This window comes from Chrysemys picta, chromosome 1 (assembly GCF_011386835.1).
Source record: "Chrysemys picta bellii isolate R12L10 chromosome 1, ASM1138683v2, whole genome shotgun sequence".
Classification (NCBI taxonomy): Eukaryota; Metazoa; Chordata; order Testudines; family Emydidae; genus Chrysemys; species Chrysemys picta.
The window spans coordinates 44,693,509-44,756,605 of NC_088791.1; the positions used below are offsets into that span (position 1 = coordinate 44,693,509).

Below are 63,097 nucleotides of genomic sequence, written 5' to 3' on the forward strand. Positions count from 1 at the left end.
GCTGGGTGCGGGGCTCCACATGCAGTTGTGCCGAGTGATAACAGCACCTGGAGGGGCTTGATGCTTGTCACTAGAAAATCATTGTGAGAAACAGCCCGGGCTGGAGAGGTAAGGGGTCAGAGCAGTCCCCCAGCTGCACTCTGGGGATTTTGTCACAATAGTGTTAGGACCGAGTTGGGGGGTCTCTCTGGTGCTGCAGTGGGATTCAGTGGGCCTGGGGTCTCTCTGGGAATAAGGGACTGGGGGTGCAATGACAGTCAGTGGGAATGGGGTTCTCTCTGGGGCTAGGGATATAGTGACAGGCAGCAAGGTCGAGGAGCTGAAGTGACAAAGCAGTGAGAATGGATGGATCTTCGTGGCTACATTACGTCCCTGAGGCCTGTGCCAAGGGGTTCTGTCCTTCCTGGGGTGCTACCTCTGCCCTCACCTTCTCACTGTTCCTCACCCAGTCTCTCCTTGCTGTCCAGCTCTGAGCCTGTCCCTATAAGGTGCAGGGCTGCCAGCCAGATAGGATGTGTCCCCGCCGTCATTTCTCTTGACCCCTTTCTTGCTTCTAGACTGCCCCAGGGCAGAGACCCACCAAAACTGACAGGTTTCAGAGTAGCAGCCGTGTTAGTCTGTATCCGCAAAAAGAAGAACAGGAGTACTTGTGGCACTTTAGAGACTAACAAATTTATTAGAGCATAAGCTTTCGTGGACTACAGCCCACTTCTTCGGATGCATATAGAATGGAACATATATTGAGGAGATATATATACACACATACAGAGAGCATAAACAGGTGGGAGTTGTCTTACCAACTCTGAGAGGTCAATGAATTAAGAGAAAAAAAACTTTTGAAGTGATAATCAAGCTAGCCCAGTACAGACAGTTTGACAATAAGTGTGAGAATACTTACAAGGGGAGATAGAGTCAATGTTTGTAATGGCTCAGCCATTCCCAGTCCTTATTCAAACCGGAGTTGATTGTGTCTAGTTTGCATATCAAGTCTAGACTGTTAGTCTCTAAGGTGCCACAAGTACTCCTGTTCTTCTTTCTTAGAGGAAGTGTAAGTGGAAATGGCTGGGTAGGCAGGGTTCAGGCCTATATCATCTTTGTGTTCAGAGCGATAGCAATTACAAGTGATTTGGAAAAATAACAATTTGGTTTAATAAGCATGTAACTGAAAGAAATGATACTGTACAAAGTGGAAATTTGATGGAGATTCTGTAGATTTCAACTCTAAAACAGTCAAGCAGGAGTTCAAGAAAAGTACTCTCAACCAATGAAACCCCAGATTAGAAGCATTACAATTATTTCACTATCAGAGCAAACTCTCATTGGCTGATCCTGTCCAGAGGGCATGATTACAGCCAGAAAGCCACAGAAAGCTGAATCTCCTCAGTGTGGAGAAGTCCCCAGCTATTCTAGTTGGCCATGATTCCCCTTGAAAATTCCACTGGGAGGGGGGCATAGCCAGAGTGCACTGTGTTCTGCTCATTCCTAGCTGATACCCTTGAGAGCTGGCACAGAGCCTGCTCCAGAATCACAAAGCTCCTCCTCTCAGCTGTGTCCTGTTCCTACTGAGCACAGCTGAAAAACTAGCCCATTGTTTCCAGCCATTTCTGAATTCTGCTTTTATCACATTACAATTTCTTACATATGTTACAATAAATGTTACATACTGTACTGCAAAGTAGAATTTCTGTATTGTTCTTCTGGCTGGCTTACTACAATGCTATGGAGCTGGGCAGGCCTCTATAAACCATGAATACCTTGTGTTGGTGGCCTGATTTGCTATAGCTATGGGAAATCAGGCACCTTATTTCTTTCCTTCTCTCCTACGGTGGGAGCCTGGGGTGATAAAGGGGAATTATTCTTTTTAATACTGATGGTCAGTGAAGGTAAGTATCAGTGACCCTTATACTAAGTATAGTGAACACTGTTGGATACATTATTATCCTTTTCTTTTTGTTACTAGTTTGGAAATATCGCTTTTTAAAGAGTATCGTGGGGGAGCTCAGGGTTAGGCCTGGTTGAAATATTTTGGATGACAATTTTTTCCACTTTTGGAAAAGAATGAAAAGACAGTGTTTTATCTCCACTTTCTCTCACTTTTTATCTCCCCCAAAACATTTTTTCAGTACATAAAAACCATGAAAGAAAGGGAGACAAAACCAAAAAAATGATTTCTTTTAAAAAGAAACAAACATTTTAGTTTTGGTGTTAAAAATTTAATGTAAAATTTTGTTCATCAAAAAAAGAAAGAAAAGAAAAAATGTGAAAAATTTCAAATAGAATTAAAACTATTTCCCCCCAAAAATGTTAATGAACCTTCACCTTCCCTCCCCCAAAATTAAACCAGCTTTACATAAGACCTCAAGAAGAGCTCTATGTAGCTCAAAATCTTGTATCTCTCACTAACAGAAGTTGGTCCAATAAAAGTTATTACCCCACCCACATTGTCTCTATGGGAATGCCTACACTGCAATTAGACACCTGAGGTTGGCTCATGCCGGCTAACTGGGGCTTAGGCTAAGGGGCTATTTAATTGCAATGTAGACGTTCCACCTTGGGCTGAATGTTAAGCTCTAGGACCCTGTGACAGGAGAAGTTCCCAGAATTTGGGCTGCAGCCTGAGCCAGAACATCTACACCACAATTGAACAGCCCTGCAACACAAGTCAGCTGGCATAAGCCAACCACAGGTGTCCAATTGTAGTGTAGACATGCCTTAAGACTAAGAGTCAGGCAAATAAGGGCTTTGATACTATGATGATTGGCACTCTAGAACTACAACAGGATAGTTAGAATAGAAAAGACAACCATCTAGGTTCTATTCCCGGATTGCCTACAGACTTCCTGTGTGTGACATTAGGAAAATCTCTTAAGGTTATTTTCAGAGATACAAAGCACCCTTAGCTCCCACTCCGGATGTTCAACAATTCTGAAAATAATGCCCTTAATATCTCTGTGTTCCAGTTACTCTGCCGCTAAAACAAATATAATAATACTTCCTCTCACACAGGGCCGGCTCTAGGTTTTTTGCCGCCCCAAGCAACAAAAACAACAACAACAAACAAACAAACAAACAAACAAACAAAGGGGTGGCAGGAATGCTGCCCAAGCTGGGGACAGTATTATTTCCTATGAAATAATAATTTTCTAATGTACTAGCCATAGTTTATATGTAGCAGTGCTCTCTAGCGGATGGTATCTCACACTCCGCTCCAGTAACTTTACTGTTTCACTTGAAATCATGAGTAGGGCCCTACCAAATTCATGGTCCATTTTGGTCAATTTCACAGCCAGGAGTTTTTAAAATTGGTCAATTTAATGATTTCAGATATTTACATTTGAAATTTCACAGTGGTGTAACCCTGGAGGTCCCAACCCAAAATGGGATCGTATCATTATGGGGGGGGGGTCACAAGATTGCCACCCTCACTTCTGTGTTGCTTTCAGAGCTGGGCTCAGAAGGGAGCAGCAGCTGAGCTTCCAGCAGTTAGAGGAGGTTCCCGGAGGCGAAGGTGGGTCCCATGCTATTGGGAGCACCCCCCCTGCGGGCTCCTGGCTGCTAGTCCCAGCCAATGGAGGATTAATACAGGGGCCCTGGTCAATTTGGGGGCCCCCAGAAAAATGGATGCCCTAAGCCCCGGAAGCCCCGAGCTCCGGCTGCAGCCACAGGGTTTGAAACCCCAAGCCTGGATACCCCGAGTCCCAGCTGCGGGGCGGAAGCCCCAAGACCGGGCACCCAGAGCCTCAGCTGGAGCCACAGGGAGCGGAAGCCCCCAGCCTGGGTGCCCAGAGTCCTGATTGGAGCCATGGGAGATGGAAGCCGTGAGCCCAACTCCGGGGCTGCTGCAGCGCAGAAGTGAGGGTGCCCCGCGCTCACTTCTGCGCTGCCTCTGGAGTGGGATCTGAGCTCCCCAACAAGAGCGGCCATGCAGGGGAAGCCCAGCTCAGCCTGGCAGCTAGGAGCCTCTGGCTGGGGCGCTTCCAGCAGCGTGGGGAGATCAGATTTCTCCGGGAATTAAATGAAAAGTGTCGATCGGTGTGCGGGGGAGAGGGGATGTGGGGAGGGGCTATCAATGTGCCGGTCAGGGTGTGTGGGGGGGTGTCGGTGTGCGGGGGAGGGTGTGGAGGGGGGTGTCGGTGTGCGGGGAGAGGGTGTTAGGAGGGGTTATCAGTGTGCAGGGCAGGGTGTGTGGGGGGGTGTCGGTAGGCAGAGGGGCTGTCGGTGTGCAGGGGAGGGTGTGGAGAGGGGGTGTCAGTTTGCGGGGCGGGGGAGAGGGGATGTGGGGAGGGGCTATCAGTGTGCGGGTCAGGGTGTGTGTGGGGCTGTCGGTGTGCGGGGGGAGGGGCTGTCGGTGTGTGGGGGAGAGTGTGAGGAGGGGCTATCAGTGTGCGGGTCAGGGTGTGTGGGGGGAGGGACTGTCGGTGTGCAGGGGAGGGTGTGAGGAGGGGCTATCAGTGTGCGGGTCAGAGTGTGTGTGGGGGTGTTGGTGTGCGGGGGGGAGGGGCTGTCGGTGTGCGGGGGCGGATGTGAGGAGGGGCTGTCAGTGTGCGGATCAGGGTGTGTGTGGGGGTGTCGGTGTGCGAGGGGAGGGGCTGTCGGTGTGCGGAGGGGCTGTCAGTGTGCGGATCAGGGTGTGTGTGGGGGTGTTGGTTTGTGGGGGGAGGGGCTGTCGGTGTGCGGGGGAGGATGTGAGGAGGGGCTATCAGTGTGCGGATCAGGGTGTGTGTGGGGGTGTCGGTGTGCGGGGGGAGGGGCTGTCGGTGTGCGGGGGAGGATGTGAGGAGGGCTATCAGTGTGCGGATCAGGGTGTGTGTGGGGGTGTTGGTGTGCGGAGGGAGGGGCTGTCGGTGTGCGGGGGAGGATGTGAGGAGGGGCTATCAGTGTGCGGGTCAGGGTGTGGGGGGGGTGTCGGTGTGCGGGGGGAGGGGCTGTCGATGTGCGGGGGAGGATGTGAGGAGGGGCTGTCAGTGTGCGGATCAGGGTGTGTGTGGGGGTGTCGGTGTGCGGGGGGAGGGGCTGTCGGTGTGCGGGGGAGGATGTGAGGAGGGGCTGTCAGTGTGCGGATCAGGGTGTGTGTGGGGGTGTCGGTGTGCGGGGGGAGGGGCTGTCGGTGTGCGGGGGAGGATGTGAGGAGGGGCTATCAGTGTGCGGGTCAGGGTGTGGGGGGGTGTCGGTGTGCGGGGGGAGGGGCTGTCGGTGTGCGGGGGAGGATGTGAGGAGGGGCTATCAGTGTGCGGGTCAGGGTGTGGGGGGGGTGTCGGTGTGCGGGGGGAGGGGCTGTCGATGTGCGGGGGAGGATGTGAGGAGGGGCTGTCAGTGTGCGGATCAGGGTGTGTGTGGGGGTGTCGGTGTGCGGGGGGAGGGGCTGTCGGTGTGCGGGGGAGGATGTGAGGAGGGGCTGTCAGTGTGCGGATCAGGGTGTGTGTGGGGAGGGGCTGTCGGTGTGCGGGGGGAGGGTGTGAGGAGGGGCTATCAGTGTGCGGATCAGGGTGTGTGTGGGGGTGTTGGTGTGCGGCGGGAGGGGCTGTCGGTGTGCGGGGGAGGATGTGAGGAGGGGCTATCAGTGTGCGGGTCAGGGTGTGTGTGGGGGTATTGGTGTGCGGCGGGAGGGGCTGTCGGTGTGCGGGGGAGGATGTGAGGAGGGGCTGTCAGTGTGCGGATCAGGGTGTGTGTGGGGGTGTTGGTGTGCGGGGGGGAGGGGCTGTCGGTGTGCGGGGGAGGATGTGAGGAGGGGCTGTCAGTGTGCGGATCAGGGTGTGTGTGGGGGTGTCGGTGTGCGGGGGGAGGGGCTGTCGGTGTGCGGGGGAGGATGTGAGGAGGGGCTATCAGTGTGCGGGTCAGGGTGTGGGGGGGGTGTCGGTGTGCGGGGGGAGGGGCTGTCGATGTGCGGGGGAGGATGTGAGGAGGGGCTGTCAGTGTGCGGATCAGGGTGTGTGTGGGGGTGTCGGTGTGCGGGGGGAGGGGCTGTCGGTGTGCGGGGGAGGATGTGAGGAGGGGCTGTCAGTGTGCGGATCAGGGTGTGTGTGGGGAGGGGCTGTCGGTGTGCGGGGGGAGGGTGTGAGGAGGGGCTATCAGTGTGCGGATCAGGGTGTGTGTGGGGGTGTTGGTGTGCGGCGGGAGGGGCTGTCGGTGTGCGGGGGAGGATGTGAGGAGGGGCTGTCAGTGTGCGGGTCAGGGTGTGTGTGGGGGTATTGGTGTGCGGCGGGAGGGGCTGTCGGTGTGCGGGGGAGGATGTGAGGAGGGGCTGTCAGTGTGCGGATCAGGGTGTGTGTGGGGGTGTTGGTGTGCGGGGGGGAGGGGCTGTCGGTGTGCGGGGGAGGATGTGAGGAGGGGCTGTCAGTGTGCGGATCAGGGTGTGTGTGGGGGTGTCGGTGTGCGGGGGGAGGGGCTGTCGGTGTGCGGGGGAGGATGTGAGGAGGGGCTATCAGTGTGCGGGTCAGGGTGTGGGGGGGTGTCGGTGTGCGGGGGGAGGGGCTGTCGGTGTGCGGGGGAGGATGTGAGGAGGGGCTGTCAGTGTGCGGATCAGGGTGTGCGTGGGGGTGTCGGTGTGCGGGGGGAGGGGCTGTCGGTGTGCGGGGGAGGATGTGAGGAGGGGCTGTCAGTGTGCGGATCAGGGTGTGTGTGGGGGTGTCGGTGTGCGGGGGGAGGGGCTGTCGGTGTGCGGGGGAGGATGTGAGGAGGGGCTATCAGTGTGCGGGTCAGGGTGTGGGGGGGTGTCGGTGTGCGGGGGGAGGGGCTGTCGGTGTGCGGGGGAGGATGTGAGGAGGGGCTGTCAGTGTGCGGATCAGGGTGTGTGTGGGGGTGTCGGTGTGCGGGGGGAGGGGCTGTCGGTGTGCGGGGGAGGATGTGAGGAGGGGCTATCAGTGTGCGGGTCAGGGTGTGGGGGGGGTGTCGGTGTGCGGGGGGAGGGGCTGTCGGTGTGCGGGGGAGGATGTGAGGAGGGGCTGTCAGTGTGCGGATCAGGGTGTGCGTGGGGGTGTCGGTGTGCGGGGGGAGGGGCTGTCGGTGTGCGGGGGAGGATGTGAGGAGGGGCTATCAGTGTGCGGGTCAGGGTATCGGTGTGCGGGGCTGTCGGTGTGCGGGTGCGTGTGTGGGGAGGGGCTGTCGGTGGGCGGGGCGGTGGAGCTGACCCTGGAGCAGACTCTGGCCCGAGTCCGCCAGCACTAGGGGGCGGGCGAGCTTTCCCCGCCTCTGTCTGCAGTCGCAGGAGCCGGCAGGACCGCTCGGTTTCCTGCTCCCCCGTCGCTCTTTGGACTCCCGCCGAGCCGCGTCGAGTCCGCCGCCGCCGCCGAGCGAGGAGGGGCCGGGCAGCCAGCCGGAGCGGAGGCGCAGTGCAGGTAAGGGGCTCACGGCTCTCCGCGTCCGCATCCCGGCCTGGGCTCCCTCCCTCCCTCCCGCCAAGCACACCAGGCTCAACCCGCCCCCCTCTCCCGGCGTGTCCCCGCCAGCCTGTGCCCGGCCCCGTCTCACCCTGCGCGCTCGCCCGCTTCCCAGCCAGCCTGTGTCCCTTGCTCCGTCCTTCGCTGCCACCCGGCGTGTGTCCTTTGCGCTCTAGCGGCGCTGCTGCTCGCCTGCCCCATTGCCACGTTCCCACCTCCCGCTCGGCTTCCCTCGCTCGTTCGGGCAGGGGCTCGGAGGTGCCCTGCACCGCTACCCTCCTTCGCCTACAGACCGCAACTCTCTCCTGTGGCACGTCTCCTTTCCCCCTTCCTCACCCCGGCCTGTGCCCCTTGTTCCTCCCCTTTCACTGTCTCCTCTGCCGGCAAAATAAACCACCCTTCCAGCCAGCAGCCCTGAGCCCTTTCCATTTCGACCCTCTCCTGGAGTCTCAACGTCCCCCTGTGCTTTGCTCTTCTTCCTTTCTCCGCCGACTAGTTTCCTTCTTCGGCCCCTGCCACAAAAATTCACGCTCCTAAAAGGGAAAAAATTGGGCTGTTCTACACCACGTCTCTACATCGCCCCCCCCCCCCCAATGTGGGGAAAATACAAAAGGTAAAAAATGACTGTAAACTTAGGCTTGCACAGGACCAAAGGCGGGGCAGGATGGAAATGAGTTTGTGTGCTGGCTCCAGGACATTGAATCAGAGATGAAGTGTGTGAAAAGAGGTATTTCAGGTGTTGTCACGGAGTCCCCGGGTGATGCTCTGGAACTGCTCCCCACAAAGCCAGTCAGGACTTTGGGGAGCCTCCTCTCCCTCGGAGCAGACTGTCTTCAGGGCAAGAAGCTCACAAGGCTTCATCTCTTGGGTCTCTCCTGGGAGCATTCAGCATATGCCCCTCCGTGCGCCAGCGAGTCCGCCCAGGCGGGATCCTGGGGAAGCCAAAGGGTTCCGCACCCCCCACTTCGCAGTCAGACGTGATTCTCGGCCAGCCAGTAAAACAGAGGTTTATTAGACGACAGGAACACGGTCTAAAACAGAGCTTGTAGGTCCAGCAAACAGGACCCCTCTGCCGAGTCTATTCTGGGGCCCAGCGAGGCAGACCCCCGTCTGCCCTTCCTTCCAGTCCCCAGCTAGCCCCAAACTCCAGCCCCTCCTTCTCTGGGCTTTGTCTCTTTCCTGGGCCAGGAGGTCACCTACCTGATCCCTTTTGTTTCCAACACCTTCGGTTGGCACCTTTGCAGAGGAGGGGCCCAGGCCATCAGTTGCTAGGAGACAGAGTGCCAGGCATTTATGTACACTGGCCCTTTGCTCTGCAGCAACCATACACCCTTATCCCACCACCTAGATACTTAGGAACTGCATAGGGGAAACTGAGGAAAACATTAAGAACAGTCCCACTTTGTCACAGGTGTGGAGAGAGAGCTGGATGCTTCCCAACCTAGTGCTATGGATGCATTCCTCACAGAGAGGAGATAAAGTTAAAGAGCAGGTGTCTGATAAGTTTTGACTGGGTATGCTTACAGTGATTTAGGACTTCAGTATTAATAGCTGTAAACTGAAAAGGGCTTTTCTGGTTTTCACTATTATTTGCAATCACCTGTTATTGGTACAAAACAACTAAAAAAAGAGTAGAATTAGCCCTTCCATTTCAGTTTTGAATTGTGTAACTTTGCTTATCTCTTCACATCTTTATGCTGTTATTTGTAGAAATGCATTCCTAACATTTTAGCCTTGATACATAATAAGTAAGCTTGATTTTGCTTCTCAGCTCAACTTTCCTCCTATGTGACTTTGTAGCCTGATGCCAATTCTGATTCCATCAATCATCCAATAGTGAAAAGCTTTAGTTTTCCCTAAAGACCTAGCCTAGTTTTATCAGTATAACTATGTCAATTAGGGGGCTGACTTTTTCTTTTTTAAAGCAGTGTGTCTTTACTCTGGTAAAAGCCCTACTGTGGAGGTAGTTATAAAAATATATCACACTAGTATAGTTTATTTATTTTCTAGTATGGGAATAACAAAAGCAGTGTAAAGTGTCATTATATTGATATAACTGTATTTATACTAAGGAGATTGTACTATGTTAACTGTCAATTTTCTAATATAGACAAACCCCTTATGTTGTTGGAGGAGGAGGAAATGCTGTGAAGAAGAAGAAGTAATTTTTTAAAATAGCATTTTACTAAATGTTCTGTAACTGATCATGGAAATCATCAATACAAAAGTTATCTGTGGTTAACCTGACATTCAACAAAACACTAAAGACATTACAGTAGGGACCAATCCTGCATTGGCAGGGGAATGAGCTAAGGAACCAATTCTGCAGTTGGGTAGATCCTCATGGATCTTACTGCGGGATCTGGGCCTAAATGATCGAATGCATCACTTTGATCTCCAGTTTTTCTACTTCTGTTATTGTGAAGTAGGAAGGTAAATATAGATCATAAATTCTATATCTTTGCGCATCTGTCACTATAGTAGCTACTAGATAGTATAAAGCCCTGTCTACCCTGGGTTCAATTTTTGCCTGAGCCACTATCTATCTATGGGACCTTGGTCTTTACCCCATTTTTCCCACATGTAAAATTGGTATAATGATACCTATCTACTTTTGTAAAAGCCTTTGATAACTGATGAAAAGCATTATATAAATGTTAAGTTATTTAATAATAATTAAATAAAAATACATGAACCCATCTAAATGGCTCACACTAAAATTACTCTCTTGTCAAGGACTGAAAACATTGGATAACCAGATAATATTTTATATTAAGTTTTAGAGTTCAATTGTGCATTTGTGGTATGAAAATAGTTCATTAAGGCCCTGATCTTGTGAACACTTGTGCATATGCTTAATTTTACTCACCGGACTATTCTCATTGAAATCAATGGGACTACTCACATGAGTAAAATTAAAGGATGTGCATAAGCATTTGTAGGATTGAGGCCTAAAGGATTAGGCACCTATACTGCGAATGCTTACTCACGCTCTACTGGTCCTTTTGATATCAATAGGATTACTATTGGAAGGGGAGAGTTTTTTTCAGGTTTGTAGTTATTTTTATTTTTGTAATCAATCTACTACTAAACACTAAAACATTTAACATTCGGTTCCATGGGGATTAAGTTAATAGTATTTAGTAGCCATTGCAGTACTGGTAGCCCTAATGTGCTGGAATCAGAGCATAATCAATAGCTGATAGTTGGATCAAGGTCAAAGTTTCTACTAGTAAAGACTATATGGTCTCCATCCAGCCTCTTCCTTTCAGATTATAAATACACACATACCGGTTGCTTTTAACATATCATAGAAATTAAGTAAGACTGAGATGGGCATTTCTCACTAGTCAAGAGTATACCTGTGTGTGATACCTAAATGTCAAAGGCTCTAGTGGAGGCTTCAGTGAAGCATAATTTTCTGTTAATTTCATGGCAAATTTGTCTTCATGCTTAACTAAATGAATGGTGTTATGCTTGGAGGGCTAACTGCATCTCTGTCCTCTGTCTGAGCGTACCTCTTAAAGTGTTAGACCTTGTATCTTTACCTCTACAGGGGTAGAATTCCATATTTCTCCCACATTGAGACCCGGTGTGGTACTACCCTATGTTTCAGGCATGTTTTCCCAGCCAAATCCGACTAGGTTCAGCACCTGTGGTTCTTCTCTTTGAGAGTTTGTGACCAGACAGCTGACTTAAACCAAAATATTGTTTAATCTCAACAATAGGAATAAAGCACTTGGACTGTTAATTTTTTTTCTCTATCTTACTTAAAGCCCTACCATTCTCTGATTGTGGGCCAGATAGGCCTAGCTTCTTTAGACACCCCAGCAGGCCCTGGGTGTCAACTTGAACAGCTCCCCAGCAACAACAGGACTGGCCTGTTGATAGTGCAGTTTATCTGCTGGCTTCTGGCATTGAGCCCATGTGGCAAAACAAGTTTTGTAAGGAGCCTGAAGATAGAATATTCACAGTTAATAGCTTGGGTGTTTTTCTAAAGTCTAAACAACTTTGAAGTGTCTATGGAGAGGAGGGCGTTGGGTGACTTATCTCAAGCCATTGTTTCACTTCCTGCTTATTTTTCCAACAGCCCTGTTGAGTTACCCATGCAGTAAAGACCCTAATAACCAGGTAGCCATATGGTATTCATGGATGATTACAGAGCAGCTCCACATCCGGCACAGGTGGGACAGGACATATAGGAGAGAACTTGATTTAGATGCATAAATGGCAATATTTTAAGATGAGAAGGATACTACAGAAAGAGTTTGGGAGTTTAATGGTAGATATTTGTAAAATATTTTATGAAATTTGTGTGTAGCAATCATTCTGAATACTTATTTTTTGTTTTGTATACAGTGATAGGGCATAATACAGCGATACTATGTATGTATTTGTTTTTTTGTATGATTATAATCCAGTGTATGCATGTTCTAGTCACACTTTTTACAAGTGGGAATAGTGTGTTGGCAAGTAACTGATTTCTGATTTTAATTAATGCATTTATTTTGTTCTTGGCTACTATGGAATGATTGAATAAACCTTGCTATAATTTGTTATGTATACCCACTTTAAGACACCATGGTGGTGATGTGCTTTTTTTTTTTGATAGCTCAAACAGGTGGTAATTGTAGCTACACTTGAACTTCTAAATATATTTTTCATAGCATTAAAAATAAATAACCCCCCTCCCCTCCCCATCTCAAACTTCCTGGTACCTGGATTAGCCAAGTCTGTCTTCAGACACCTACTCTGCAGAGCTGCACTTGACTCATACCCTTGTAGCCACATCCACACTGGCACTGCGGGTAACTCGGGTTCAATGCTAAGATTTCTGGGGGTGAATTCCAGAGTTTTTAGTACCTAACTTGAGTCCCTCTAAGAATTGTTTCATGTGTGTTGTGGAAGAAATTGTCTGTCCTTCCTGAGCACCTGTGCAGAAGTTTTCTTAAATCTCCAGCTCTTTAAACTGAGGGACTTCCAGCTGTGCATACTTCTCATTCTGTCCATTCCAGCTTGTGCTAAGGCATGGATCCAGCACCAGTGGATGAATTGTTCCTGCTTTTGGCTGTGCTGTTATTGGAGCAGGATGCGGATTGAAGGTATGGGGCATGGTTGAGGTCATTTCAGCAGTGGCTGGTGACCCTCAGGAGGTGGTAGCAGGTCTTTAGGCAATCATGCTGGCTGGATGTTGTTACGGCAGAGTGGAGACAGCTGCTGCATGCTGTAATTGCTGCAGATTCCCCCTGTGAAGACCAATACATCTGGTGCAGGACCACAAGCACAGAGTGGTACTACATTGTCATGCAGACCTGGGATGACCACCAGTGGCTCCAGAAGTTCTGTGCGAGGATGGCCACTTTCGTGGAGATCTGTTAGGAGCTTGGCCCAATCCTTCAGCACCAGAATATCCAAAACAAGGGTGGCTGGTCCCAGTCCAGAAGTGGGGTATTAGCACCATCTGTAAGTTGGCTACCCCTCGCTGCTACATATCCATAGCTAACCAGTTTGGTGTTGGCAACTTGACAGTGGTGATTTGTGAGGCAGTTAGTGCTGTTGATTACCTATGGGTGATGGACATAGCTATTGTGCCTGAAGTAATAGCTGGCTTTGAGAGAATGGGGTTCCTGAACAGTGCTGGGATCATTGATGATGCATGTGTGCCCATGATTTGCTCACCTCAAGAAGCACATAAATATGTCAACTGTAAAGAATATTACTTGATTGTTAGTCAGGTATTGACCAACCGTAAAGGCAAGTTTAGTAACACCAGTGTGGGATGCACTGGCAAGGGTGCTAAGGTGATTTGGCATTTACTTGTTAGGAGGGAATAAGGTCCTTTTGTGTTCAAATAACATGGTTATGAATGGGGTGTCTGTACCCACTGTTGTTTTTACTCTCTGTTGGCACAGCTCATGAAACTGTACCATGATATAAGAGCACCTGGAAGAGAGAGGTTTAATTGCACACAGAGTAGTTGCAGGATGGTGACCGAATGTGTAGTTGGCCAACTGAAGGCAGGATAACCCATTTGAATGCCAATATTCCTAATGCCATGTATATTGCTATGGTGTGCTGTGCCCTACACAACAACTGGAAGGAAAAGGGCAAGAGCTTTCACCAGGAGTGGTCTCAAGACACTACTGATTTGCAGGCCTGGTACAGACAAAGAGCCCCTGTCATCACTGGAACTAGGTCCTGGTGAGTAAGGGAAACAAGGGATGCCTGATGTACCCACATCCTTGCATCACATGATGACATGCTGAGGAAATGTGATGCTGTCTAGTGCTTTAGTATATTTATTTGCTATTGCTTTCATGTGATAAGGGTTTTTTACTTTATTAAAAGCTTTGAATACAACTTCCTTCCTCTTTCTTTTTTTCCCAAGCACTCTGTGCCAGTGTAGTGTATAAACAAAATACTTGATTAATAAAAAAGTATTAAAATAAGTGATTTGAGCGTGACTACTATCCTCAGCGCAGCCTGTTAGGAACCATGGCACAAACAGCAAATTGGCCATGAACTCTGTGTCCTTTCCAGTGTCAGATTTCACCAGCCAATTATCACATGTAAACTCCTTAGGCACTCTAACAGCCTAAACATGTCCGCTTGGGTACTCCTATCTGTCTTTCCATCCAGGTGAGCATACCTTTGTGATAGATGGTCCCTTACAACAAGAATTTCAGCAATATTCAGGTTACTCCAAGTCCCAAGGGACAAGTCATTTACCCCAGATCAATTGATACTGCTTCTATCCAATCTTATAATAAATTATATAAAGATTTATTAAAATAGGAAAGAAACCAGCGAGTTATTTACAAGGTTAATCACACACATATTACACACAGTTACAATCTGAAGTTTCAAAAGTTAATGGAAGCTTCTATAATAAGCCACCTCTCTATGTCCTTAAGGGATAACCCAAGCTAAGCAGTTAAGTATCTCTTGCTTATGCCTAGAAAACATTGCCCTCCAGAGTCCAAGCAGCATAGGGATACACTTCCTTCTTGTTAAGGGTTTTTATTCCCGCTCCTCCCTTGTGCTCTGAGCTGAAAACTCAGCTGATGGGAGGAATCCACTTGCATGGCTAATCTTCATGGGATGGAGGGACAGAATAACCAGTGCCTTTTGTCTTCTTTAACATCCCACAATAGTATGTCTGGGGTTGATGGACCTTTCCTGTTGACAGATCTAACACCTGTTGGAGATCAGCACTTCGCACTAGTTAATGTCTCTCTCCTGTCTGATGATTTACAGAGTCACAAAGGCTCACAATACTACTGCTCAAATATTACCTTACAATATGGGATACAGATGTTACAAGTGAGATTAATGCATGCAGCAACTCACAAGCATTCAATAAAGTCTAAACACATTCTTATAATTCTGCTACTTATTTTAATAGTACTAACACTCACATGAAGCAGACTAATTCCAGCTATGTATGTATCCGTTTTATTTGAGACCTGGGGACTTTGGCATGAGTTGGACCCTGATCTGCTAGTGTCACAATACCAACTACTGTAATAAGAGCCATCCCAGCTGCCAATAAGTAAAGTGTGCAAACAGAAACAAAATTGGAAAGTGCTGTGTGTTTCCCCTCTCCCCCCCTCCCCGCCCCCCCAAACCTGGACAACATGCTGTGAACGAAGAGCACCAGGAAGCAAGATAGATAAAATTTGGTGTGTGTGTGTGTGGGGGGGGGGATTTTGTTTATGTAAATCAGATTTTTTTTATTTTATCATTTAAAATATTTTAAAAATAGTCCTGTTTAAAATTAAATCTGAATTGAATACAAAAATATGTTGAAGCCTACACTTTTATAATTTAGTTGTGTGTGTAGTATATGTATTTGTATATACTGGAAATCAGTGTGTTTCAATCTATGTGTGTGTGTGTGTGGGGGGGGTGTTGTCAGTTGGCTTGAATGTGTGTTCTTTCCATGTCCTGTCCTAGCTCCGCTCAGGTAGCTGACCCAGCAGACCTCGATAGTACTACCCAAAAAGATCAGACTCGGTTCAGTGGCGAAGGCACGTAGCCAGACTTATTGTCAATGAAGCACAGTACTAGCCACCCCATGAATTCTGCAGGTACACTAGCACAAGTATATCCGCTGCAATGGACCAGCAAGTTTGCAAGGCCATTAATCTCATCCTACTCAGAAGAACCGTGACTCTGGGTAACGTGCAGGACATGGTGGATGGCTTTGCACAAATGGGGTTCCCTAACTGTGGAGGGGCGATAGATGGGACGCACATTCCTATTCTGGCACCACCTCACCTAGGATCCAAGTATGTTAATCGGAAGGGGTATTTCTCTATGGTTCTCCAGGCGCTTGTGGATCACCGTGGGCGTTTCATTGATATTAATACAGGCTGGCCCGGAAAGGTGCATGACGCACGCATCTTGGCTGTTCAGGAAGATGCAGGCTGGGACTTTTTTCCCAGAGCGGAAGATCATGGTAGGGGAAGTTGAAATGCCCATTGTGATCCTTGGAGATCTCACTTACCCGTTAATGCCGTGGCTCATGAAACCCTACACAGGGAGCCTTGACAGCAGCAAGGAGCGGTTCAACTACAGGCTGAGCCGGTGCCAAATGACTGTGGAGTGTGCCTTTGGCCATTTAAAGGCCTGCTGGCGATCTCTGTATGGGAAGCTGGACTTGGCCGAAAACAGCATCCCCGCAGTTATATCCGCGTGCTGTGCCCTCCATAATATTTGTGATGGGAAGGGTGAAGCTTCACTCAGGCATGGATCTCTGAGATTCAACACCTGGAGGCTGAATTTGCACAGCCAGAGAGCAGGGCTATTACAGGGGCCCAGCGCGGGGCTGCAAGGATTAGGAATGCCTTGAGGGAGCAATTTGAGGCTGAAAACCAGCAGTGATATCTGGTGCCCTGCACGGGAGTGAAGTGCAGTAGTTCTAATCTTTAGGAATCAGTGTTTGCTAAGCAGACAAGCAGACTTGCAGTGCCTGTTTATTTCCTGGGCTAAGGGAGTCTTTTACTTTATGCAATAATAAAGAATGTTTTCAAAGCCAAAAAATCCATTTATTGAAAAGAAACAAGGGGGTGGAGTGGGGAACAGTACAATCACAGATTTGCGTATGTCCTGTCTGGTGTGCTGTGCAGCGAGTGCTGCACTTCAGGATAGCTATACTGCATGGTGATGGGGGTTGAGTGCAGAGGGTAAGGGTTGTGGTTTTCAGGGCTGGATGGTGAAGATACTGGTGTTGGAGGCAGCGGGTGGCGTGAAGAACACGGAAGTTGGGGAAAGTGGGTTGGAGGTGACAGTGGGGCACAATGGAAAGAGTTTTGGGACAAGGGCTGTGGGGGGTGGTGGTGGCGTTTGCGGTACTGCTCCTCTTTCTGCATGGCTACCAGCTTTTGGATAGCGTCTGCTTGGTGCTCCAGGATGCTTATGATCCTATCAGTGCTTTGCTGCCGGTGCGCGGTGCTTTGCTGCTGGTGCGCTGCGTTTTCCTGGTGGATCCTGCCTTCTCTCTCCCTCCAGTTCTGTGCTTTCTCGTTCTCTTTAATAGATTGCCGCATCACTTCTTGCAGCATGTCTTCTTTGCTTTTTCGCGGTCTCTTCCTGAGTCTTTGCAGTCTCTGAGCAGGCGATAAGAGGGACGGCTGAGGTCTCAAGGTTGATGCAGCTGTATAGGCAAAATGTAACATTTAACAGAGGCAGCATTGTTTATACCAGACAGAGTAATGATTCCCCCGACACTTAAGGAGTAGAAAACACACAGGGTCTACACAATAGTATAATTTTCCCATCCGAAACAGAGCGCACACATCCCATGGGAGCCTCAAAATGGTGAGTAAGGGGGACTGATTGTTTCAGGGCTGCACTGTCCTCTGGGTTTCTGTGCCTTGGGGAGAGCCAACAGCTTCGGCACCTACACTGAACACTGTCCCAACATTTTCCACAGGAGTTCGTCCTGGACGATATCTCGCTGCTGAGGGTGACCTGGGAAGCAAGGGAGGGTCTTCTACTGCAATGCGGCTTCCGCCCTGGCCCATATGCAGCTTGCCTGTGTGCAGCAATGGTCCCCCTGCCCCTCGCGGCACAGTGGTGCGGACACGTTAGCTTGGCTGGGACAAGGACCACGGTGGCTCTCCTGATAAACCTGCGCAAGCGCATTGCACACGTTCTGGAGATTACCGAGGCCGATTACCGCGATGTGATAAACCACATCAATGCACTAGTCCGCATCTAGGCATGCATGCCTAACCCTCCTCTCCCAAAGAGCCTGCACCGAAAAAATTCCTTCCCGAAAAAAAAAACAAAAACGCTTACCGGGAATCTGCTCTTCTGTTTGTCCTCCACCAAGTACCGGCCGCTGCAACTGGCTGCCTTCCTCCTGGCTGCATGGCTCCAGGGATTTTGGGGTGTCTCCATCCGGCCCACCACCATCACTCCCGTTTTCCTCCTCCTCCTCTCCCCACACCGGCTCTGAAGTGTCCATGGTGGTGCTCGGAGTGGATGTGGGATTAACCCCAAGTATCGCATCCAGCTCTTTGTAGAATCTGCAGGTTGCGGGGGGAGCACCCGAGCGGCCGTTTACGTCGCGTGCTTTGCGGTAGGCACTCCGCAGCTCCTTCACTTTAATCCTGCACTGCAGGGCGTCCCGGTCATGGCCCCTTTCCATCATGGCCTTTGATACCTTCCCGAAGGTATCGTAATTCCTATGGCTGGAGTGCAGCTGGGACTGGACAGCTTCCTCCCCCGAAACACTGTTGAGGTCCAGCAACTCGCCATTGCCCCATGCTGGGGCTCGCTTGGCGCGTGGAGGCATGGTCACCTGGAAAGATTCGCTGATAGCACTCCACGCCACGCCGGGCTGAGCAAACAGGAAGGGGATTTTTAAAATTCCCGGGGAATGTAAAGGGTGGGTCACATGGTTGGTTACCTGAGGCCAGGGCAGTAGAGTTTGAACTGATGACCAGAGTGGCTAGAACAGCATTGTGGGATACTGCCGAATAATTTTGGAGGCCATTCACAGTGCATTGGGCGGCCACACTGGCGCTGCAGCGCAATACTCGCTATTCCTCTCGGGGAGGTGGAGTACATGCAGCGTTGCAACCACGGAGATACAGCGCTGCAAATGCCTTGTCAATGTGGACGGGGAGTGAGTTACAGCGCTGGGGGCGGCTTTACAGCGCTGTAACTCGCAAGTGTAGCCAAGGCCTAAAACTCTGGAACTGAAAGGCACAACAATTTGAAGTGGCTCCTTACTCTGGAGTAGAATGCAGTGCAGATAGGAGGGTGGAGTGGGAGGAAACAGCAACCAGTAACCCTACCCTCCAAATGTAGTTTCTTGTAACAGCTGCAACCCCTCAATCCTTTGTTTCAGAGGAGCAGCAGCCTTGTTAGTCTGTATCCGCAAAAAGAACAGGAGTACTTGTGGCACCTTAGAGACTAACAAATTTATTTGAGCATAAGCTTTCGTGGGCTACAGCTCACTTCATCGGATGCATAGAATGGAACATATAGTGAGGAGATATATATACATACAGAGAACATGAAAAGGTGGGAGTTGCCCAACCAACTCTAAGAGGCTAATTAATTAAGATGAACTGTTGTCAGCAGGAGAAGAAAAACTTTTGTAGTGATAATCAAGATAGCTCATTTAAGACAGTTTGACAAGAAGCTGTGAGGATACTTAACATGGGGAAATAGATTCAATATGTGTAATGGTTCAGCCATTCCCAGTCTCTATTTAAGCCTAAGTTAATTGTATCTAGTTAGCATATCAATTCAAGTTTTGAAGCTTTTCTGTTGCAAAATTGCCACCTTTAAATCTGTTACTGAATGGCCAGAGAGGTTGAAGTGTTCTCCCACTGGTATTTGAAGTTATGATTCCTGATGTCAGATTTGTGTCCATTTATTCTTTTGCGTGAAGACTGACCGGCTTGGCCAGCGTACATGGCAGAGGGGCATTGCTGGCACATGATGGCATATATCACATTGGTAGTGTGCAGGTGAATGAGCCCCTGATGGTGTGGCTGATGTGATTAGGTCCTATGATGGTGTCACTTGAATAGATATGTAAAAAGCAACAGAGTCCCGTGGCACCTTTAAGACTAACAGATGTATTGGAGCATAAGCTTTCGTGGGTGAATAACCACTTCGTCAGACGTCTGCGTTGCGTCTGACGAAGTGGGTATTCACCCACGAGAGCTTATGCTCCAATACATCTGTTAGTCTTAAAGGTGCCATAGGACTCTCTGTTGCTTTTTACAGATCCAGACTAACACGGCTACCCCTCTGATACTTGAATAGATATGTGGACAGAGCTGGCATCGGGCTTTGTTGCAGGGATAGGTTCCTGGGTTAGTGTTTTTGTTCTGTGGTGTGTGGTTGCTGGTGAGTATTTGCTTCAGGTTGGGGGGCTGTCAGTAAGAGAGGACAGGTCTGTCTCCCAAGATCTGTGAGAGTGAGGGATCATCTTTCAGGATAGGTTGTAGATCTTTGATGCGCTGGAGAGATTTTAGTTGGGGGCTGAAGGTAACGGCTAGTGGCGTTCTGTTATTTTCTTTGTTGGGCCTGTCTTGTAGTAGGTGACTTCTGGGTACTCTTCTGGCTCTGTCAATCTGTTTTTTCACTTCAGCAGGTGGGTATTTTAGTTTTAAGAATGCTTGATAGAGATCTTGTAGCTGTTTTTGTCTCTGTCTGAGGGATTGGAGCAAATGTGGTTGTATCTTAGAGCTTGGCTGTAGACAATGAATCGTGTGGTGTGTCCTGGATGGAAGCTGGAGGCATGTAGGTAAGTATAGCGGTCAGTAGGTTTCCGGTATAGGGTGGTGTTTGTGACCATCGCTTATTAGCACAGTAGTGTCAAGGAAATGGACCGCTTGTGTGGATTGGTCTAGGCTGAGGTTGATGGTGGGATGGAAATTGTTGAAATCATGGTGGAATTCCTCAAGGGCTTCTTTTTCATGGGTCCAGATGATGAAGATGTCATCAATGTAGTGCAAGTAGAGTAGGGGCATTGGGGGACGAGAGCTAAGGAAGCGTTGTTCAAAGTCAGCCATGTAATTGGGCTCAGTGCACGGGTAACTGGGTGAAATTGTATGATCTGTTCTACAGGAGATGACTTGATGATCTAATAAGTCCCTTCTGGCCTTAAAAAATCTGAGATGAATACATTTGGGAACAAAGATGAACTGAAGAGAGAGGATCTGAGACAGAAGTCAGAGGGGGAGCAAGTTCAATGCTCTGGATAGGGCCCACTACATTTGTTGACCTGCAATATATAATGCATTCATAAAACAAAACAAGGCTCACCAATATCTCAGATATAGATAGGAGTTGTTAAAAAACAGAATTCTTCCAAACTAAAATCAGTCTGCTGCTATGTAAGTAGCTAATACAAAGAATGTGTGGTCTATGCAATTAGTAACCATTGCTCAGACCAGTGAGCAGATGTGCTGCTGTAAAACGTTTGTGAAAATAGTAAGCTTGTGTGGCTCGTGTTTTTAGTGCTTTGAAATTGCATTTGTTAAGCACTTTTTTGTCAAATGGGAAAAAAGGGGGAAATGTATACTGCAAGCTGTTTGTACATCCTGCCAGCATGAAAACTATTCAGGGTGCAGAATTTTGTTTGGTTCTATTCTACTATGATGCCTCCTCTGGGAAAATAGAAGGATGTGAACATTCTACTAAAATAGCCCTTTAAACCAACTTTTAAATGCCCAAAACTCAGCTTGCGCTAACATAAAATTGCTCCCTATTTTTAACAGTTTGTCTAACTTAGAGCTGAACTGTAAACTGAACTGTATGAGTGTAGGATTGGCAGAATATAGCAGAACCCCAGAGTTAAGAACTAACTGGTCAACCACACACCTCATTTGGACCCAGAGGTATGCAATCATGCAGCAGCAGCAGACAAAAAAAACCAAACCCAAAACAAATTTAGTACAGTACTGTGTTAAACATAAACTACTTTAAATCCCCCCCCCTTTAAAGAAATTGTTGACAAGGCAAAGAAACTGTTCTCTGCTTGTTTCATTTAAATTAAGCTGGTTAAAAGCAGCATTTTTCTTCTGCGTAGTAAAGTGTCAAAGCTGTATTAAGTCAATGTTCAGCTGTAAACTTCTGAAAGAACAACAATGACGTTTTGTTCAGAGTTAGGAACATTTCAGAGTTACAAACAACCTCTATTCCTGAGGTGTTTGTAATGTTGAGGTTCTACTGTATTGAGGGTGAGAGATTCTGTATTTAGATGCATACTGAGGTAAAGTAAGTGTGGGTGGGTGGTGGTGGTGGGGATTCTCAGGAGGATTCTCAGTTGCCTACACCCATAGTGATCTCCTACAGCAGGGGTCGGCAACGTTTGGCACGCGGCTCGCCAGGGTAAGCACCCTAGTGGGCCGGGCCAGTTTTTTTGCCTGCTGATGCGGCAGGTTCGGCTGATCGCGGCCCCCACTGGCCGCGGATCACCATCCCGGGCCAATGGGGGCGGCGGGAAGCCGCGGCCAGCACATCCCTCGCCCGCGCAGCTTCCCGCTGCCCCCATTGGCCCAGGACGGTGAACCGCGGCCAGTAGGGGCCGCGATTGGCAGAACCTGCCGCGTCAGCAGGTAAATAAACTGGCCCGGCCCGCTAGGGTGCTTACCCTGGTGAGCCGCGTGCCAAATGTTGCCGACCCCTGTCCTACAGTGTCAGTGTGCTTGCTCATGGCCAGTTGCTTGTCATCCTCTGGACATTTTGTATAGCTTGCGATGCATCTGCTAGGAAAGTTTCACTCTTAATGTAAGCAGTGAACATTTAGCACCAAATTCCTCTCTACTCTTGAAAGTGCCTGTTGATATTTTAAGGTCTTTTTCTTTGTGTGGAGGGAAGGAGGGTTTCTCAGGTCTTTCAATTTTTTCCTCTCATTTACTGTCGGCCTCACTACTAACCCTTACTCCCATAAAACTTTAAGCAGTACATCATAGTCACCCTATCTATGGCAGAGAGGGGCTGGACATGGGTCTCTGAACTCAACAGTGCTACTTCGAACACAAGCCAAAAGAAGTTGCTTGAATAATGGAAAGTTCTCCCTCTCCCAGGAGTTGAACATCAGGCTTATGTAGGGTTGAGAGAGTTTTCTGAATGATGTAGAGCAAAGAGTAACAGGTGCTAGAGACGAATAACAGGATTTTTTCACTGTTGTAGCATTCAAGAGCACAGAGTCTCAGGGATGTTGTGGTACTGTTGTATACAGCTGTTTCACAAAGCCTTGTATTAAGCATCAACCATTCATTTACACAATCTTTTCCATATACTCAGGGTCCCTCCCCATTTTGGGTGAATCTGCCAGAATCACCACCCAACTAAAACAGGTTTGTCATCCTGTACAATACTGCTTTTTCTCACTAGCATTTACATTTAGCAAAAGGGAAATTGAGCAGATTTCCTTTTATCTAAAGGAGATATTGGTTACAGGCTACGTTATTGGTTTGAGTATCTTGTGCATTTTAAGGTAACCTCTAGAGGTCTGCTCAGGTCTGATTTTTTGGCCTGATTTTTAACCCTGACCCAAGCTCGAGAGGGTCGAGTCATTTTCTGACTACAGATGTCAGGTTCTTGTCAGGTTGGAAAACAACTGATCCCGTTGGGCTCGGGTTGGCTCTTCTCCTTCCTGTGAGGTTGGTATGGCCGCAGTTGCGTGCACTGCTCCTGCTGTGGGGGGTGTGTGTGTGTGTGTGTGTGTGTGTGTGTGCTGCGGGATGAGGGTCTGTGACTTCTTGGTGCACGCATTCCCCAGCAAACACAGCACAGTGTGGTGGCGGTATCCAGCAGGAGCAGGTCAAGCAGTGCCATCACCATAGTCCAGGGGAGGAGAGCCAACCTGTGCCTTCAGAAGTTGATTGTTTTCCAAACCAACGTGAACTTGACACTTGTATAGTAACTTGAATCTGAGTTTCTTATGCATTATTAAATGGTAAGAAATGAGCAAGTGAAATAGTAAATAGCTCAATAGCCTAATCTTTTCCTGCTAAGCTTCCAGGCAGGATCTAATTTCAGCCCAGTGAAAAATGTGAAAACACTTTCACACCAAAGGTGCGGAAGTACATATTACAGTGGTTCTTAAGAGCCTCTGAGGCCTTATCAATAAGTATTAGAGAATGCGGTCTCCTTTATTCCAGTGTTCACACAAATGCTTCCTAAATTACTTACCCAGTGTCACAAAAGCCAAAACTTTAACACTTTGACTAAACCTAGATACCTCTGGCCTGATTTTTTTTTCAGTGGATCAGGGTCCTGAACCTCTCATTGGGTTCTGAGCAGGTGCTCAGAATCTCTAAGCATCTTAGTTTGAAAATTTTAGAAGTTTCTGTGGTGGTTTTGCCATTTAAAAATTGGGGATAATACTTAACCATCCTCACAGCACTGTTTGAGGCTTAGTGCAAGTAATGTCTGTGAAATGCTTGGAGATCTTCAGTTGGAAGGTGCTATGGAAGTGCATTTTATTTTTCCAGTAACTGAAAGATAATCTGTGCAATAACAAAAATTTATTTAGAAACACTCCATTTGGTGTGAAGGTTTTATAAATGTTGCAAATGTTTTCTAAAATACCTTCTTAGATTAGAATTAGCTTGTCACTGTAGAAATGCTGAAGTTCCAGCTGAGGCAGTACTTTCCGTCTAATCCCCTATTTTCAGATACTTGTAACTTTTCTGGAAAGTTATCTCTGGAACTTAAATTTCTCATTCTTATGAGCCCTCGTGTGCGTGCATGCATGCATGTTAATTTAGTAAAATTATCTTTGTTGTTTGAGCATATCAAAATGTATACCTTTTCACATTCCATTTTTTGATAACTTTATCTCAAACTTACATATCATATGTAGTCCTCAGTTAAGCATGCTTACAGATGGGGGTGGGAGGGGGAGGAGTTCTTTTGCTTACCTTCTTGCATTAATGTGAATAAGCTACTGTGTATCCCCATGTATCATAACTCAATGATTATTTACTGAAGGTTTATTGGTGTATTAGTCAGACAGTTTTTTCTACTTGCAGGGGTTGAGTGGGAAAGTTGGCTCATTGCTCCTTCCTCATATCCCCCCATAGAGCTTTTGAGCTCCACAGGATAGAGCAGGGGTCGGCAACCTTTCAGAAGTGGTGTGCCTAGTCTTCATTTATTCACTGTAATTTAAGGTTTCGTGTGCCAGTAATACATTTTATCATTTTTAGAAGGTCTCTTTCTAGAAGTCTATAATATATAACTAAACTATTGTTGTATGTAAAGTAAATAAGGTTTTTAAAATGTTGAAGAAGCTTCATTTAAAAAATTAAAATGCAGATCTTATTAGTTTAGTGTGATCCTTGCCCTTGCTTTTCCTTGCTGAGTTTTCCAATGTCTGGCACATATTTGGATGCTTTAAGCTGCACACAGGCTTCTTAGTGATCAGTTGTTAATTGGCTCTGAGAGGGACAGAGGACATATTTCATAAAAATATGAAAATAGCTGTTCACACAGGTATGTGGATCCAAATGCTGAAAGCATTGCAAACGCAATATTCTTCAAACTGTTAAATTTCACTGGCAGAGACATCCAGCAGGTCAGAATAGAGGCCCCATGATCTCTCTCCGTAGCTTCAAGTTCACGCCGCAGATCTCCAAACTTTGATGCCCAAAATTCTGAGCTTTTTAACTGAATGAGCTGCATTTCGAAATCTTCAACACCCATCCACTGAAATACAGACAAATCCAAGTCGCTTTCATTGAACTTTTCAGGTTTAATTAGAAAAGAAAGCATTGGGCCAAATCGCTGGAAATCTTGAAATCTGTCAGAAAATTCTGATTCCAGTTCTTGCATGTACATTCTAATCTCCACATCAAACGCAGTGTGCTGTTCCACTTGGTGTGATAGCAATGTAAGAGGACTTAAAAATATCCGAGTACAGTGGCGCTGGAACAATTTTTAAGGTGGGGGTGCTGAGCTGCACCCCCTCTTGCCCCTTTCTGCACCCCTCACTGTCCCAGGCTGGGGCCGGTGGGACACAGCTGGGGGTGGTTGCAAAGCCTCGGGCCAGTGGCTGGGACCCCCGGCCGGCAGCAGAGCCCCCCGACCGGTAGCCGGGACCTGGGGCCGGTGGGCAGAACCCCAGCTGGCAGGGGGCTGGCAGCCAGTACCCCAGGCCGGCAGCGGAGCCCCCAGGACCAGTGGCCAGGACCTGGGCAGTGTGAGTGCCTCTGAAAATCAACTTGTGTGCCGCCTTTGGCACGTGTGCTATAGGTTGCCTACCCCTGGGATAGAGGCTCTATCTTCTTCTGAGCACTGTTCTTAGAGTGCCCTTTTAAGCACCAACTTTCTACAGCACTTGCCATCTGTAAATTTAACTAATAAAATGCATATAGGTGAATAGATTTATCAAGGTACATACCTTCTTTCTTCTTACATTTCAGACATCATTACTTTGCTGAAGGAAAGTGGAGTTTTTTTGCGCACAGACTTTGCAATGTGGTCATTAACTATTTTTTACTATAATCTAGAGAGAAAATCGTCAAAAGTTTGACATGCCACACTTCAGTAAAACATAATCTTGGTACAAAAGGTCACTAGCAATTTGAAAGAGTGCAGATGGGTTTTTTTTGTGTGTGCACTCTCCATGTTGTATGTTTACATTTGTACCATACAAATTGAACACCTTCAAGAAAACAAGGGACATCATCCGGTTTCCTTGGTAATTGATTGAGAGTATAATGTGTCATATCAAAACTGGCTAACAGTGAGGTGAGTTTATGAAGGATTTAGTAAAGTTCAGAAACGAATTATTAGAATAACAAAACATTCAGGTAGCTTGCTTTATACTTGAGTGACAAATGAGAGCAGTGCATCCGAAATCAATCCAATATACTCTTTCACTGTGAGCACTAAGAAATCAAGGCTTGATGCTAACTATAACGGGTTAACTATTAAGTGATCAGCAAAATTTTCATTAGCACTTCTAGTTTGGAAACCCTGAAAATTTCTATGATGGAATTAATAAACAAAACAGTAGTAAAATTGCTTATTTGCCTCCAGTTCTAATTTTTGTGCCTTCTATCTTCTCCTTTTAGGTGGTTTGTTTAGTGCAATAGTGCTGTTGACTGACTGACAAGACTAAACATGAGGGTAGCAGGTAAGAAAAACAGTCACTAGGATCAGATTGATGTGACTTTTTTAAAACAAGCCATATACTGCATTAATGAGTAAAGGATAATTGATGTTTTTTATTAATATCAAACTTCTGAAAGAAGCATGGCAGCGTTAATTTAATGGAAACAGTATTGCTTTGCTATTTCACTACCTTTTTAGCTGTCTGTGACGCATGGCATTAAGCAATCATGAATGGCAGAAAAAAATGAACGTTTATTTTCTCCATACCAGTAACATTCAGCTTCCCTGAAGGTCGAAAAAAAGAAGCAAATGTGAATTTGGTCTTTCTCTGAGTTTCTTGGTGTAACCCTGGCTTTCAGCTTTTTATATGTAGTTCATTCAATTATTGTATATGCATTTCAGTTACTAAACTGGAATTTTTGCAGGGGAGGAGGTTCAAGTTTATTGGAAGAAAACATTTTGTCTGATAAAATGGCTAAATGTTTATCTGCTACTTTCAGCCAAAATAACTCTTCCTACTCCCAGTCTTTGTTTTTTAGTACCCTTGATGTGAGAGACATCTCAAAAGAATGCAGAAAATACTCCGTACATCACTAAATTTAAAGTGTATTTAGCACCTTTCACATCAGATGTCTTATGGATCTTTTTATATATCTTTCAATCTTTGAAACAAGTATCAGTTCTAATCATAGTACAAAATAACACCAAAGAAACACCAGTCATTGTAGTAAATAACACAGAAGAAGTGATGTACACATTAGAAATTCAGGAAACCTAACAAATGTATACAGTGACGTTTAGTACAATAGGAAGAAATGGAATTTGAAATTTTTCAGGACTTGAAGATATGTCTTTGATGTAAATGTTATGAGTGTTCTTGGTATTTTTAAGGAAAGGTCAGTAAGATGAAGGAATGAGAAATGGGTAACTGTTCCAAAACAGAGAGAAGAAATAACTAGAAATGTCCTGTATAGAAGGAATACAGCATTACTTCTGTGGGGGATTCTGCGAGACTGCGCACCCGCAGAAAACGCCCTCTCCCCAGAATTCCTGTGCTTGCCTGCAGAAAACTGCAGGGAAGCAGCGTGTGGGAGATGACCATGGATGCAGTTTTGGGGGGGGGATTGCCCCCCTCCAAACAGAAGTGAGGCATGGGGGGCACACAGGGTTACGTGCCTCCCCCCCATTTCTGCAAGCGCAGAGCTGTCCAGCTGAAGGAGCCTGCGTCTTGGAATGCCATCTCCTGGGTCCTAGTGCCACTTGTGCTCCCCTTCTGTGTGCTGGGAGCCGCCTTCTTTTCTGTGCAACAGTGAGTGCCGGTAGTGGGGCTGGCTAATGGGGGTGGAGGGGAAGAGGCAGTGGGGAAGGAAGGGGGATGGAATAGGGCAGGAGGATGGGGGAGTGAAGGGAGGGGAATGGAGAAGAAAAGGGGATAGGAGAATCATGGGGGGGAAGTGGGAGCCCAGCATGTGGCATCCCTTGGCAGCAGCTGGGGCTCCCCTGTTAAGCAGTACCATCGAACCCTCACCCTGACAAGCCTTACCCCCCTACTCCTGGACTCCTGTGATGAGCCCCACCACACTGATTCCCAAGGAGCTGCACCTGGACCCCTACTCCATCAAGCCCCCTCCCCCAGCATCCGCCCCTCCACACCCAGGCCTTCCTCCCACGCCGATTCCCATCTCCCCACACCAAGATCCCCCCTGCTGAGCCCCAACCACCTTCACCTGGATCCCCCGTAGAGTCCCATTGCCCCTGTGCATTCAGATATCCCACTGAGCTGCCGGCACCCAGATTGCCCCACACCTGGATCCCGTACACACTAAGCCCCTCCACACTTGGATCCTGCTGGGCTGAGCCTGCCCACCCATACCTGGTGCACCTGGCACAGAGGGGTTTTTCTGGGACAGGCCCAGCCCTTGCACTGTGTCAGGGTCAGGTGCACCCTCACTGCTAAGTCCCTGTACCGGGGGAGTGGGGGCTTCAGGGTGATCTCCCACCTCATTATAGCCAGTGGCCTGTGCTCCCCACTGCCATACTGAAGCTACATTTATTTATTGACAAATAAAAACTGCAGAATTTTAAAATATTGTGTGCACTATTTTTAATTTTTTGTTGCCAAATTCCCTCAAGAGTAACAGCATGTCAGAGACCGACTGGGTAGAGTTCAGAAAGAAACTGTGGGAGTGAAAGCTGAATAAACGTAGCATTTGGAGAGCAGTAATAGAGGTCTCTGAGAAGCCTATTTACCTATGAGAAAGGAAGCAGGAAACATAAAAGAAAATTCAATAGTGTGTTGCGTCTGTATCACAACTAAACAATTTCAAGGCGTTCCGTTGCGATGTAATTTGTACTGTTGTGTTGCAGGAGGAATGTGAGTGTGTGCTAGTTAATAGTCTGACAAACGGTTAGACTTTTCAGCAATGTGATTCATACATTAACTTAGTAACAGTTACTTCAAAGTAACCCAGGACATTAAAGTTAACATTATTAAGGCTGTGATAGAGAAATAGTACATGGAACATACATTTTTATTAACTGTATTATGTATGCTTACATTTGAACTTAGTTCAAACAGACTCCCCATTGGGGGTCTGGTGAAAGTCTATTTTATGCTGCAGTAGAAGTGGGCAGATTTTGGTAAGACTGGGAAATGCTCTGTTTTCTGGAAGGTGAATCAGGTCACCAGTGGTGGTTGTCTCTTTCCTATAATCCTCCCCATTTCATTCCGTGCTGTCAGCCCTGCCAAGATCTCACAATCAGGGCAGAACCTGGTAAAATTTATATGTGTAATCTTATGTTGACATTTCTTAGCTATAGTGAGCAAGTACTTTAGTGAAGTGCTTTTAGTTCAAAGACTAAAGGAAGGGCTCTCTTAAAAACGTCTTTGCTTTTTTATAGAAAGAGCCCATACAATTCCATGGGAGAGCTTAGAATTCTGTGGTGTTTCTTTGTTGCTGGTACTGTCTGCCCTCTTTTTCTTGCCTATTCTATATATAACAAAACATGCACCATCTGTCTAATTTACGATATGTCATGTTCCAAAATCTACTTTTTTTTGTAGATGTGACCCTGAAAAATAAAATCAAACCACTGTATAACCTAAAAATAACCTCCACGAAAGAAGTAATAAATTACATCTAAGACTTTGAGAAAGTATATAGATAAAATTTCAAATAGATGCAAATATTAGCATTAAAATACTTTCAGACAACTGTTTTAAGTTTTGAAATTGCTTTGAGTTTACCAAGAGTATTAACTATGGTTAAGGCTGCGAGTCAGTCACAGAGGTCGCGGATTCCGTGACTTTCTAGTCCGAACAGCTTGGATGTCCCCGGGCCAGCCACACCGGCCACTGCCGGGGCAGTCTTGAGCCGCCACCACCCCTCAGCACCTGCGGTGGTCCGTGGGCCAGCGCTCCCTGCCCTGGAGCACCAGCTTAGGGTTGCCAATTTTGGTTGGACGTATTCCTGGAGATTTAATGACATGACATAATCTTTAATTCCTAGAGACTCCAGGCCAATCCTGGAGGGTTGGCAACTGTACACCAGCAGCGGTCCCGGGCCACCTCCTGCCCTGGAGCTCCCTCCAGAGCACCCGTGGTGCCCCTGGGGTCTCCCCTCCAGAGCACACAAGATTTAGTCAGGGGTATATAATACAAGTCATGGAGAGGTCATGGGCCATGAATTTTTGTTTATTGCGTGTGACCTGTCCATGACTTCTGCTAAAAATACCTATGAATAAAACGTAGCCTTAATTATAGTTTTGTCAAATAAAATTATTGTAGGCATATAGCCCCCCAATTGTCCCCCACCCAGCTCCCTTCCCCAAACCCCCTGATTCCTCCCCACTCAGTTTAGGGTTACTATATTTCAAGTTCCCAGATAGAGGACACTGCCAGGGGTATTTGGGGGGTACTGGATGGGTATTTGGGGAGGTGCTGCAGGGATGTGTGAGTACTGGGAGGGAGTATTTGGGGGGTGCTGGCAGGGATATTTGAGGGGGTACTGTTAGGGGTACCTGCAGCCTCACGCTCGAAGTGGGGCGCAGTGTTGCTCCCTGTCACTGGCAGAGCAGCTGGCACAGGGCCGTGATGCCGCACCAGTCCATCCGTCAGTGCCTCGCTGTGGGCCGCTCCCCCTCCCCAGGGTGGGGAGCCAGGGCCTGGCTCTGTCACCCCCTCCTAGCTGGGCTCTGAGGCCCCATGGCAGGCAGACGGCCCAGCCGAGAGGCGCTTCACAGCTCTGCTTTCCTGGTGGTCCAGGCGGCCCAGCTCGGACCCTCCTCCTCTGATCGCCTGCCACCTCCCTACCCACCCCTCCCGGAGAGGCTCCTTCTGCCTCACTCGCTGAGCCCGGATGCCAGCACTTGCTCATTCGCCCACATGGCCACTCGTCCCACCTCTGCACTGCTGCTGGGTGGCCGAGGACAGAGCTGGTGGGGCTGTGCTTGCACCATTCAGGGACACACTGTGCACTGCAACCCAGCCACTCCCTGCTAGGGGGCCCTGTGCTGGAGAGCAGGCACAGCTCCAGCCCCTGCTCGGCTTCAGCTCGTTTGATCTTTGCAGTCCACTCAGAACTGTCTGGCAGTCCCGATTTGGCCAGCATTCGCCTATTGACTATCCCGATCTAGCATATATATTGTTCTGTAAATGCCAGTGTGATTCCAACACGCTATTGGTAAACTGTGAAGTGTGAATTGGTGTCCCACCCCAGGGTGGAAGACAGCAGTCAGAGGTACACCTTGACAGTATGAAGCTTCACTTTTGATTTATTTCTGATGTACGTTCTTTTTGTTTACTTTATTCCACAGTTTGTTTGTAACATATTTCTGGCAGCATTGTAATAGCTTTATTTAACACAATTCACTGTGGATTTCTCATGCAGTTTATTTTTTGTGTTTAAAGCTGATACGTATCAATTATAAAATATAAATAGATGCTGAAAACTTTATTTTTTGTGGTTCTGAATAGGTGCTGTAAAGTTGGTGGTAGCTGTTTCAATATTTCTACTGACATTTTATGTCATATCTCAAGTATTTGAAATAAAAATGGATACAAACTTAGGAAGCCTGTTTGGTAAGTGATGTCTTCTAACTGTTCTCCCCACACAAATCTGATTGACCTTGAATATAGCTTGAGTAAGTACTACACGCTCTTTCCATGATGAGCCTGGCATGGTCACGCTCTAGAAGAATGCATGTTTTTAAGAATATACTTTTATGTTCTGCACTAAAAGGTAAAATATTAATATTTACAAATTTTAATGTGAATATTTTAGCTTAAAAAGTTCACATTCAAAATATACACAAGATTTTATCTATGCACAGATCATGTTTAATAGTATTTGTGATTTTAGTCAAATGTTCTTTAGACTGTAAGTATAACAAGAGTGCACAGTGTGATTGTAGTCATTGTGTTGGTCCCAGGATGTTTGAGAGACAAGGTGGGTTAGGTAATATCTTTTATTCGACCAACTTCTGAGTATGTGCTAAGTACTTATGCTAAACCATAAGGTAAGTAGGGGTAGTCTATTATTTTTTGTCAAGTTCCAAATTTCGTGGTCAAGGTCCAGACTCCAGAAAAAATAATAAAAAAAAAGTAACAATAGTAAGAAAATAAAAAGATTTCAGGGTCTGTTCAAAAGCATCTGATGGTCCGAATTTGGCCTGTGATTTGCCTATTCACTACCCCTGTGCTACCCCACCTCATCTCTCTGGTATAACAAGTGGGCATCCAAGATAAACTGTAGAGGTGCTGCATAGACATTTCAGAATTTACTTATTTTCATTCTTTGTCCTTAGTATTAACATAAAGTGCACATACTGGATGTAGTATACCAACACACATACAGTGGTCAAACTGTGTCAAGTGTGCATGTTGTTTTTCTGATCTCCATATAGATTCATAATTTTAAGGCCAGAAGGGTCTATGTTGATCATCTAGTCCAGTATTTCCCAAACTTGGGACACCGCTTGTGTAGGGAAAGCCCCTGGCGGGCCGGGCTGGTTTGTTTACCTACCGCGTCCGCAGGTCCGGCCGATCGCGGCTCCCACTGGCTGCGGTTCGCTGCTCCAGGCCAATGGGAGCTGCTGGAAGCAGCGTGGGCCGAGGGATATGCGGGCTGCCGCTTCCAGCAGCTCCCATTGGCCTGGAGCAGCGAACCGCAGCCAGTGGGAGCCACGATCGGCCGGACCTGCGGATACGGCAGGTAAACAAACCGGCCCGGCCCGCCAGGGGCTTTCCCTGCACAAGTGGCGTCCCCAGTTTGGGAAACACAGATCTAGTCTGATCTGCACATCGCAGGCCACAGAACTCACCCACCCACTATTGCAATAGACCCGTAACCTCTGGCTGAGTTACTGAACTCCTCAAATCATGGTTTAAAGACTTCAAGTAAATAGAGAATCCACCATTGACCTAACTTTTGGGTAGCTTAAAAACCAGGCTCCAAATTTTGAAAAGTGCCTTCTGATTATGGGAGCCCAGCTTTAGACACCTACACCCTGAATTTTTTTCAGAGGGATTGAGCATCTACAACTCCAGGGACCTCTGGGAGCTCAACATCTCTATTACTAGATCCTCTGTATCTAAAATTGGCCAACCAAAACTTGAAGCACAGAATGTTAGACTGCATTTCAAAATTTGGCCCCTTAATTTGTGTCTTACTGTAAATGTGCTTTATATATTGAATATGGTGGGAGGTATTAAATGGAGTATCATAAACAATCAAGCTTATTTTTATAGATCTGCAAAAGACTAAATTAATGGGATTATAAACTTTTTACTACCAATGAAATATCATTGTAACTAAAGCTTTTTAAAAACTTTCTTCTGTGTTTTAGCTAGGTCAGCATTGGAGACAGCGGCACGCTGTAAGTATTTCATATGCCACAGTTACTACAGTGTGTATTTACTTTTGTCTGTGTATACAATATTGCTGTGACGCTTAAATACTGACTCTCACTTTGATGTAGAAATTGCCACCTGCACATAAAAATGCAATGAGAATAGCTTCAGAAGTAGAAGATTGTTTCACATCTTACCAGAGAATTGCATTTGTTAGATCAGCATATGTCAGAATAGATATTTTAATGGTTTGTGATATTGTACCTAATTAATTTTACTGTTACATGTACAGTATTTAAGACACAGTTCCAGGTGTGTATTGATCAGTATTATCTTTGTGCTCTTTTGGTCAAGTACAAGATAGGGTATGTGGGAATTAAATTTTTACTTATTCCAGGATAGAGACAGATTACACTAACTGGCATTATTTATTTATTTATTAATTGAAGTAAAAATAAGTTTCTTATGACGGATATATGATGCGGCTCTTGAGTATTAATACATTTTGAAGAGGGTTCCCAATAGCCCTTAAAAAGATGATCACACTGTTCCCTGAAAATCTTCTGTCTCAGCTTTTAAGTAGAGCCCTGCACGGATACAAATTTATATCTGCAGATGTGGATATCTGTGGATATAAATTGATATCCGCGGAACCGCAGGACTCTCCCGGGAACCACAGCTGCAAAAGGAACAGAATGTGGGGCTGCTGCTCCCAGAAGCCAGTGGCCCACGTTCGCAGCTCCTCTGGTGCAGCTCTACCACCCCCAGCCCTGTCCTCCGGCATGGCTATACAGACCCCAGACAGGAGACGCAGTCATGCAAACAGCTGTGTGGAAGGGACAGGGGCAAGGCTCGGAGTGGTGTTGCCGGTGCGGGATGCTGGCTCCTGGGAGCGGCAGCCCCATGTTCTGCTCCTTTCGCAGCTGCGGTTTCCTGGAGAGCCCTGCAGTTCTGCAGATACCAATTTATATCCGCATAGGGATCTACTTTTAAGCACTTGATTCAAGATGTCTTTGTTACATTATTTAAGCAAGGAGAAAAGTTGTATTTGTTCATGTGTCACAGGACTGGAATCTGGTAGATGTAAGTTCTGTTTCTGCCTCTGCTGCAAAATTCTGATGTGACTTCAGGCAAGTCATTTAGGGAATGATCCAAAGCCCACAGAAGTTAATGGAGAGATTCCTGTTGACTTTAGTGGGTTTTGGATCAGGTCCATAATTTTTATATATCCGTTTCTCCATTTATAAAAAGGAGATACGCACCTACTTCACAAGTGAGATTAAATGAATGTTTGTGAAGTGCTTTCACCCAGAATTGAGTATACAGACTGAGTTATGCACTGTTGTCACCATGTTGGCCTCAGAATATTAGAGAAACAAGGTTGTTGAGGTAATATCCTTTATTGGACCAACTTCTGTTGGTGAGAGAGACAAGCTTTTGAGCTTACAAACTGCTCTTCTTCAGTTCTAAGCTCTGTGTAAGCTCATAAACTTGTCTGTCTCGCCAACAGAAGTTGGTCCAATAAAGGACGTTACCTCACCCACCTTGTGTCTCTATATAGTTTGAGATAATTTGTGACCTGCCTTCACCTTTTCCTTAATTTGACTAATATTTGTTGATTACTGTCATATCTAAATCATATTTATTTTCTTTCTAAAGCTACAAAACCACCCAGATATAAATGTGGGATTTCAAAAGCTTGTCCTGAAAAGCACTTTGCCTTCAAAATGGCAAGTGGAGCAGCCAACGTAGTTGGACCAAAAATTTGTGTGGAAGATAATGTGTAAGTATTTGCTTATCTGTCAGATTATCTGTACGTATCTTTTAAAAATCTATTTTGGATAATTGCTCAGTCAGAATCTCTTGAATTCAGACTATAATGTATTGATTGTTTTGCTGAAGTAAATAGAACATCTTGTGGTTTACTCTTAGTTTAATATGCAAACAAATATCTGAACTGGTACAAACACACTTTTTTAATGTACTTTTGACACTCACTAGCTGTATGTCGGATTGTACTGTGAAATTGTTATGGTTTGCAAAATACTTTTTTAAACTCCATCAGGCCAATGACAGATAAAATATATTTTTAGCCTTTCTTTAAAAGAGCCCTGCCAGGGTAAAAAGACAGATATTTTAATAATAAAAAGGTAATTAAATTTTGTTGATATCTTAGGTTATTAAACCTAAACATTTTAAAAATCTAATTCACTTTTCACAGTAAATTCACTTAGTCTAATATTATTAATCAAATTAATGAGTTTCACTTTTGTTTGTTTCTAGTAACTTTCACTTTTTATATCCACTAGTATCTTGCTGCAAAGGTTGGGCTGCATGCACTGCAGGGGAATGTTTGAAAAAATGTCTTCTTTGGGGTTATTAAATTGAATAAAAACATAATAGTTTTTTAATGCAGCCCTTTTAAAAATACAAAATCTGTTTTATGCCTGGGCTATTTGTGTTCCTTAAATATTAAGCTAATTGGATTACTTCATCAGTGTGCTAATTTTGTTCCAGACCGTCTCACCTCTTACATCATGATTACCCTTGATTTTACCCCATAGAGTACATGTGACTTTATAGGTTACAGCTTACCAGCTCAGTTTCTGAATAAGTTGCATTGCAAAAGGATTTTTAGTATTGCTACAACTACTAAGAACTTTGTTTACTCTAGTCACAATCAGCATTCGGGTGACGGTTGGCTTTAAATTAGTACAGTTCAGTTGTAGGTTTCTCCCAGTGCACACTGTTCTGGGGCTGCATAATTCCAATATGTCTTATGTCAGACTATGCAGAGTTGTTCCAAAATAACTGGCAGTTTTTCAGTGAACATTCTAACACAATTTATTATACTGCAGATGACAATTTAACTACAAGGTAATTTCAAGTAGAGGACTAGATTCTCATCAGAGTGTACTGTGTTTAAAGAGACTTCCTAAGATTAGAGGCATTTGAGCCAAAGGATTGTCTTTGTCTTCAAGACTGTACCCTGTCATGATCACTTAACTCTAGTAACACTGATCCACTGAGGCTGGAATATACTAAGCTAACATGCTGAAGCATAGACAGATGTTAATATGCTTAACTATGGACAGACGTTCCTTCCTCCCTTCCTTGCACAGCCAGTACTATACCCACCACTGACTCAGCAAGTTGGTTAGACTGCTTAAGATCCAGTTTGGCTAGATTTTTTCACTGCCCTGCCAAACTGGACTTTAAACAAACTGTCAAACTTGGTTAAGTGGCTGGCCAGCCACATTCATTATAGTTCAGTGATATAATTTTCCTTAGAACTTACTCAGCAAACAGGTACTTATGAAATAACAGTTCCAGAACATGAAACTAAATATGGTTGGTATAGCTGGATTCATTAGGAGTTGCCCCCCTCTTTTCTAGCTAGGCAGCAGCCGTAGTACTTTGCCTCTTTCAAATGAGACACAACCCTCTTGAAATCTTTCACTGAGCAGAAGTGTTAACTTCAGTTTCTTGACCAAACTTTAACTTAGATAGTTATATTCAGTCAGCCTGAAAGTCTCATTTAAAATTCCTCGTGCAGTTAAGGAAATTATTCTTTAATTCCCTCCTAAAACCCTGTTATCTAATGCCAGTGAGTGAATACTGCGTTCTGCCTCAGAGGTGCCCTAATTTCCTGGGGGGTGAGTGGTCCCAATATTATTTTATACAGAGTCATATAAAAAGTAGTTTGTAAAGTGCTTGGGATCCATCAAGATGAGAATTGAGATGGTTTGAGTTGTCTTTATTATGTATTTTCAAGCTTAACACAAGGTTATGTTATGTTTGTAAAGAGGGAGTGTAGTCTCATAGCACTGAACTGGGAAGGGCTACTGGGTTGTGTTTCCAATCTTGTCAGTGACTCAATTTGTGACCTTGAGCAATTAATCTAATCCCTCTGTCCCTCAGTCTACCAGTCTGGATGTAATAAAACTTACCAACTTCTCAAGGTGTTTATGAAGCAAAATATTTGCAAAGATTTTTGGAAAACCAGAGATGAAATGCTATATATGTGCATCACATTAGTCGTCTGATTTTTTTTTTTTAATCTCAAATAGTTAAATAAGGAGTAGTATGTGTGTTGATTTGTTTTGGCAAAGCTTCTGCTGAAATAATTGTCAGATTCTTCTCTAGAGCAGGTGATAAAAAGCAAGAGGCACTTCTTAGTAACAAATAATGTAATAGTTATGTTTGTATGATGTACTATTATCCTGCATCATCTGAATAGGATCTTCTGCATCAATTTACTGTACACTTTTGTCAAAAAGTATTATCTCTGCTAACTTCCTATGAGGGTGCCTTTTAATATCTCTTGGTTTTATATACACAATTAAGAATCTACATTTATATATTTATAGAGGTCTTTATTTTTGAATGCAGTGCCTTTGACTTATATTTTAAAAGCCCACATAATATGTTGTCTCGAAGTTTGGATTAGTATTCTAAAACCAAAAAACTGCTGCCCTCTTCTGAGAAATTCAGTATTATATTTGTACATGCTTATGACTGCTGCTGCCACCTGGAGGGTGAGGAGAAAGATCTAGCCACTTTGCAAGAATTCATTTTAGATAATGCAGCTGTTTTATGGTTGCTTTAGATTGCCCTTCATTATCTGTGCTCGGGTGATTATTCAGATCTGTTTGTACAGTAACTCATCGCTTAACATTGTAGTTATGTTCCTGAAAAATGCTACACCTCTACCCCAATATAACTCTGTCCTCGGGAGCCAAAAAATCTTACTGCGTTATAGGTGAAAACGCGTTATATCGAACTTGCTTTGATCGGCCGGAGTGCGCAGCCCTGCCCCCCTCCCCCCCCGGAGCGCTGCTTTACCGCGTTATATCAGAATTCATGTTATATCGGGTCGCGTTATATTGGGGTAGAGGTGTATTTTAAATGAAACGATGTTAAGTGAATCCAGTTTTAAAGAATGAATGTAAATGTGGGGGCAGGGGGAGGTTAGATTAGGTTCTAGGGAAAAAATTTTCGCCAGACAAGTCAGTGTGTGTGTGTGTGTGTGTGTGTGTGTGTGTGTGTGTGTGTGTGTCTCTCTCTATATCTATATCTATATCTATATATATAAATAATTTATATTTATATGTGTGTGTGCACATATACACAGTATAAGTTTTAAACAAACAATTTAATACTGTACACAGCAATGATGATTGTGAAGCTTGGTTGAAGAGATGGAGTCAGAGGGTGGAAGAGGGGATATTTCCAGGGAATGCTTTACTGCTAAATAATGAACTAGCACTCTGGTGAGCCCTCAAGGGTTAACATGTTGTTAATGTAGCCTCACACACTCCAAGGCAGTAGGAATGGAGGGAGGAGACACAGCATGGCAGAGAGGGATCGAGACACACACTGTGTGTGTGTGTGTGTGTGTGTGTGTGTGTGTGTGTGTGTGAGACGCACATTACCCCTTTAAGTACGCTGACCCCATTCTAAGTACACTGCCTTTTTAAGTAGATCAGCAAGTTGAGACAGCAGCTGCTGCCAGAAAGCTTCCTCTGTCCTGAACCCTGTCCTGTTCCTCTCTTCCCCCCCCCCCCCTTGCTCTGTGGAGATAGGGTTCAGGGGAAAGGGGACACCCTGATATTAGCACCCCTCTTTCTTCCGTGGGGGCCCCCCCCATCCCCTCTGCACAGCAAGCAGGAGGCTCCCAGGAGCAGCTCCAAGGCAGAGGGGAGGAGCAGCTCCAAGGCAGTGAGGGGAGGAACAGCTGAACTACCCGGCAATTTATAGATTGCTAGGCAGCTGCTGCACAGGGGGCTGCCGGTCCACCCTAGTTCCAAGCCCCCACCGGCTAGCTCCAACGGGCTGCTCTTCCTGCAAGCAGTGGACAAAGCAGGTGTCTGCCAAACAACGTTATAAGGGAGCATTGCGCAACTTTAAACGAACATGTTCTCTAATTGATCAGCGACCTAACAAGGAAACAAGTTAACTGGAATGACGTTAAGTGAGGAGTTACTGTACAGCAAACATCCAACAGCCAGCTAATAAAGCAAGTCAAATTGAATAGCACTGTTACAAAGGTAAATGAACATTAAACATAAATGAATGCATTTGCTTTACGCTGAGTTCCAAAATCTGTTGACATTTCAGAGTAAATTTCATTAGGAAATTTTCTTTTGAATGGTTGGCGATTTTGGGGGGAAAATACAATTTTCCTGTAGAGCTGGTGCAGTTCAAGATCCATGAAAGTATGAGATGATATGGTTCCAAAACCTTGCATCTCATAATATCAGTACTAGATTGGTCTGAATGATTACTGCAGAATACTGGGCATCTCTTTTTACGTTTGATCCCTGAAGGCAGTTTTGTTCTAGTAAAAAACAATTGTTTGTGTATGTTTTACAAACAAACATTCTACTTCAGTATAATTCCCTAAATAGTTAATCCTCCTTTGTTGAAATTAGTCACTTGTTTTTAATCTGATCAGAGAACAGATTAGGTAATTACTGAAGGAAAGCAGAGACTATTTCTGAGTTACTGCAGTTTTAGCTGTATTCTGGCAAGTGCTAGATACTTCAAGCAACTGCAACAAGAGGTATTGAATACTAATATGGGTGAACTTGAGTGCCTCGTATTAAATCAGGATATTGATATCACAGAAACTTGGTGGAATGAGGATAATCAATGGAATATGATCTTACCAGGGTACAAAATATATTGGAAGGACAGAATAGTGAGTGCTGGTGGGGGAGTGGCACTTTATGTGGGTAAAAAAAGCGTAGAGTCAAATGAAGTAGAAATCTTAAATGAACCAAAACTGTACCATAGATTCTCTATGGATAGTAATTCCATGCTTGAATAATATATATAGTAGTAGGGATATACTACTGACCACCTGACGATGATGGTGATAGTGACTGTGAAAGGGAGGGAGATTAGAGAGGCTATAAAAATAAATTCAATAATGGGGATTTCAGCTATCCCCATATTGACTAGCTACATGTCACCTCAGGACAGCATGCATAGATCGTTTCTTGACACCTTAAATGACTGTTTCTTGGAGCAGCTGGTCCTGGAACCTACAAGAGGAGAGGAAATTCTTGATTTAGTCCTAAGTGGAGCACAGGATCTGGTCCAAGAGGTGAATATAGCTGAACCGCTTGGTAAAAGTGGCCATACCATAATACAGTTTAACATCGGGGAAGGGGGAGATACCAAAGCAGCCTACCAAGATAGCATTTACTTTCAGAAAGGGGAAGTACACAAAAATGAGGAAGTTAGTTAAACAGAAATTAAAAGGTACATTACCAAAAGTGAATTTCCTGCAAGCTGCATGTAAAGTTTTTAAAGACACCATGATAGAGGTTCAATTTAAATGTATACCCCCAAATAAAAAAAAATAGCAAGAGGACCAAAAAAGTGCCAGGGGGCAATGAGGATAACCTTGGCCTGATCCACTTTCAGCTGTGGCTGGTCACAGGATGACCTGTGAAATGATCGGTATCAGAGGGTAAGCATACAGGAGAGTCGACTGCCAGTTGATGTGAAAGGCAGTCAGGGAGCCCAGATTGAGGACTGCTCGAGAGCAGAACAGACAAAATGTCCTGTTGTCCCTCGTAGTGAACAGGATGCCCCAAGCCACGAAAATGATTTGCAGAACACTGGGCTTCAGGGACCGCTCGTGACATAGGGAAAAATTCCTGCTGAGATGGTCCACGAGATGATTCTGGACTCAGGGCAAGTGATTAGCTATTGAGAGAGACTCTTTGCCTCTTGGCAAAACTCTCTGAAGTGTGCTCCCTCTTGCATCTTCATGTAATACATTACAGTGATGTTGTTGGTAAGTATGTGAACCACTGAACATTTGATGAGGTCTAGGGAAGCGTGACAGGAATTGTATATGGCCTGAACCTTCAGCAGCGTTGGTATGCAGTGAAGCTTTCTACTCGGACCATAGACTTTGAACCTGTAACAACCCCAGATGCTCTCCCCAACTTATCAGGGACGCATCAGTGACAACAGTCATGATTGGGAAAGGCCAGATGAAGGAAAACCTTGACATACGTTCCCCTGAACCGTCCACCAGTGCAAGGAGTCAAGATCAATGAAGGGAGGTGTGGACCAACCTATCCAAGGTGTGGAGGGTTGGATGGTAAACTGTCCCGGGCAATATTTGAAAAGGTTGAAGGCACAACCTTGAAAATTAAACCAACTGCATGCATGTTGACATATGGCCCAAGAGCCTCAGACACATCCAAACTGTCATGGAAGGTTGAGACCTCAGACTGAGACAAAGGCAACAAACTGTCTGGAAACAGTCAGTTGGCAAAAACGTGCTCAAACTTGTAGAGTCTATTAGGGCCCCCAGTGAACTTGATTTTGTGAGTGAAGACCAACGTTAACTTTCCAATGCTTAGAGTGAGAGCCAGATGGTTGAGTAAACGCAACGTAATGCATACATAAGAAAGGATGACTTCTTTGGCCCTGCTTCTTGGTAGCCAGTCATCCAGGTATGGGAAGACCTGGATTACCTTCTTCGTGAGTTACACTGTCACTATGACCATACATTTGGTAATAACCTGGGGGCAGAAGACAGACCAAGAGGCAGGACCATGTACTGTAAATGACAATTCGCCATGACAAACCAGAGAAATCTTCTGTGGCTAAGGAAAATTGCCACGTGGAAATAAGTGTCTTGAAGGTCCAGAACAGCAAACCAATCATTCTGAGAGAACACAGGGAAGATAGATGACCATTCGGAACCTCGTGTGTCTGATATATTAGGGTTGCAGAGTTGAGAATAGGTTTTACCCCTCCTTTGGATTTGGGAACCAGAAAATACTGGTAGTAAAAATCTTGATCCTGTTATTCCGCAGGAACCTCTTCCACTGCTCCCAAAGCCAGAAGAGACTGGACCTGCTCGAGGAGTAGTGTATCATAAAAGGGGTCCCTAAAAACATAGAGGGTGGGAAGGAGGTGTGGAGAGGAACTGGATAGCATAGCCCAGTCTGACAGTGCTTAGGACCCAACTATTGGTAGTAATTGAGTCCCAAACACTGAGAAAATGAGTGAGGCTGTCCCCGATTGGGGAGGACTGGTAGAAGTCATGACTGGACTACTGTTCCGGACCAATGAGTCAAAATGGGCACATGGTAGCTGGTGGGGGAGGGTGTGTGGACTGGCCTAATCCTGGACCTGGATGCTTCCGCGTCTGGGATCTGAGCCCCTTTCTGGGGTAGTCCTGCTTTCTCGTGGGAGGGAAAGTCTGCCCAAAGAGGTGTTGCAGACAGTACAGTTGCTGCTGCTGCTGTCTGCTATAATAGCACCTCTGATTTGCTGGTGCAGCCCCTGCACAAAGAATATAGGGTAGCCCTAGAATCCTTGAAGGAGTGTAGAGTTTCATCCATTTTGTCTAAAAGAAGCAGGCCATCATCGAAGGGCAAGACCTCTATGTTCTGCTGCATGTCTGGAGCAATTCCAGAACTCTGCAGTCAGGATGACCTTCTCATGGTTACCATCAAGGCCATTACATTGGCCGAAGTGTCTGCACCATCTAGCGTGGACTGTACCACCGTCTTGGCCACCAAGTAGCCTTCTGCGATAAATGCCCAAAACATCCCTGGAGGTTTCAGGCAGCTGGTCTGCAAATTTAGACATGGCTGACTAATTTACAAAATCATACTTGGACAGCAATGCCTCCTAGTTGGCAATCTGCATTTGCAGGTACTGGGTAGATAAATCTATATCTCCTCTTAAGTCCATCCTTTTCGAGTCCTTGTGCTTAGGAGTAGACTTAAACCTGCCTTGCTGAGCCCCTGTTGTTAACTGTGGTTACAACCAGGGAATTAGTGGCTGGGTGAGAGTAAAACCCTCAAATCCCTGCACCACTAAAAAGTAGTGTTTCTCCAATTGCTTTGCAGTAGGTGGCACTGAAGCCAGCATGCTCGAAACACCGTTTGCATGCTCCTGAAGCATGTCTTTGATGGGGAGAGCCACCCTTCCTGGGCCAGATGGCTGCAGAATATCCAGTAACTTGTGGGTATTTTCCTGCAGGAACTCTGCCTGAATACCCAGGAAAGCACCCACATACTGCAAAAGGTCTGGTAGGCCTTGAAGCCCTCAAGTACTGGAGGGGAGGAAGAGCTGGGCATTGCTGAATCATCCAGGGATGAGGAGGAGGCAGTTAACTCTGCAAGGTGCTGGAGCCTACTCCTGAAGTGGTGGACCTGGATTGAACAACTCCAATTAACCTTTGCCTGGCAGAACCTCCAGTAGTTGAGCTTGCAATGGGTTGATGGCCCCCGCCACCAACCTGCCTAATTATCTCACCTTGGAGTGAGGTGAGACCTCTGTGACTGAGGAATGTTCCACTGATTCCATGGAGACCACTGGGCATAGGGGTAGGGCACTAGTGGCGAGGAGACATCAGGCCATGAGCCCATCTCTCTACAGCGAGATGATTGCCGATCCTGGTACACATGTTGCTCCATATACAGCCTCCAATTGGGTGAGGGAGATCAGGAGGAGGATCTTGACCTGGACACTGAGGAGTCTCGGGATTATAGGAATAAGGATAGAGCCAACCCTGAGGGTGCAGTTTGATTAATCTGTCGCCCAAAACAAAGGAGGGACCAATGATGCAGGTGGAAATGGTACTGCTGGCACCAAGTGCACCTCTGTTGTTTCCAGTGCCGAAGATGATGTCGATTCTCAAGTCAGCGGAGGTGGAGGGCAGAGAGTGTTGCCATGGCAGCATGCTGAAGAGCTTCCGGTGCTGAGGAGGTCCCTTGTGCCGAGCCCAGTGCTGGCATTGCTTCTACAGTCTGCACCATGGGGAATGTCGGGATGCAGTGCCCACAGACCCAAGGGTTCAACAGCCTATCCAGACAGCAGGGCTGTAAAGGTCGTAGCCTGGCCTAAATTCTGGACCAAGGGAGAGCTCAGGACAGAAAGGCAGAACAGAAAGGTCCATTGCTGCCTGATATGCTGCCAGTGTGAAAACAGCAGGTGCCATCACAACCTTTGTCAATACTGGATTCAACGGATGCCCCAGGGCCAGAGCTGGAGTCGATGGTATGGGGTCTCTCATCTCCCTACCTGGGAGCAGGGAGTGATTGGAAGGGCCTGCTTCATGCTGCGTGCCAGCAGTAATGCTGTGCCAATCTATACTCTTTCTGGAGGAGAAGGAAGATTCTCCATGAGGCCTGCAGTGGTCTCGATTGGTATTATGAAACCTTTTCCTTGGTGCACTAGACAGAGAGTGACTTCTCTGCCTCTTCGGAGAGGTGCCAGCTCCAAAGTGCGAAACATCAGCCCTCTCTGAACCTGAGGGTGACCTCCGATCCCACACAGACCTCCGTGCCAATGCAGGCCACATGGCCTGTTTGAGAAGCTGCTGCTGTAAGTGAATATCCCTTGCCATCTTATTGTGTTTTGTAAACTATTTGCAAATAAACACGACTCCTTGACACAGGCTTCACCTAAGCAAAGCAACGCCTAGGGTTGTTGGGGATTGTTCCCTCACACAACAGACAATGTTTGAATCCTGGTGAGAGTATCATCAGGGAAAAACTAACTAAGCATAACTAACTACAATATATACAACTAGAATAAGTCACTAAAAGAGAGAGATTAATTGTGAGGTTAAAAACCACACAAGAGCTCTGACTTTGGTCACAGGCTGTAAGAAGTAACTGAGGGGAGTCATGATGGTGCCACCTCATCTAGCCAGGGGAGGGGCTATGGCCACGAGGTGCAATCACCATCCTTCTGCGGTTACTGGTAGGCAAGATTCTCTGGCTCTGGTGTGCTGGGCACATGCATGTGGAATATATGGCTCCATCTACTTGAAGAAGAATTGAACTTGGGAAATCCGGTGTATTTCCCTTACAGTACAGAGTGCTGTAATTTCAGTCTTTGTGGTTTTATGGACAAACTGATCACTCAAACATTGCATTCTCTTGATGTTACCTATTTGTGAAGAAATCTATAGCCAAATTAAAGGGAAATTCTTCTAACTTTTTTGTGTTGAATGGAAAATTAAACATTCACAAAACTTTGACTACACAGAGAATTTAGTATGACTCAAGTAATGTCCTTAGAACTTTACTGTCCTTTCATTCACATTTGTACAGGTATTTTCATGTGTCATATGTTTCAATTGCATTAATGGAAAAATATGGAAGCCCTCCAGTGGCCAAAATACCTCTGGTATCCCCTGCGAGTTAACCAGAGCCTAACTTTGTAGTCTAGCAGAAAATTGCTTGCCTTATATTTTAAAGGTTATTGAGTTTAAATCCTGTTGTGGGTTGTATTTTTACTCAAAATTCCTGGCAGACTATATAACTCAGGGAACTAGTAGAGGAATATGGAACCTTTCATCTCTAATTACTGGTTCAGATACAGTCACAGTGACAAAGTTACTATCGACTGATAGCTGTTCCATGCCCAATCTGAAATGAGCTGGTGTTTACCAAAACTGGCGCTAAGTAATGCAGTCTCAGCAGAGGTGGATTACATCATAGATTGAAGGACTTTTTTAATAGGTGGTATTTTGACATCAGTGTGGGGGAACAATAGTGGGCCATTGTGTTGAAGCTCATGTTGCTGCTGTTGTGTCTGCATGGATACTGCCCTTCAGAAGCAAATTCTCCAATGGGGTTTGTGGAATTGGACTGAAAATAACTGACCAGAGAAGTAAACTGATTAAAATTGAAAGCATATCACACAAACCTGCGCCTTAAGAAGTGAGCACAAACTGAGGTCCCAATTCAGGAGAGCACTAGATTCAGGCTAGCATGTAACCACATCCTAAAGTCTCACTGTGAAGTCAATGGGACTTGAGCAGATGCCTAAATTTAGACACATGCCTAAGTGCTTTCTGGCATCAGAGCCGAAGAGTAGCTGTGGCACCTTATTTGTGCAGCCTTCTCGAATCCCACCTCATGGTCCTCTCATTTGTTTTCACCCTCATTTGTGTTTCTTTGTAACTTGTTAGCTGTTTATTACAGGGACCTTATCTGTCTGTCTTTGAACTGCCCAACATATCTTTGGGTGCAGTGAAATAACTTTTTATCATAGATTGCTGCCATTGTATAGGTGTGTAACTGCACTCTGAGTACTGAAACTTTTTACACATCTCATTTATTTTTATTATTTTGCTTTTTTAACCTTTTTTGCATTTTTCATGTGACCAATGAAAACAGGACTAGTTGCTTTCACTTTCTCATTTCCTAATTAATTGGAATTGGAAACATTTCTATTGGTTGTATATTTATAAAAAAACATAACATTTGGGCCAAATTTGACTTGACCGTATCCCTTCAGAAAATAATTATTAATGTTGCGAATGGATCTTTAAAACTACTGTTAATTTAATCATCCAAAATTCGGTGTATTTAATAACATGATCTAAAGTACTGTGTTTTTCATGAAATTTTGAATACATGCATACCTTGTTATGAACTATCATCAGTGTATTTTGCTTGAATGTTACTGTAGCCCTTTTAAGTTTTAATTTCTGCATATCTTTCTGTAGTATTACTGGAAGAATATAGAGTCCTTATATTGGTCAAATTTAAGTGTTTAAATCTTTATCTGAACAGAGACTGTATCCTAGTTACTAGGACCTAGTACATAAGTGCCTGCCTTTTACTTCAAATTTATTGAGATGAAATCTTATTAAAACTTCCATAAACATTTTGTATCCTTAGGGTCAATTCTTACCACTTCTTAAAACAAATAAACTTGCCAAAAATGTACTTAATGTTTGTTTAAATTATCAAGAAATAAAATTAACAGTCCAGCCGTATAAACATGGTTAATCTATTAAAAACAGCCATAATAGAAGAAGTCAGCTGACTAAGTTAAACAGGGAACAATTAAGGATGACTCCGTTCCCTAGCCTCAATTCAGAGCTTCCATAAAAGCATAATCATAGATTCCGAGGCCAGAAAGGACCATTGTGATCATCTAGTCTGAATTCTTGTAAAACATAGGTCATAAAACTTCCCCAGAATAATTCCCAGAGCATATCTTTTCGAAAAACATCCAATTTTGATTTAAAAATGGTCAGTGATGGAGAATCCACCAAGATCCTTGGTAAATTGTTACAATTATATTAATTACTCACTGTTAAAAATGTATGCCTTATTTCCAATCTGAATTTGTCTAGCTTCAACTTTCAGCCATTTGATTATTGCACCTTTCTCCGCTAGATTGAAGTGTCCATTATTAAATATTTGTTTCCCCATGTGGGTACTTAGAGACTGTAATCAAGTCACCCCTTCACGTTTCTTTGTTAAGCTAAGTAGATTAAGCCCTTTAAGTCTATCACCATAATGCATAATTCTTTAATCATTCGTATGACTCTTCTCTGAACCCTCTCCTATTTAATTTCATCCTTATTGAATTGTGGGCACTAGAACTGGACACAGTATTCCAGCAGCAGTCGCACCATTGCCAAATGCAAAAGTAAAATAGCCTCTCCATTCCTGTTCAAATTCCCCTGTTTATGCATCTGAAGATCTCATTAGCTCTTTTGGCCACAGTGTCACACTTGGGAGTTTGTGTTTAGCTGATTATCCACCACCACCACCTCCAAATCTTTCAGAGTCACTGCTTCCCAGGGTAGAGTCCCCCATCCTGTAAGTATGGCCTACATTCTTTGTTCCCAGATGTATACGTTTACATCTAGCCATGTTAAAACACATATTGTTTGCTTGCTTCCAGTTTACCAAGTGATCTAGATCACTCTGAATCTTGTCATTTTTTTACCACTCCCCTAATTTTTGATCATCTGCAGACTTTATCAGCGATGACTTTTTCTTCCAGGTCATTGATACAAATGTTAAATAGTATAGGGCCAAGAACCAGTCCTTACAGGACCCCATGGGAAACAGATTTCAAAATGTAACTGTAAATGGGGAATCATCACCACGTGGATCTATCAGCTACTTTTGAATCAATTTAATGTGTCTCATCTTAATTTTATATTTTAGTTTTTTAATCAGTGTTGTGTGGTACCAAGTCAAAAGTTTAAGTGTATTATATCCACACCACTATCTTTTATCAACCAAAATTGTAATCTCATCAAACAAAAATATCAAGTTAGTTTGACAAGATCTGTTTTCCATAAACCCATATTGATTTGCATTAATTACATTACCTTCCTTTACTTCATCATTAATGGAGTCCCATATCAGCCCGAGGTCATTATCTTGCCTGGGGTCAATGTCAGTCTGACAGGCCTATAATTACCTGGGTCATCCCATTTAACCCTTTTAAAAATTGGCACAACATTAGCTTTCTTCCAGCCTTCTAGAACTTTCCCAGTGCTCCAAGACTAATTGAAAGGAAACATTAATGTCCAGCAAGCTCCTCAACCAGCTCTTCTAAAATTCTTCTATGCAAGTTAACTGGACCTGCTCATTTTAAAAATGTATGACTAATATAGCTTCTGTTTAACAACCTGAAGAGACATGAGTGGAATGGAAAGTGTGTTATCACAATATAATGAGACTACATCATCTGTTTTTTTTCCCCTCCAAATACAGAATTTAAACTTCCGCCTCTTCTGTGTTGTTGATCATTCTACCATTTCCATCTACTAATGGACTAACACAGTTATCAGGATTCTTTTTGTTTCTGATATATTTTTTAAAACTCCTTATTATCCTTAACTCTGATCATAAGTTTCTTCTTGTGTCCCTTGATTTCCCTTACCAATTTTCCTTACAGTTCCTAACTCCTGATTTATATTCATTACCACCAACTTTTAAGTCTTGCCTTTTTAAAAATATGAAATGCTTGTATTAGAAGTTTGTCATAATTCAGATGTAAACTTTTTTTATTTTGTTTCAGTTTAATGAGTGGTGTAAAGAATAATGTTGGCAGAGGAATAAATATAGCTTTGATAAATGGTAAGTCATATTTTAAATGTGCAAAGTATTTTCATTCAAAGACCATTTTTCAAATCGTCCTTAAAGCATTTAGAAAGGGTGGGACAAAGACAGCCAGGAGGCAAAGAGAGAGAGAGAAGAAAAAGTGAGGGAGGGAAGTCATAGGAATGAAATCCTCAGATTTATATTGAAAGTAATGTTGCAAAAATCTCTTAATTATAATTACTTTTTGATAGTTTAGAAATGCAGTGTGGAAAGCTTCAAATTGTAGTTCAATTCTTCTCTAAAAATTTTACTCTAAAATGGGTTCACAGGCTCCATGTTCATTTTATCTCAATGATTATCAGCTAATATATATTCTGTTTACATGTAAAATGGAAAAAGTGCCATGCCTCCAAAGTCAAATGGTGCTCTTTATTTTTTAATGTGCCACCACCAGTAGTAAAGATTCTGTGAGCCAAATTCTTCTTACACTTGTTTTCAGTGGAGCTTAGTTAAAAGTTCCATTGATAATGCCAGAATAGAATCAGTCATTCTTTCATAGCTAAGTTTCATGCCATGATTCCACAGCCACAGAGCTTCCCACCAAATGTTACTTGTTACAGGATTATGTTCTAGAATTTAAGCTTTCATTAAAAAACAGAAACATTCTGCACATATGATTGTGAAGGGGGGAAAAGCTTGAAAAATGTATATGTTCTGATTGACACTCGCACACATAGTTTCAGTAGTAAAGATGACCATTTAAGTGTCAAAGTCAACTTTGTCAGCTATTTCACTGATGATTTTAGCAGAAATATCCAGCTAATGTGCTTATGCCTCAATCTTGGGGGGGAGGGATAGCTCAGTGGTTTGAGCATTGGCCTGCTAAACCCAGGGTTGTGAGTTCAATCCTTGAGGGGGCCACTTGGGGATCTGGGGCAAAATCAGTACTTGGTCCTGCTAGTGAAGGCAGGGGGCTGGACTCGATGACCTTTCAAGGTCCCTTCCAGTTCTAGGAGATGGGATATCTCCATTAATTTAATGTAATTTAATCTTAAACTGTCTCCATCTGACCAGTTAGGTAGGGAGCAGCTGAACTGCCCTGCTATCTTCTACAATGCAGTTATGATGTAGATTTTTGTATTTTCAGTGCATATCAAAAACTGACTGTGGAACAGCATAAAATAAACTCAGATCAAAATGAATATAAGGCTACTCTACTGGTTGTAGTATTCATTTTCGTATCTAATTCATTAAAATCCTCAATGTTTTTAATTTAAATGAAGCTGCCATGGAATTTCTAGTCAGCTCCAAAAATTGCCCTGTTTTCCACACACTCATTGCTACTAGGGATAAAAAGTAGTAAAAGCTAAAAAAAAAAATGTATTAAATAGATACAGGAAGCAGGTCTGAGTACGAATGTGCCATTTTTTTACTGTTCTTTAAAATTGAAAAAACCACTCATCTTTCTACTGCTGCATGAGTAGCTCTGTCACTAAGGGTACATCTACACTACAGCGGGGAGTCGATTTAAGAAACGCAAATTCAGCTACGTGAATAGCGTAGCTGAATTCGACGTATTGCAGCCGACTTACCCCGTTGTGAGGACGGCGGCAAAATCGACTTCTGCCGCTTTTTGTCGGCGGCGCTTACTACCACCTCCGCTGGTGGAGTTAGAGCGCCGATTCGGGGATCGATTGTCGCGTCCCGACGGGACGCGACAAATCGATCCCCGAGAGGTCGATTTCTACCCGCCGATTCAGGCGGGTAGTATAGACCAGACCTAAGATGGCAGTGCTCTTCTTTGTCTTGTGCATAGTAGTACAGTAACAGGCAGTCAAGGTGCTGTTTTCATGGAAGAGAACATGCCAGCTGAAAATTAGTATGGTATTTTTTTGCAGGCTCTCAAATCTATAAGGTCACCTGTAATTGGTTGTTATGAAATGTTGAATATATTCTTAAAAGAACTTTGGATAGAAACACACAATGTAAGCTTTTTTTTCTAGGCAAAACAGGAGAAGCATTGGACACCAAGTTCTTCGACATGTGGGGAGGAGGTAAGTGTTCGTGAATTGTTTCTTGTAGAAAAATAACTTTGAATGGCAAAAATATATCGCTTCTGATTACATTTTAAATGTTTGAATTGAGCAGTTATGTAGTCATTTCATATACACTACTAGAGTCATGAGGAGAGGACAGGTAAATAGAAGCACAAATATCTTCTGTTATCTATACACATGCACATAAAGGCATTTGCCCTCCTGACTAATGATCCCCCTAATGGCAGTTCTGACAGCATACTCAAGAAGCCATCGTGTGCCAAAATAGCATGTAAACTGTACTAGTAAGAGTTATTGTAGTGCTAATAAATCGGTCTCTTAAATGACTAACACACAGCTCTTGTGTTATATAATTTTGGCTTCTTTTTTTTTCCCCACTGGACTAATTTGGTATTGAGTACTTTCCCAATTTGGGCTACCATAGCTTCAGTTTATTGCCACCATTTTGAATTTAAATGGAAACAAACATCAGTTTCACCTATTCTGTGTAATAAAATACCTGCAGCTATAAAATTAAGGTATAGTTTCTCTGATGCTTTAGTCATCTTTCCCCCACTTAATTTCCATGTATAAACTATGTATAAGGGATATCTCAATGTTGAATTAGTACTGCAGAAGGAATAGTGTCTTGTCTAGATTTGGTATGGTAATTGTATTATGCGGTAATTTTGTGTATTCTATCTCTGTTCAGATGTGGCACCATTTATTGACTTCCTAAAGTCCATTCAAGATGGAACTGTAGTGTTAATGGGAACCTATGATGATGGTGCAACCAAGTATGTATTGACCAAATATAGTAAATTTTGCATATCCTGCATTTTTAAATACTTAACATATATGTATGTGTACTGAAAAAAACCTAAACTGTTCCTAAAACATGTTTGAAGAAATTTTGCTTCTGGGAAAATAGCATTGACACTATCCTTTATGGGAAAGTTTCTTAATTTTTATGATCTTGTAACCTGAAGTGTGAATACTCCAGGCTAAGCAGTAATAAAGCATACAGTAGAACCTCAGAGTTACAAACATCTTGGAAATGGAGGTTGTTCGTAATTCTGAAATGTTCATAACTCTGAACAAAACTTTACGGTTGTTCTTTCAAAAGTTTACAACGGAACATTGACTTCATAGAGGTTTGAACCATGGCTGTGCAGAAGAAAAATGCTGCTTTCCCTTTATTTTTTTAGTAGTTTACATTTAACACAGTACTGTGCTGTATTGTGTGTGTGTCTCTATTGCTGCCTGATTGCGTACTTCTGGTTCCAAATGAGGTATGTGGTTGACTGGTCCATTCATAACTCTAGTGTTCGTAACTCTGAGGTTCTACTGTATTTAGTATGCTACATATAGAACAGGAGTACTTGTGGCACCTTAAAGACTAACAAATTTATTTGAGCATAAGCTTTCGTGGGCTACAGCCCACTTCTTCGGATGCATAGAATGGAACATATATTGAGGAGATATATATATACACACACACACATACAGAGAGCATGAAAAGGTGGGAGTTGTCACCAGTTGGCCTCTCAGAGTTGGTAAAACAACTCCCACCTTTTCATGCTGTGTGTGTGTATATATATCTCCTCAATATATGTTCCATTCTATGCATCCGAAGAAGTGGGCTGTAGCCCACAAAAGCTTATGCTCAAATAAATTTGTTAGTCTCTAAGGTGCCACAAGTACTCCTGTTCATTTTGCGGATACAGACTAACACGGCGGCTACTCCGAAACCTATGCTACATATGTAGCAGTTATGATTATAAAGCCTTTTAGGTTAAAAGGAGCAATGAATTGGGTATCAAAGGGCTTTTTGCTGTGAAAGTGTCCCATGCACAACTTTGACATCTAAATAACTACATATGTAATGTAACGGGGTAGCCGTGTTAGTCTATATTCACAAAAACAACAAGGAGTCCGGTGGCACATTAAAGACTAACAGATTTATTTGGGCATAAGCTTTTGTGGGTAAAAAAACCTAACTTCTTCAAATACAGATATGTAGTGTCTGTCTGTTTTGCCATTACCATATCAATAGATTGTGCAAGTTTTTTTTGTTATAAAGTTAATATGAAATCAAAACTCGTTAGGTCCATGGTCTGTGCATACATTACAGGTGCAGTTGGTTCAGTTTTCCATATATGAATATACATGTATCTCAGGTTTCATCTCCTCGTTCTCAAGCTCAGGCCCTAAATGTTGTTTAAACCAACACAAGCAAATAAGTCAAGAGTCAAGGTTGTCATCATGACTATTAGTTGATTCCCTTTTGCCTAAGTATTGTAATTGCCAGTGTATGTGACTGAGGTGGTGGCATTTGCACTATATTAGTAAGCTACAATAGGTTATGCTTTAGTAAACTCTTGGTCTACACAAGGAGATGATGTGAGGCAAACTGTCAAACCACCGAAGTGTTCACCAACAGCAAACTAATGCAGACTCGGATGTGTCTTATTGCTATTAGGTTATAGGTTATCTATTATTTCCATTTTTAAAACTAAATAGCCATTACAAATAATTTTGGGGAGTTTTATGCAACCTATCCTTCAACTATGAAAAATAATTCCTTGTGGAAGAATATGAGAACAAACAAAGTTATGAGCAACTTTTTCCTAATTAGGAAATAAATTAAATATTCAAAACATTTTTTGTAAATATTTTTCAAGTTCTGTTAATCCATCCCCCTCCAGCCCAGCTGTTCTTTCAGTAGCAGATTGTGGCACAATAGCCACTTTCTATGGTAAAGCCTAGATTTATAATATTGAACTGTTCCCAAATTAGGTTGTACAATAGAGTGGATTAAAAGTGGCTGCCTATTTCAAACTACTAGTGCTGGGGAAAGAAGACAATTAAAAATTATCACTTCTCTCCTCCAACATCTCCTTCTGCTTCTCCACCACACCGGACGGTGTCTCTTCCACCATCCCCTCCCCTTTTGACAAGCTGTTACCTGTTTTTTCCCTTCAAGATGGATGCAGAGATTTCTTTTGTTTTGTTTCAGTAATCATATCCCAGCTGTGTACTTGCGAGAGCTGGTATCTAAGCGTGACAACAGCAAAAAAAAAAAAAAAAAAAACAACAGTTCAATAGGAATGTGGGTTTGGGCGGTCCATGTCAATAGCCAGACTCTAATGTTCACTAGTAACTTCATATGAATAACAAAAACCTCATCAATATTGCATCCCGGTAATAGTAAATGCAAACAATTTCAACAAAAGCTGTGCCTTATCTGTGTAGAGCTGCATTAGTGGGATGTAACCATCTAAATATTCTGTACAATCACAGGACAGTAGCCCAAAAATTAACTCAATTTGGTATGCCCAAAGCTCTGGCTTAATGTGATGTATTCTGAGTTCATACCATATGATTGTACCACATTAGTTAGTAGTAATCAAAAATTTTGTGGCGTGCTCAGAAATTGAAAATGAGCCAAATTACTGGCCAAAATATAGTAGCTGGCAGGAGAGAAAAGGGTTGCCTCAAAAAAAAAATGTGGAATAAAATTTATCATTACATCATCGCTTTATCTTCCCTGCTATAACTGGTTTGTTTAGCTCTAGAGCCATAATTGTGGCAAAGGGCAGCATCATTAATTTTAAATTGGGACCTGAGCAAGCATACGTTTCATCTTTCACTTAGTTGTGATCAGACTAAATGACCTGCTTATGACATCAAAACATTCAAAAATATAAAATCAAAACCTAGAGAAAAGCATACAAAAGATGAATAATTCATGTGGTTGATTGTAATCTACAGTCTATCAGGCCTACCTTGGAAAGGCTGATTAATATCTTCTTATGGCCTGAGTGAGTGATACTATTCCAAAAATTGTTCTCTATAGATATGGGCTGAGCAGGTGGTGATCAGATCCTGATCCAGATTTAGGCCCTAATCCTATGAAAGCTTTCACGTGTGCTTAATTTTGAGCACGAGTAGTCCCACTGAACTCAATGGAAGTACTAACATTCTTTAAGTTAAGCATGTGCATAGATCCTTGTGGGATTGGAGGCCTTGGTTTTTGCAGGTTTGGATCCGCATGCTGGCCATGTGAGATTTTGGCATCAAATGGTAGAAATCTCATTCCATCAATTGGCCTCATAAAGAGATGCATTCCCAATTCTAATTGTAACACTAGCCCAAATACCAACTAACTGGAAATTGTATTGTGTGAATTAGAAGCTGAATGGTGAACTGAGCAATAAAGGATCTAGCTACATGGATTCTATTTTTCACATTTAACACACTTTGCATTTTGTTCAAGGCTTAATGAGGAGGCACGGAAACTGATTGCTGAACTGGGAAGCACGTCTATTACGAATCTTGGTTTTAGAGACAACTGGGTCTTTTGTGGTGGAAAAGGAATTAAGACTAAAAGTCCATTTGAACAGGTTTGTTTCTAATATTACTTTTCAGAGTGTGACAAGTCAATTTGTACTAACCGAGGCTCAGCCTATTATATGAACATCAATCATTGTCTCAAACATATCACAATAGATAGTATTTAAGTTCCACAAATAATTCTTTGAATATTTAACTTATTTTAAATATACAAAAGGATTCTGTGATATGCACCTTAGAAAAATGATACATAGATCTACATTAAAACTGATTAATTAAAACTCTGTAACATGAGTTTTTTTACTTAAAAAAAATAAATAGGTAGCTATAATATGGTCATGTAGGCCAGTTCAAAAATGGGTGTTTGAAATTAAAAATTTAGGCACCTAATAAGTAGTCTAATTTTCAAAAATGCCAATCACCCAACAGATCCCAATTATTTCAAGTTGCTTTTGAAAATAGAACACTTATTTCAGTGCCTACAGATAGTCTAAGGCAGGGGTTCTCACAACAAATTTTTTGGTGGCCTCATAGTGCGGCTACCAACTCTTGCTGATGGCCGCGCTGACAATTTTTCCTAAAATACTAAATTAACTTTAGGAAAAACAAAATAAAATATGCATGTATACATGTCCAAATCGTAATTTATTTATGTAGGGTTTTTTTCAGACTCCAGTAATAAAAATAATTTACACTTGTGTCTATTCTTTACTGGACCTAAACAGACTAGAAACACCAGCTGCCTGCACTTCCAGAGTTTGTCTCTCCAGAGGGGGGCAGGGCCCAACCGCTGCTGGAGGCCCTGGGAGAGGGCCACCGCTTAGTGCCCACCTTCCCCTCTCCCTCCCTCCCCCCTGCAATCACAGCCCAGGAGGCTGTGGCTGCAAGAAAAGACCATGGTGGTCGCATTTGAGAAACTCTGATTTAAGGTGCCTATATTTAGCATCCAGTTTCCAAATTCATGGCTATTAGCAGATATTCTATTATGGTCATTGATTTTGTATGGTTCATGATTTAGGTTATTTGCAATGGGAGTTATAGATAAGGGAAAATAATTTATTTTGTCTCTAGTTCTATCTCAGACCTACAGAGTAGCCTTTGCTAAAGGATGTATATGCATTTCTGGAGGGCATTATTTTTTTTTATTAATCAGTGGTAGCCTAGCAATATTTATAATGGTAACAGGACAAATGGTTTTATTTTTAACAATGGATTCATGTTCTCTCTTTGTAGCATATAAAGAACAACAAGGATACAAACAAATACGAAGGCTGGCCGGAAGTTGTTGAGATGGAAGGCTGTATCCCTCAGAAGCAAGATTAAAACAAAGATTCGAAACAAAGAATGTGAGAGAAAATGCACTTTCTGCTATTATAAGGGAGAGGGCTATGAAGAAGATACTGTGTAATGTAAATATTTTTAAAGCATGCATCCATCTTGTCGGTGTGCACATGAGCATTGACGTTTTGAATATCAGAATTATTTATTGCTAACGCATCTAGAAATTGTTTTGTAAATAGGCCCATAATAAACCAGACAGTGAACCATTTCTAAACAGCGTTCCTCAAAGTGCACCATTTAGTTTGCCTATGGTAAATAATCATGTTAGACCTACTGATTAAGCCATTAAGTACCCAGTAAAGGAATGAACTCATACTGAAGGATATTGTACTGTCCTCTAACAATGTAAATGTTGCTGTGAGTCCGTAACCTTTGTGGTATATGTACATTTTAGTGAGAAATTAAAGAGCTTTAATTTTTTTAGCCTCTGCCTTTTGATGGCAGCATCACTTTTTATTAAAGATCTATTTGGTTATTCTAGTACAAATGCTTTAGAATTTTGTTTTGCAGCCCCCCAAAAACCTAATAATCAACAAAATCCGTGTACTTTATACAAAAGTGTAGATCAGCCACAAGAAGCACAATTAAACAATTTTTTTATTAAAACAAAAGTAAATATATAAATACTTGTACATGATATTTAAAAAAAAAAAAGCTTGAAAAGATTTGTATTTAACATGGAAATAGTGTTTACTTTGTAGAAGATACTTGGCTTAATAACAGTTCTATGACTCGATTATTTTGTTTTTATTATAATTTTTGTACCAGCTGCCTGACCTTCAGGTCTACCTATGGCTGTTCAGCAATACTAACTAGCTGAATGATAGAGCTGTATGATGGAATGCCGTTCTGTTTTAATTCTAGTCCTAGGAGCAAGATTTCCCAGTGAGGAAAGCATGTTAGAAAGTGGGCTGTTTCCTCATAGGAATTTAGTATACATAATTATGCACAGTTTCACTACTACCTGTACTAGTTCTAATGTGAATCAAGATACTCAATCAGTACTTAGGATGGGATGTTACAGAGAGCATCACATTTTAAGATATATATCAATTGGTATCGAAAAATTAGCTAACACTGTATCCCTTTCAGCAATGGATTTTAAAAAACTGGACCAAGTTGAAGTGGCCTTATACCATAGCTCATGTAAGAGTAAATAGAAAACTGAACATTTTCTGTAGAAATTATTTTTTTTAATCACTTATATTTTTAGTAAGGCTGGCATAGAACCTTTTTCTGAATACAAAGTGAGTACAGTGAAACTGACTATCCAGTCATTTACTGTACAGGGACTAGAGCAGAATTCTATTTAATCCCTTGGAGTTCTATTTACACTGTATGTTCTAGTATAAATGGTCAACATCTTTGAGCAGTACCATAAAAAAAAGTCAGGAACTGCAATATGAATCACAAATAGTGCTACTCAGAATGCTATGTAATCAGTATCTTCTGAGACAAACTTAAAACTTAATATACTAAAATCTTTGAAGCAATATAGGGAATGATAACTTTGTTCAGAATAATATCCACCTCTAATAAGAAATGAGTAAGACTGGAATTTGAATTGTTTTCTATGTTTAACTAGCCTGCTATGTAATGTTTTTCCCTCAATGTAGAACAGCAATAAATGCACCTTAAGTGAAACAATTTATTTGTAAAATATCATACAAATTGTTAGTTCTTATTTGAGAGAGATTACATCATACGTGTCAATACCATGTATATTTTTTCATCAAATAAAGTAAAAATCCCCTCAGTTCTATAAACTGGAAACTAACTTTATTTCACAATGTGAGATTAATCAAGACAATGAATGTATAAGCTTTAGTGTTTAGGTAATGATAAAATACATTTGTTTGTACTGTGAATATTCCATTTGAAAGAATTTTGAACATACAGTACTTAAGGGTTTGTATAGCTATATTAAAAAAAAATCCAGTTTGTATATGAATAATCTCTCTAGGCTATTGTCTTACTAGCCTCTATTCTGATACGAGTGCCAACAAAATGACATTCATACGGGGCGTGTCTACACTACAAACTTAAATCGACCTATGTTAGGTCAGTAATTACTGTGGTGGCTGATGTTCACACTACCTTCCTTTCGTTGGTGGTGGGCATCCTCACCAGGAGTGCTTCCACCAACTGAAGACAGGCAGCATGGGGAGCTGAGAGCCAGGGCTCAAAGCTCCCTGCCAGGAGCCCAGCTGCCCCCTCAGGCTTCTTGCCTCCTCGAGGGGAGTGGATGGGCGAGGGGGCAGCTTCCCAGGCTTCTCATCTCCTTGAGTGGAGAGCTGGGGCACCAGCCCAGTGGGGAGTCTGGAGGCAGCAGGGCTCTCAGCAACGACCACAGGCAGCAACCTGGTTGGGAGTGAGGAGCCAAGCTGTGGGGCAACCAGGCTCTACCTGGAGCCCACCACGAGCCCCAGGCTCTCTTGTCAATTTCCCGGCTCCAGCATGGAGCATGAAATTGACAAGAATAACAGCCAACTTAACCCAATGTCTCCATGGAGGTGCAGGTATGATGTTGGTGTAGTAGGGCACTTACATTGACAGGACAAGGCTGTAGTGTGTACACTGACCTAATTAGATCAACATAAGCTGCCTTACGTCGACCTAATTCTGTAACGTAGACCAATTCTTAGTTTTCATACTAAATTGTCAAATATTACAATGATTGGATATATGTGCTGAATGCCGAAGGGTGTACAAGGAACAGGTTTTAGTAATTGCAGAGGCTTGTGTTCTAATCTGTGCTTTGTGGTTTGAGCCAAGTAATGCAATCTGCATACATTTTTTTTAATACTATTATCATTCAGTTCTGAGGCAATAACTGTTTCACAAGCTTCTGACAGTTCACGCAGATGAAGATATGGAGCTGCTTGACTTTGATGGAATGATGAATTAACCCATCATGTGACTCCTAAAGAGTATGTATTAAACAATTTGACGGTATTAAATGTACAACTGTAGATTATCCCAACGCAAAGGAAAGATGGTAAGAATAGGAAGAGGCCAGTATGGCTCCATCAGGAGCTTTTTAATTACCTGAAATCCAAAAAGGAATCCTACAAAATAGAAATATGGATGAATTGCTGAGGAGGCGTACAAAAGAATAGCATAAGCATGTAGGGACAGAATCAGAAAGGATAAGTCACAAAATGTGTTACACCTAGCAAGCAACATAAAAGATAAGATGGTTTTTAAATTCATTAGGAGCAAGATGAAGGAAATTGTAGGTCCTCTACTTAGCGGGGAAGGAAAACTAATAATTGATGACATCAAGAAGGCAGAGATGTTTAATACCTGTTTTGCTTCAGTCTTTACTAAAAAGGTTAATGGTGACCAGATCCTCAACACAATATTAACAAGAAAGGTGAAGGAGTTCAAGCCAAAATAGGGAAAGAACAGATGAAATAGTAAGTATTTACATGTATTCAGGTAGGCAGAGCCTGATAGACGTTCGTCCTAAGTAATTTTTGAATACTTATCAACTATAGTTGAAAACTCATGGAGGACAGGTGAGGTCCCAGAGAACTGGCACATGGCAAACATAGCACATAGCATAGGGGACGAAGACGACCTAGGGAATTATAGATCAGTCAGCCTAATTTTGATATCTGGAAAGATACTGGAACAAATTATTAAACATTCTATTTGTAAGCAGCTAGAGGATAATAGGGTTATAAAGAATTGCCAGCATAGATTTGTCAAGAACAAATCAGGCCAAACCAACCTAATCAGTCCCACATGCCATTCTAATAATCAAATTAGGGAAATGTGGCCCATATGAAATTAATACAATGTGGGTGCACATCTGGTTGAAAGACCATACTCATAGTAGTTATCTGTGGTTTCCTGTAAACTGGGAGGAGGTATATTTGTTATGAGAGGAAACTCAAAGAGCTTGGCTGGTTTAGCCTAACCAAAAGAAGGCTATGGGGAGATATGATTGCTCTCTATAAATACATCAGAGAATAAATACCAGGGAGGGAGAGGAGTTATTTAAGTTAAGCACAAATGTGGACACAAGAACAAATGGATATAATCTGTCTATCAACAAGTTTAGGCATAAGAATGGCCATACTGAGTCAGACCAAAGGTCCCTCTAGCCCAGTATCCTATCTTCTGACAGTGGTCAATGCCAGGTGCCCCACAGGGAATGAACAGAACAGGCATGAAATTAGATGAAGGTTTCCACCCATCAAAGGAGTGAAGTTTTGGAATAGCATTCCAAGGGGAGCTGTGGAGGACAAAAAACCTAACTGGCTTCAAGACTGAGCTTGATAAGTTTATGGAGAGGATGATATGATGAGATGAGATGGGCTACATGTCATTGTAGGAAATCTGCAACTGCTAGTAGCAAATAACTCCAGTGGCTGGTGATGGGACACTAGATGGGGAGGGCTCTGAGTTACAACAGAGAATTCTTTCCCAGGTACCTGGCTGGTGAGTTGCCCACATGCTCAGAATCTAACTGATGTCCATATTTCGGGTCAGGAAGAAATTTTCCCCCAGGTTAGATTGGCAGAGACCCTGAGGGGTTTTCCCTTTCCTCTACAGCATACGGCATGGGTCACTTGTAGGTTTAAACTAGTGTAAATGGTGGATTCTCTGTAACTTGAAGTCTTTAAATCATGATTTAAGGAATTCAGTAACTCCAGCAGAGGTTAGGGGTTTATTACAGGAGTGGGTAGGTGAGGTTCTGTGGCCTGCAGTGTGCAGGAGGTCAAACTAGATCAGTGGTCCCCAAACATTTTACCTTGCGACCCTGCCCCCATTTCCCCCCCACTGGCTAGGAGCCGGGCTGCAGTTCCGTGAGGGGGGCACGCAGACTGGTAAGTGGGCTGAGGCTGGGGCCACAGCTGGGTTCAGAGCCCCAGGCATGGGTCTGGCAGCCTGGGCCCCCGGGCATGGGACCAAGAGCGAAGCCCCAGGGATGGGGCTGGCCAGCAGCTGGAGCTGGGGCCAGGAGCAGAGCTCGGTGACATTCCATCCCCGCCCCCTGTGGGGGCTGTCCGGGCCCCAACTGGGCCCCCAAAATGTTCCTTGGCACCCCCTTAGGGGGCATGCCCCACAGATTGAGGACCTCTGGACTAGATCATGATGGTTCCTTCTGACCTTAAAGTCTATGAATCTATATACTGGGGTCCTGCAGAGGTCAGTCTTGTGTCCAATACTAGTAAATATTTTCATTAATGACTTGGAGAGTATGCTTATAAAATCTGAGTGGAGAGGTTGTTAGCACTTTGGAGGGCAGAATTAGACTTCATAACAACTTTGACAAATTAGAGAATTGGTCTGAAATAAACAAGGAAATTCTATAAAGATAGGGTTACCGTACGTCCCGATTTTCCTGGACATGTCCGGCTTTTTGGTTGTCAAATCCCCGTCCGGGGGGAAATTCCAAAAAGCTGGACATGTCCGGGAAAATAGGGAGGGGTCATGGGGCTTGGATCTGCGCTGGGGCTGGAGCCGGAGCTGCTGGGGCCGGCGCTGCTTGGCAGCTGGCCGGGCCTGGTGCTGGGGCCGGTGCCGGACGGGCTGGTGCCCCGGGGCCCGATCCGAGCTGGAGTCGCTGGGGCCGGAGCCACTCGGCTGGGGTCGGTGCCCAGGGCCCAAGCCGCCGGAGCCGCTTGGCCGGGGCCAGCGCGCTCGGCCGGAACCAGGGCGGGTGCCCCGGGGCCTGAGCCAAGCTGGAGCCGCCAGGGCGGGCCGGGACTGGCGTGCTTTGCTGGAACCGGGGCTGGCGCCCCCCGGGCCGGAGCCGTGGGGGCTGGGGCCGGTGCCCCGGGGCCTGAGCCGAGCTGGAACCGCCGGGGGCGGGGCAGGCCGGGGCTGGCGCGCTCGGCTGGAACTGGGGCTGGCGCCCCCGGGCCCGAGCCACTCGGCCAGGGGGCCGGACTGGGGCCGTGCCTCCTTGCGCCCCCCCCCGCCCCAGCTTACCTGCTGCCTGCCTCCCTGTTTTAGGCTTCCCATGAACATTTGATTCGCGGGAAGCAGGGGAGGGGAAGGAACAGGGGGGCAGAGCATTCAGGGGAGGAGGCAGAGTTGGGGCGGGGACTTTGGGAAAGGGGTGGAGTTGGGATGGGGGCGGAGTTGGGGCATGGGCGGGGCCTCTTGGAGTGTCCTCTTTTTATTTTAAAAAATGGTAACCCTAATAAAGACAAGTACAAAGTACTTCAT

The 63,097-nt window shown here is 44.2% G+C and overlaps 1 protein-coding gene across 2 annotated transcripts; it reads left to right on the plus strand.

The window, feature by feature from the left end:
* Positions 1–7,106: 7,106 nt before the first annotated feature.
* FAM3C (FAM3 metabolism regulating signaling molecule C) lies at positions 7,107–58,667 on the plus strand. 2 transcript variants are annotated; one of them, XM_005305662.5, is made up of 10 exons: positions 7,107–7,334; positions 26,435–26,496; positions 31,450–31,554; positions 33,321–33,350; positions 34,984–35,107; positions 49,156–49,214; positions 51,182–51,232; positions 51,927–52,011; positions 55,494–55,620; positions 56,804–58,667. In XM_005305662.5, the coding sequence occupies exons 2-10, from the start codon at positions 26,484–26,486 to the stop codon at positions 56,891–56,893; spliced, it is 684 nt and encodes a 227-aa protein (XP_005305719.1). In that variant the 5' UTR covers positions 7,107–7,334; positions 26,435–26,483; the 3' UTR covers positions 56,894–58,667. The 2 variants fall into 2 exon arrangements, with proteins under 2 accessions (XP_005305719.1, XP_065412130.1); XM_065556058.1 differs by lacking the exon at positions 7,107–7,334 and adding an exon at positions 12,397–12,478.
* Positions 58,668–63,097: the final 4,430 nt, after the last annotated feature.

What these genes read in the sequence shown, in the direction of transcription:
- FAM3C (XM_005305662.5), top strand. An exon ending in ATTTGTGTGGAAGATAATGT is followed by an intron (nt 35,108 to 49,155) that starts GTAAGTATTTGC and finishes ATTTTGTTTCAG; the next exon opens with TTTAATGAGTGGTGTAAAGA. An exon ending in CTAAAAGTCCATTTGAACAG is followed by an intron (nt 55,621 to 56,803) that starts GTTTGTTTCTAA and finishes CTCTCTTTGTAG; the next exon opens with CATATAAAGAACAACAAGGA.